Source organism: Triticum aestivum, chromosome 5D, assembly GCF_018294505.1.
Source record: "Triticum aestivum cultivar Chinese Spring chromosome 5D, IWGSC CS RefSeq v2.1, whole genome shotgun sequence".
NCBI classification, from domain to species: domain Eukaryota; kingdom Viridiplantae; phylum Streptophyta; class Magnoliopsida; order Poales; family Poaceae; genus Triticum; species Triticum aestivum.
Genome location: NC_057808.1, coordinates 222,974,224 through 223,046,312, shown reverse-complemented (window position 1 = coordinate 223,046,312; position 72,089 = coordinate 222,974,224).

The following is a 72,089-nucleotide window of genomic DNA, read 5'->3' as shown; positions in this document are numbered from 1 at the left end:
ACTCCACCAACCATATGAGTGAGAGCATCTTACCGGGAGTGAGTGAGCCACAACACTTAGTGAGTGAGGTAGTTGACACGGCACGTGAGGCCACTATGATTTCTAATGACTTAACCTCTACTCCGAGTGTATTTTCTTCTTTGGTGCTAGGTTTCCTACATGACGACACGCCTATCCTCGACGAGTCCATACCTCCAATGGAGACGACGATGGCCATGGTGGACGATGATGGACCCCCCACATGGTACCATCGAGTTGCAACCTCACCTACAACACATGTGCTATGCTCCAAAGGTAACATAGGTGATAGTGCTTCTCTTGTCCCACTAGTGGACTATCTTACCAATGATTGCTTGCATGATGTTGATCCACCTATTCCAATGCTTCATGCTAGTGCGACTTCTTCATGTCACGACTTACCAATTTATGATGAATATGATGATGAGCATGTTGAGTTGCCTAGTTGTGATGCTATGCTCCATAGGATATCATGTGAAAACTCTATTGGTCACTTCATGTTTGACAATCCATTGAACTTGTCATATGCTATGAGTGAGATCTCCCATATTGCATCATTTCAATCTCAACATAGTAACTATGCATGCCCCATTAACATAAATCCCATTTGCACTTATGGCATAGATGACGAGATGATGGTCATTGGCTTTTGTTTTTCATGTGATGATATTGATATGCTTCCTTTACATGATTTGCGCAATTAATCTACTATACCATGCCATGATCACATTGTTCCAAATATACTTTGTTTTGGATGTTGTCAATATTCTTCATGTGATGTTTCTACAAATGCTCATGAGGAGACCCCCATAGTTTCCTCATACATATTAGGAGATCCTGATGCATTCCATACTTTGCATGATTCCCATAATTGCTTGCACCATATGCATTCCATGAATAACAATGCTCTACATATTTCTCATGATGCATTACACAATTTGAGTCTCCATTATGCTATACATAATAACAAACCTCTCATGATGGATGACATGTTTCTATATCACGCATCTCATTTATTTGAGCATTGGCTATTTTGTGCTAACAAACACATGCACGTGCGCATCATGATGGATGATGTGTACATCTACCACGCATACACAATTTTCCCTTTGTCTTTGTTTTGTGTAGGTACTTACGTATACTCGTCAACCTCTCAATCGCAAGAGTTGACAAAACGAGCTCTTGAGAGCAACAATGACTTGGGATCCCATGGACTATCCTTACCACCATTCCCTTCACGCACGGCCTACGCGCATCTCTTCTACTTGGCTCTCACAAGGCTATGGGCTCTATATCACTTGTTACTTTATGCCCATTGTATCTTGTTCACTTTGCATGTTATTCCTCTTTACATGCCTTTGCCATGCAATTGTGACCCTTGCTTGCACTTACCCATGATTCACCATTATTATACTCCTATGTGTATTTGCATGCTTGGTGGAGATCCTCGTTGCTATTGCCATGTTTATCATGTGCCCCATGCTATTGATGCTATTTTGCTCATATCTTGCCTTTATGCTTGTGAAATGTCATGTGCATTATATATGCCCACTATTTGCACACATGACATGCTTGCCATGATTCCTTCTAGTACGTTGCCTCTTCGCACTACTAGCTTGCTTGACTTGATCACTATGATTACTTGCTTGGTTGCATCACCCATGTTCCATTACTCGCTTTCTTGGGTTGATGACATATATGCTCATGCCTCTCACATGATATATCTTGATTATTGTCACTTGTCTCCATTAGTTGCACATCTCATATGCCATTGTAGTGAGTGCACCCATGCTATGCTTATTGATCTTCGAGACTTGGACATCTTACTTGTGAGGCATGCTTGCTTGTTTAAGCCTATTGTCTTTGGTTGTAGTTGCATCTTATGCTTTCATACCATACCACACCTTGTCCTTTCTTATGATAAGAATGATGAAAACACTTGTTGGGTATCTCGCCCCTCGAATGATAGGTCTTGCATTTGCACTAACCTCATTTGTTTTTCCGAGTGTTTGTCATGTTCTTTCATTTTGAAGGATTCACAAGGCGGTACCATCACAAGACATATTGTTTATGTGAAGGCGTACATGATGTGCAACACCAACATTTTTGACATCCTCATAAAGGTGAACTCATTCCCTTTGAGCCATTCTCAAATATGCATATTGAATGGGTCATTCTTTCATTGTTGTTTCCTTCTTGTTGTCTACATGTTACATCTCGCGAACGAAGGAGCGACATTGGAGATTGGCTCTATGGACCTTCACATTGAGGAGCGCTCGGACTTATTGGATGCACCTTCGAACCTACACTCATGCCACGACATCAAGCATTGGTACATCAACACTCCTTTGACACATTGCACCCCACCTTCATATTTGTTGATTGTGCTCATACATGTCATGCTCGATGGACATATCGTACTCACCACAAGTTTGCACCCTATGCATGGATTGACACACATTATGCTTGTCTTGTTGCACCTATTCCCATGTCATCCATGATATAGGAGCTTGTGCATTTCCTTAGCAAATTTGTTGTGATCTTTCTTGATGGCATATTCATACATAATGATCACATTGCCTACCATCAATTGCATGATAACATAATCATATTGAGCATCCATTGCCATATTCATGCTATTGATAAACCGTCTCACTATGACATCATTTTGCACCGTGGTTGCATTCATCATATTCACAACACATTTGTGTGCACAATGTATGATTTTTCTCTCATGAACGCTTTGCATATCATTAAATATCATCTTGATAAGCTTCATGTGTTTTGTCATGAACAATCTTGCCGCACGGACTCATTCTTACATGATGGACACTTTGTGTGCGCTAACCATTGTATTTCCAAGTGTCGTTTGTGTTTGCTCTCTTTGCATGTATACCACTCCGGAGACACCTTGGAGTACTTGGATTGCACCATGACTTCCACTCCGTCCAATTACAAGTCCGTCCACGACTACCGTTTCCATGGTGATGAGGATTTCGATCCGAGGTCGGATCTTTCCCAAGGGAGGGGAGATGATGCGGAGCATCCCACGTTCATCCCCATGTACACTCTGACTACTCTCCAAGCCCCAAGAGGACATACGATGAGACCTCAACCATACGCCATGGGACACAAGGTGAACTCACTCCTCTTCGAACCGCCACTTCCCACACTTAAGACATGGCTGCTACCTCAATCGGAGATGCTTTGTGTGCTTAGGTACCAAGGAACCAGCCTAGGAGAAGCTACGGTGCGAGATGGACATCAAGAGCATGAAGAGGATCCGCCAAGCCTGGAACGAGCGGTACTACCGCCCACACCCAGCGGTACTACCGCTAAAGGCCCCCAAGCGGCACTACCGCCCAACATCTGCTCTACTACTGCTCAACCCGACAAACTCCTGTACTCGAGTGGAGTAGGTCCGACACTACCGCCCACACCCAGCGGCACTACCGCCCGAGGGTCCGGTACTACCGCCCTGCGTGTGAGCAGAGAACGGGCCTAGGGCCCATGTATCCCCCCTCTCACTTACCCCTTCGTGGACTTAGACTATATATACTCCCCCACCTCATTCTAGCGAGAGTTAGCATTGGTTTAGCTCATATGTGAGATAGAGCATTGCTCATCCATTACGGATCTACTCCACGAGAGAGACCGCGACCCCTCTTCGGAGAAGATCCACCTTGGATTCAAGACCTCCTCACGGAGAAGATCCACCTTGGATTCAAGACCTCCTCACGGAGAAGAACCGGTTACCTTTGTATCGTCCTTTGTTGGATTTGGATCTTGTATCTTACCTTTGTGTTCATCGATCTAGTGCATGTGTGATCTATTCTTGTTGGTTGAGTGATTTCTCTCGTGTTCCCCTTGTGTTTCCCTCGTGTTTCCCCTCGTGTTCATCACGTTCTTCGTAGGGATCCGCTCCTTTCGTGAAAGATCGGCCACCTAGGGTTCCACCCTACATCATCTGTTTTATTTGAAGAACATGTTTTTACTCCGCTAGATACAGCCATCACCCGCTCCAATTCAAATGGCTGATAAACAAGAAATGTAGTTGAATGTATAGACCTTGTATGAGAGACAGATGCAATAGATAGTGTGGAGAAAAGAGGGCATGAAATAGTTCATATGTATATTGTTTAACTAAAAAGGATAGCATGACATAATTTCACATATATCATGTCTATCTAAACTGGATAGCATAGTATGACATAATTCAAAGATATGATGACTAACTAACATGATGGCATGAGATAATTATATGATGTCTTTAGTAAACAGGTTCGCATGACATAACTCACATACATTTTATCTAAGTAATCAGGATTGCATGATATAATTCACATATGTGATTTATATACTAAGCAGAGGGCATTCACATATATGATGTCTGAACAAAGAACATGGTGTTGAATATTGTGTATATGATGTCTAAACTATGCAGTGCAAGACACCATATGCATGATATGAGAAGTATAACCGTGCCAAGTTAGAGCATACACCTCGATGGGGGAATATGACTGGTCATGTGTCTCTGAATCCATCTCTGGGGAGCTATCGGGGCCCAACAAGAGATCTGCTTTGACAGGTAGCACAGTCTGCTTCGAAGACCTTGTTTTCACTCCAGATTTTCCATCACCCACTCAAATGGCTGATTCACAGGAAGAGTAGTTGAATGTACGAACATTGTCGACAAATGGAAATGTAATGGAGAAAATGATATCATTCAAATATATGATGCATAGTAACAGGATGGCATTCACTACAAAAAAAATACACTTCCGAGATGATATGTGTTTATCACAGTGGGTCACGTTTTCTGTCATGCATGTACATCAATGACAAATTTATGACAGAATCAAGATAGTCATACCTGTGCTGTCGTAGAAGTGTTCCATGACATTACCAAAATTATCATCACGGAAGTGTCCGCTTCCAAGACGATAAATCGCGCGTCATAGAAGTGCTTTCGTCAAGGGTGACTGACACGTGGCATCCACCGTAACGGAACGCCGTTAAGCTAACGAGTCCAGTTTTGGATCCGATAACTCATTAACAGCCCCGACCAATGGGGATTTTCCACGTGTAAAATCATCATTGGCTGGAGGAAACACGTGTCAGCTCACCGTTGGGACAGACGTCATCCATTCATTGGATCCAAAGCGCCTATGATACGTCGACACGTGGCACGGCCCAACAGAGGCCCATTCCTGTGAAAAGGCCGGCCCGTTTGACTTGGTCAAAAGGTGGCGGGCCGGCCCACGGCAAGCCTGTTAACGGCCTGTTCGCATATAGCCCATTTACAGCCCGCTAACACAGGGCCCGTTTATGGCCTATCCAAATTAGGCCCAGTAGCGTCATCTGGGCCGTCTAATATAATTCCAGCCCGTTTTAACTTCCAGCCCATGTATGGCCCCTGACGTCTTTTGGCCCATATGAGGCCCTTAGTAACCCTCGGCCAATTAACGGCTCGTGGTAAAACTGGCCCGTAATGAATAGTGTATCACTTTATACCCATTAACGGCCCATTATTCCGTTGGGCCGTTTCCAGCCCATGTTATCTTTTGGCCTTCTTAGGGCCCATTTATTCTTGGGCTCATTTCCAGCATTGGTTTACTTTCGGCCCGTTACTGTCATTTTCTGCTTGTGGGCCAAATACAGCCGTGGTTACAGTCGGCCCGTTTGTGGCCCGTTAATACGTTGGGCCGTTTTCATAGCGTCATCAAATACGGCCAATTAACGACGGCCCATTATGGTCGGCCCATGAATGGACGATTTCAACTCTAGCCCATTTACGACCATAATGTGGTGTGTTATTGGCCCATGTTTGGCCAACCGATCATACGGCCCGTAGAAGGCCCATTGATGATACGGCTCGTAGAAGGCCTATTGTGTCTACGCCCCGTAGAAGGCCCATTGTGTCTACGCCCCGTAGAAGGCCCATTGTGTCTACGCCCCGTAGAAGGCCCATTGTTTCTACGGCCCTTAGAAGGCCCATTGTTTCTATGGCCCGTAGGAGGCCCATGTTAACTATAGTAAATATGGAGCCCATTGTTAATGTGGCCTAGTTTTAAAAAATAGGTTATTCTGGCCCCTAGCAAACCGCGGAAAAAGAACTGCACTGACTACAAGAAAACAAATAAACAAGACAACGGAAATAAATAAGCAAGTAACTTACGCTAGGCTATCACGGCTATTACACATATTACATCCACTGGGCATCAAAGTTCGCCACAAATGCAAATATAGGGAACAAAGCAACATATAAACGCCGCAGCAAAACAAGTGCAGAACTGAAACCACTTCAGAAGAGCTCAAGAAACAATATCCTGGGTACCCATAATGCTGGCAAGATGCTTAGCAAGCTTATTAACTTTCTCTTGTTTGGCGCTTAAATCCTCCAGCACTTGTTGCACCAGAAAGTATGCATCTGAATTCTGCAGGGACTTCCTCAGTCCTTCGGCTTCCTGTCGCATAACATCTGATCGATGTCTTTCAACTTGAAGTTGAGACTCAAGAAGCCGAACTGATTCAGGCAGCGAGTACGAAGAGCTGGTGCCAGCAGTAGTAGCAAGTAACTCGAATAGTACATCAAGACAGGACTTTGGGGTTGTCTCAGTGTCTTCATTATAGTTTTTATTAGCTTTCTTGGAGAACAACAGGGATGTCTCACTATCTTGAACCTGATCTGCATTACTTCCTTTACCATTGCATAACGGGGTACTCTTCTCCAATATTTTATCCGCGTTCTAAAGGAGAAACAAACAAACACATCACAGGTTTACAATGTGGTATATGAAACTCATTTTGGTAAACCAGTTCAGTAGTAAGGTGGACAGGATAACATCATGAAACAAACATATATCTATGTAGTATGATCACTGTATGGTCTATATCATTCTAGTTTATGTTGCTAAATCAAGATAGATACAGTTCGAATCATATCTATTTAAGACAAAGCAACATAGACAACATATAAGTGTGGGAAACTACACAGCAATAACAACACTTGTAATGTGCATGGCATGACAACATAACTGTTTATTCAATTGAAACTAAAATCAACATAGAGCAAGTTACAACAGTAAACACGTTAAAGAAACAGGTTTAAAACATACCTGTTGCGCCATTGGAGTTTCAATTGCATCCTTCAAATTTGAAATTAGTTGGTATGAGTAAATACAGTGATGCAAGAGCAAAGTAGTATGAACCATAGCTATGGAACCTGACCTGAGAACAATTCTTCTTCTGCTTTAAGCGTTGACTTGGGGTTCGGAGTGGTGATCCTCGTGCTTTGGGCACTACAGTTGCCTTACTAACTGCTCGTCTTTGGGTGCTCTGTGGTGGAGACGGTGCTGTGTCAACGGGAACTGGGTTACTATCTGCTGGGGTTGGGGTTAGAAGGGGTGTAGCTGGTTCTCTGTCCAACTGGGTAAGGGTACAATCTGCGTGAGTCTGGGTTATGTGTGGTGGGGCTAGTTCTTGGGCAAGTACAACCGTGGTTGTATCTCCATCGACAGGTAGCACGATCTTTTCTGAAGACCGTGTTTTTACTCCCACAGATACTGCCATCACCCCCTCCAATTGAAATGGCTGATAAACAAGAAAAGTAATTGAATGTACAGACATTGTAAGATAGACAGGTGCAATGGATAGTAGGGAAGAAAACAGGGCATGAAATAATTCACATTTATGTTGTCTAACCAAACAGAATAGGAGGACATAATTTCAAATATATGATGGCTAATTAAACAGGATAGCATGACACAATTTCACATGTATGATGGCTAACTAAACATGATAGAATGACATACTTCAAAATATGATGACTATGTAAACAGGATGACATGATATAACTATACGATGTGTCTATTAAAGTGGTTGGCATGCCATAAATCACAAACATGCCATCGATCGAAACATGATGGCATGATATAATTCACGGATAGAATGACATAATTCAAAATATGATGACTATGTGAAAAGGATGAGATGATATAACTATATTATGTCTTTACAAAATGGGTTGGCATGCCATAATTCAGATAAATGATGTCTATGTAAACATCATGGCATGATATAATTCAAATATATGATTTATATACTAAGGAAGTGAGCAGAGGGCAATCACATATGTGATGTGTCAACTAAGCAGATGGCATTCAATATCGTGTATATGATGTAAAAACTAAGCATTGCAATACAACATATGCATGATATGAGTAATATAACCCTGCCAAGTTTGAGCATACACCTCAGGGGGATAATAGGACTGGTCATCTGCCTCTGAATCCTCCTCTAAAGAGCTATCTGTAACCAGCAACATATCTGCTTCACCAGGTAGCATTGTCTGCTCTGAAGACCTTGTTTTCACTCCAGATTTCTCCATCACCAATTCAAATGGCTGATGCACAGGAAGAGCAGTTGAATATACAAACATTGTCGACAAAAGCAATGAGAAATACAAAAAAAGGATGACATGATATAATTCACATATATGACGCTTGTCTAAACAACATGGCATAGCATAATTCACATATATAATGCCTTGCAACAAGATAGCATTGCATAATTCACATATATGGTAATTAGACACTAAATAGGTGGCATTCACACAAATCATGTCTAAACTAAGCAAATGACATAGCAATGCAAGATACCATACGCACGATATGAGCAACGTAACCCTGCCAAGTTAGAGCATGCACCTCGGGGGGGGGGGGGGGGGTAGGACTGGTCATCTGTCTCTGAATCCTCCTCTGAGGAGCTATCCGTAACCAGCGAGATATGCGCTTCGTCAGATAGCATAGACTGCTCCGAAGACCTTGTTTTCACTCCAGAATTTTCCATCACCGTGTCAAATGGCTGATGCACACGAAGAGTAGTTGAATGTACTAACATTGTTGACAAATGTAATACATAACGAAAAAAAGGATGGCCTGATATAATTCACATATAAGAGGACTGGCTAAGCAGGATGGCATTGCAAAATTCACATATATGATGCCTGGCTAAACAAGATGGCATTGCATAATTCAGATAAATGATGAATAAACTAAACAGATGGCATTCACACAAAGCATGTCTAAACTAAGCAGTTGACATATTTGATGTATAAAGTAAGCAATGCAAGGCACCATATGCATGATATAACCAACATCAGCATGCCAAGTTAGAGCGAAGACCTCATGGGGTAAATAGGAGTGGTCTTCTGCTTCTGAATCCCCCTCAGAACAGTTATCTTCCTCTTGATTACGATCCGAAATGGGTGGAGGGGGGCTGCCTTTGCGCCCACCATGGAGCGACGTCTGCATGAAATTTTATTGCCACGCAAGGCTCATCTCTTTTGCTCTACATGTTCAGTTCCATTGTGTACAATAACTGACATGCATAGGAATAAAACATAGTGAGATTATGTAAGGAGTGCATGCACAAATCCAGAGTGATGGTAGCAAACTGTGGATAGACCCAAAACCAATGATAGCAGGCAGATAATAGCTTTAGTTAAAGAATACAGATAATGGCTCCTTTAAAATTTGTTTGCACCCAACATGAAACTCATAGTAGACACCCGAGATTAACCAAATAGTAGACAAATAGTACTGATTGCTGCCCCAATATGTACCGCACAACCATTTAAAAACTCAAGTTTCAGCATAAGTTTGTACCTGAGTCGGAGTCTAATAGGCGAACACAACGATAAAGTAGCATGTCATCATATTAAGCGATGCATAACGTAAGCAGACACGGAAGAGTGCGACCTCTCTTGCGGACCCGTGTAGTCCTCAAGGTCATCTGCTCAGTTGATGATGGTAATGCAGTTGTCGTGGCTGCCGGCGGCGGGGAAGAAGATCTGAGGCGGCGAAAGCCAGTCTGGAGAGCGGATCCCTGCTGTGGTGAACCCTTCTGTCGTTGGAGTAGCTGAGCTGGGGTGGAACACAACACCGCACGAGCAGGACAAACCACACAAGGTTTTCTTTGACACATATCTGTAACAGAAGTAATTGTGTAAGGGCTTGTTTGAATTTGAGGATTCTAACAATGCAGGGATAGGAAATAGACAGGAATAGGATAGGAATGCACGTGCAAAATAGAGAATTTAAAAACACAGGATTTCTGCCAATCTGGGTGTTTGGTTCACAAGAATTGGAAGATCACAGGATGCAAAGAAGCATGGTGATATTAAGTCAAACCACAAGAAGTGTACAACCTCTTTGGCGAAGCCATGTCGATCTCAGCGTGATTGGGTTGGCCGGTGAGGATGCTCCGGCTGACTTGGCTGTCGGAGGAGGGGAAGAAGATCTTAGGCGTATGGAGATGGAGCCCGATGTACTGCTCCGCTGTGATGGAGGGTTTCGTCGTTGGAGCAGCTCCGGTGAGTTGTACGATGCCGAGGCTGAAGCAGGACAAGAGAGACAACGTTAACGTGAGTGGAATTCTAATAGCATCTCCAAAGATGACGTAAAATACATAACCACAAAGTGCTAAATGTATACATCAGCCGCTCATCTCTGAACTTAACTGTCGAAACTGAATTTAACTGTCGAAACTGAATTTAACTGTCGAAACTAAATTTTGCTGTCGAAACAGAATTTTACTGTCGAAACTGAACGCACTAGAGGCGAGGCTACACGTCAGTCGACTGACCTTTTCATCTCTGGTCAGTCGATTTTGCAGCCGTTGGATACAAAATCAAGGGCCTGCAGTTCATCCTCAACCTCCACCCCCTGAGCCGCCAGCCACCACCGGTCAAACAGCCGCCCGCGGCCGGCGGTGCGCCGCCCCGAGAACACTCCCCACCGCCGGTCCGCCGCCGCCCTGGCCATCCCTCTAGGCCCCCCCGTGCCGAGCTTTTTCTCCGGCGATCCCCACGCCACCGCCCCACCACCGCCGGCGACCACTGCCCCCACCCTGAACCCTAAGATAGATAGTGGGGTACTTCTCCGGCGATCCCCCCTCCCCGCTGCGGCTGGTTCTTCCTTAACTCCGGCGAGCCCCCCCATCCCCTGAAAATCGACTGACCCAAAAGTCGATTCAGTCGACTGAAGTGTAGCTAAATCGGAGCAGCATCGCAAGCAAGAGCAAGAGCGAGAGCAGCAGCGCGAGCAAGAGCAAGAGAAGAGCAGACCAGGCAGGGGACCGAGAGCAAGAGCAAAGCAGCAGCGTGAGCGAGAGCTAAAGCAGCAGCAGCTCCTACTGATATGGACGTCGCCGCCGAGGGAGCGACGCCATGGAGGAAGTGGCCGGTGACGCCGCGGTGGATGGAGCCGTGCCGTGTCGGCTCGGGACCGAGTGCCAGCAGCACCGTGAGACCGAATCAAGAAGAAAATGCGGCGATTAGTGTACAACCTCTTTGGTGGCACCGATTAGGCCGCAGCTTCATCCGAGGAAATGGTGATGCTGATGCTCTTCCGGTGGTGTAGGTGAAGACGGCGGTGTGGGAATGGAGGTGGCGCGAAAGACGACGGGAACGTCGGGGCAGCTCCTTGGAGGTGCAGGACGGGGTGGCTGAACCGGCGGGACGACCAGATCGACGACGGATCCTCAACGAGACAAAGATATATCTTAAATATTTAGGGGTAACAAGGCGCGGGTTGAAATTTCCGGACAAGCCTAACGTGTACTGTACCAAATCAATTCGCACTACAAATGTCATTCAAAACTTTGAATTCATGTTATGTTCAATTAAAATATTTCGCTACGTGTATAATGCATGCAACCTAGTACTCAAATGAATGTTTTAGTGCATTCCAAACGTATATACTACCGCTTCAGTATGAACTAAATTTGAATTCGTTTCTTTATTTGAATAAGATCTACAATAATGATTGTTGTGAAGTCAAAGCGTTTGAATTCGTTTCTGTGTTTTAATAAGATCTACAATCGTCATTATTGTCAAGTTAAACCATCGTTTGTGTATTACCTTCACACCACACCACATGATTAGTCTCGAGTTACATATGAACTATGCGTACTATATGAACTCGAAATCGATTTTTTGAATCCACTTTATGTTGATTTCAAATCATAGTACATTTCAAGATCTAGCTAGATCTTCACAAACTAAACCATGTCTCATATGTATAATGTGTTTATCACATTATGTATGGTGCCAGCCCCCTACGCCTACAAGTATTTAGATGTGAGTTGCAAACACCACACATTACCACAAATTCAAATAAAATGTGAGAATGTTTGATATATAGTATTGTTTAGATTGTTCGATATTTAGTTGTAAGCTGCAAATGCCACACATTATCACAAATTCAAATAAAATGTGAGATTGTTCGATGTATAGTATGGTTTAGATTGTTCGACATTTAGCTGTGAGTTGCAAACGCCATGCATTATCACATTATGGTATAACATGTGCAAAACCACAACACGCGTATCACCGCTATATTCATGCATGCATATGTTTAAAACACTATGATCTCCTATTCAAATATATGAATCCACTTTCATATCAAATTATGATCTTTGTTAGTCTCTTACACCCACACAATCCTCTAACCTTTGTAGCTACCACTAACTTTCTCTCGTGCATGCACACGCCCTCCTCGCCCTCCCCCTCCCTCAGCATTCTATCCATCACACACATTCATTTTTTAATTCTTCAGGTCGTTCTCCCACAGTCTCCACAACTCCTTTCCGACACACACCGATCGATAAACCTCTCCAGCGATGTCTGCCTACAACATACACACGCACCTTCAATCTCCTCCTTTATGTGTCCTTGCCTCGTGTCTCTCATACGGTCCCACTCACGTGTAAACTCTCGCACCTCTTTTCATCAATCTCACAACCGCACACTCCTCCCCCTATCTAGCTAGTAGCTGGGCCTCCCGCATCACCTCCTAGCTCCATTCTCTCTGTCTATCCGTCTCGCCGGGCCTTATTTGCGTCTAACAAATGGACGTACACCGACCGATCTCCCTCTATACATATAGCTAGCTAGGTCCTTATAACTCGTTTTCCCCATGCGTCGATCGATCTACCTCATTAGTTATGTCTCTCCCTTCCTCCGACAAACAACAATTGATCTACCGATCTAGTTAGGTTTGCTTACCAAACACATGGTTCCCCTTCATCATCCATGGATGTGTCCCGACAGATCTATCACGCACAGGCACACACAGAAACACATCCCCACTCTTCTTGATAATATTGCAGTTCCACCCTCAATTTGTCTAGTAGGCCTCTCCCACCATCTTCGAGAAACAACTCCATCACCCATCCAACACTCTACCCCTCTCCCTCCCTCTCTCTCTCCTCTCTCTCTCTCTGTCCCATCCTATTTCCCATCCTTCAGTTATGTATGGATGTCGACCGATCTCCCTCAAGACATAGCTGGGTCTCTCCTTCTCAACACATATACGAGTCGTTCTACCTCTATAGTTAGGCCTCTGCCTACCCCTCCCCCACCCCCTCGCACACACACACACACACACCGATACATCAAGCGCTCTAGTCATGTCTCCCTGGCACACACAAACTTGACCTGTGCCCTCTGACATTCCGGTAGGTAGGTCGGTCGCCCTATATCTTTGACTTGCACACACACACAATTTCGATGGCTCTCTTCATCGATCTCGCACCCACCCACTTGATCCTCTCTTGGACTCTATCAATATCTATGACCCCTCCCTCTCTTCTCGTGGATCGCCCGACCCTCTATATATGATATGGATAGGCCTCCATTTCACACACATTGCATGCAAAATTTTGTTTGAGATGTCATCGACACATATTCCCACAAATACATTCATGAAATCAACCTCCCAAAAAAAACAAAAAACACTCACGAACGCACAAGCCATTTGTCTAGGTTTGTATCTCTCACACACACCCACGTAGGTGGGGGACGTGCACAAAGAGAAGAGGTGCACGCACGGTGCACGTACTCCCGTCTCTTTCCCAACCACACCCGCGCGGGTACACGGTGGAGCTCATTTCTGTACGAAAAGGTAGCCCACGTGGTAACTTGACACGTGTACTGGTTGTCCACTAGATGGAGGGAGGATCGTCTACCACGGGTGAACAAACAAATTGCGACTTGACGTGTTATGTTAAAAAAGAGGCAAACCATGTGGGGCCTACCTTAGAGGCAAGGCTCTATACACTGGAGTACTTTTGATGTGTCCCGTCAACTCACAGAACGAGGAGAAGCTTGCTTAGTACGCCGTCTCCCCCGCCCACGGGCGCGGTGGCTTGCAGGATGAGGTGAAGCTTGCTTACTACGCCTTACGCCCGCTCCCTCGCCCACGCGCGCGGTGGCTCGCAGGACGAGGAGAAAATTTTACTAGTACTCCCTACGTTTACTCCTCGTCCCTACTACCTTGGTTAGAGAGATTATCATATTGTTTGGAATATATGTCCTTTAGTAGATTTCAATATGAACTACTAGTACATACTCCAAACACTGATGTATATAGACGTATTTTAGAGTGTAGATTCACTCATTTTGCTCCGTATGTAGTCCATATTGAAACGGACGTAATAGTACGCACTCTCCCTCGCCCCTCGACCCTCGCCACGTGGTGGACGTGCAGCAATTCAGTCGGTCTCATATAGCCAGAACGATATATACTGCAGTACCATTATTGCTCGACTTCCCGAAGAGGCGAAGAGCCAATCGCAAGGTTAATAGTCTGGACATGCCAAGCGCAAGGTTTATAGGAGAACGAGTAGTAGGTGCCGCGTCATTTATAAATAAAGTTTTTTTTCTTCTGTGGCACGTACGCAATATAAATAGGTTCATATGGAGAGAAAAGGAAACCGCTCCACTATATATATAGGCAGGACGAGCCTACACGGTTGCTTGCTCGGGTTGCTCTCTTCATTTTTCACACTCTCTCGCACAAAACCACTGTGGCCACATCTCTAACATCCCGACGGATCACGTCTGCCGGGGGAAGGGGTGGATGCTTAGTGTAGATGCGGTCGCCGTCGCCGACGGCGACAACCCACTGTCGGCACGTCCCGATCAGGGGTCCCCGCCATTCTCTCTCACAAAGCCGGTGAGGTTTCCTTTGTTCATTGCTCGCTGCCGCGACATGGGTAGTTGCCTCCTCCCGCCGCCCTCCTCTAGGTTGAGCTACGTCCCGACATCCCTCAGGTACAACTCCCTTTATAGCCGGCTTGCACCACTGCTCCAGCTGCCCACATCACTCCATGTGGATATTTCTCTACTTCTTTGCCCCGCACATACCTCTACTAGCTTACGTACTGTATTTGTGATGAGTTTATGTCTCATCAACTAGTCCTAGTAATCTTATTCTAATCACGCTTCTTCAATTTCTTTGCCACAAGGATGCTCATCTCGATTTTGGTGAATGTGCACAAAATGTCCGATGGTCGAAGGGTTGCAAATTCATTTCTTAGGAAGCGCCAACGTTGCCAGCAAATTAAAGCCTGGTTAGGGTTTACGGTTCAAGGGCTAGGGACTGCATGGATCATTTTTTTCTTTAGCTGTCTCTGTTTCAATGGCTAGGGACTGCATGAGTAGTAGTAGTAGTACTATACGCCTTACGCCCGCTCCCTCGCCCACGCGCGCGGTGGCTCGCAGGACGAGGAGAAATTTTTACTACTCCCTCCGTTTACTCCTCATCCCTACTACCTTGGTTAGAGAGATTATCACATTGTTTGGAATATATATGTCCTTTAGTAGATTTCAATATGAACTACTAGTACATACTCCAAACACTGATGTATATAGACGTATTTTAGAGTGTAGATTCACTCATTTTGCTCTGTATGTAGCATAAAGTTGAGACACTTATTTTGGAATGGAGGGAGTACATATTTGCTATGATCTGTCAATCATTGAGATGCAATAGCATGCATGTTAGTCTCCTTTGTATTTGATGAAATGTTGCAACGGGCAACCTTGAACGCAAGATACATGTAACAGAAGCTGGAAGCTTCATAGCATTGTACTATCTCGCTGATAAATTACAGTACGTACTATACAAGTACTTCCTCCGTTCCTAAATAGAAGTCTTTGTAGAGATTTCACCATGAACCACATACGGATGTATATAGATGCATTTTAAGTGTAGATTCATTCGTTTTGTTCCGTATGTAGTTCACCTAGTGGAATCTCTACAAAGACTTATATTTAGGAATGGAGGGAGTACTATGTAAAGAGTTAGGTGTCGCATGGTGTCCAGAAAATATGGTGATAGTGTGAGGTGGGCCATGTAATCACTGAGCCTGCGTGTTTTCACTGCTCTTGCACTCCTCCGCCGTAAGAATGGAGAAAATTGTAATCTAGTAGTACCTCCTTTCACCGAAAGCATGGGACATCCAGCAGTCCTACCACCTCAGTAATAATGACCAATGAGCCGTCAAATCACATAGACCCAACAGTAAGTTGGACGGACGAAGCAACCATCACTCTTGAATCTGCTTCTCCCTTCAACGGAGGCGCCAGTGAGAGGTCACGTCCGCTCTGCCCGAGCATGAATGCGGCACCGATTCTTTGGAGCTGCGCTGACCGTTTCGGGCGGAAGCGCGCGCGGGCGATGGAGGGGCTTTGGGTGGGCCAGGCTGGTCAGGAGCGGGCGTGGCAGCTGTCCGCCTGTCCCTACCGGACGCCCGGAAACGAGAGGATGCACTGACTCTCGCGGCTAAAATCGTACACTACACACCATCTCTTTGTAGGAGTAGGTCGATCTATCGCTCTCTCTAACACACACATGTTGTTAAACACACACACGCACACGCACACATAGGTTCATAGAATAGGAAAATCGTGTGAGTGCGAAGCCACAGGAAGTGAGATACAAATGGAGTACGTACAAGAAGAGAAGAGGCATCTCTTAGTTGTTTGGATTTATTGTTGCGTTTAGAGACAGAAATCAGGGCTTTGATTGGAGGAATGACCGGTCAAGTTTCTCCTTCTCCAATCTGCTTGCACCTTGGTCCCGCTGCTCCTTCTAACATGACTTATTACACCTAGACGGAGGGAGTCGTACGAGATACGGTGGCACACTGACTTAGGTCGAATACAAGTTCCCAAAATTGTGTGCATGTTATAATAAGGATTCACTTAAAATAGTACGTGAGCGAACAGAGGGGTCAATTGGACAGTGTTCCCGAGTAGTAGCGAGATGTGTGAGGTAAGATACACCGCTGGCGCTTTTAATTTTTCTTATTAATTTGTTTGTTTCACCCTCTGACTGGTGGGACCCAATGTACTACGTGGAGAGAGGTAAGGTGACTAAGGCTGCATTATTTCTGCACCATTGTGGATAGTCTTACCACCAAAGCCACATGACACGATTATGATTTAAATCCCAATGACTCCCATACGCACAAAAAAAACACGGCATGCTTGTCACATGAATGCAGGAATGTATAAAAGGTTATTTTCCTCTCGTTGAACATAACGGGAGGGTTGTGTAGCTGGTTATCCTATTCGCTCATCAAACTTGAGGTCTCGGGTTCGATAACTACACTTGAGCATAATTCGTGCCAGGAGGATTCTTTGACTGGTCAAAATGGATGGATACGGAGCTATACGATCTCGTAATGACCGTACAATCACCTCATCACGTATAAGCTGCAGCCTCAGCGCTTGTTTTCTAGGGTTTGCACTCTTCACACTCTCTCCAGTATATATATACAAGCTGGAGCCTCAGCGCTTGTAGTTGCTCTCTTCACACTCTCTCACCCTCTACAGATCTAAACAAGACTTCGTTGGCCTCTCTCTCTCCCCTCACTGCTGGTCTGCTTGTAGTTGCTCTCTTCACACTCTCTCACCCTCTCTAGATCTAAACAAGACTTCGTTGGCCTCTCTCTCTCCCCTCACTGCTGGTCTGCTTGTAGTTGCCCTCTTCACACTCTCTCACCCTCTCCAGATCTAAACAAGACTTCGCTGGCCTCTCTCTCTCTCTCCCCTCACTGCTGTTCAAAGAGCCAGCAGGATCCGTTCGCCGGGAAGGGAAGGAGGCTTAACGCTGTCGCCGTCGGCGAGGGAGGGAATCCACTACCGGCGCAGCTGTTCACTTTCACCCAGCAGCGGCGCGGGAGGGCCTCCGACCCCTTCTTCTTCGCTGCCGTACATAGTGTGGGTCGAACGGCCTCCGGTCGCCCACCGAACCACACCCCAAGAACCTTAAGGTATAATTTACTTATTCCACATGCATTGCTCTAGCTGCATGTGGGCTTTTTCCGCTTCTGCACTCGAATCTAGGTGTTGGGTCAAACAAGAAAGTAGTGGGGAAAGTTGTATACCATGAATCTAGGATGTGGTTCAAAGAGGAAAGGAATGGGGGAAAGTAGTGGGGAAAGTTGTATAGCATGAATCTAGGACGTGGTTCAAAAAGGAAAGGAAGGGGGAAAGTAGTGGGGAAAGTTGTATCACATGAATCTAAGACGTGGTTCAGAGAGGACAGGAATGGGGGAAAGTAGTGGGGAAAGTTGTATAGCATAAATCTAGGACATGGTTCACAGAGGAAAGGAAGTGGGGAAAGTACTAGTACAGACTGGCTATCCAGCACCTACGTTGGTCGAAAAGGGAAAACAATGACCAAACGCAGTACGGACATCTGTAACAAACTGATCTTTTGTTTTGGGGGACAAGGCTGTAGAGTTTGAGCAGGACTAAATTTGCTGCGCTCACATAGGGAAAGGTGTCTAAAGATAACAAAACTGGGACCAACACAAATATGCTCCTTGGTTGTTTGTTCTTTGTTGCAACAGACTGTGCATCACCCCAGTACATCGGTAGATGCACACGGTGCTGGTGCGTCCACTGTCCCATGCAACTCTTTAGCTGTTGTTAATCTAAGGCCCTGTTTGGTTAAAAACTCCCTAGTCCCTACCTGCTTGGTTCTAGGGACTAAACATGGACTAGAGGTTATTAAATGACATGCTAAAAGACCATGTTACCCCTAGTAGTGAACTAATAGAGACAAGGTGCGATGCGTGGCAGGGGCAACTATTGGAAAAAGTCCCAAAAAGACTCTCCCTCGGGGTCTTCTTTCTTTAGTCCCAAATGCCCACTTTTAGTCCCTAAAAGTCCCTCCTGTTTGGTTTAGATGGGACTCACACGGAGTTTTTTAGTCCCTCCACCAAAATGTCCCTGTAAACAAACACCCTCTAATAATGCCGCTGGAAAATTGATGCAATGCCACAGTTAAAAGCAAATTACATGTTTAACGAATTTTATTATTAATATAATCTCTCTGTTAATATTAATCAATGCCACCGTTTGAGAAATGCTACTGTCTTGCTTTCTTTCCCATTTAGATAAGGTAGATGCTTCTTTTTGTTGGCTTCTGTGTCATCCACCGTTATTGACCACTAGTTGTTTCCTTTGCACCTCTGTGTAAACAGGGTTATCTACTTCACCTCATTGCCATTGTGACCTTTTGTTGCACTGCACAAAACACTTTTGTTTTAAGAGTGTTTTGTGCAGTTCAACCAAAATGTCACACCAACAACGTTGCCTGATTGCTTGATCTTAGTGGAACTGCACAAGAGGAGATCTTACTTCCTATCCGTGTTGGCAAATTTGGTTCAGATCTTCTTCTTGTGAGTTGTTTGAATTCCGCGTCATGAGAGGTCAGTACTAGCCTTCTTTCACATGATTCTGCAGTGTGCTTTCATATGTTGTGCTACTTGTACCGTAATGTTGCTTGATTTTAGTGAACTGCACAAATGGAGACAAGACTTCCAATCTGTATGTGCACCGTAATATCCCATTGAGGTAAGATAAGGGTATTTCACAACTGTTGGCCTGTATTTTGCCACTTTCATCAGAAAGTTAGTGTCATTGTTTAGTGCTATACTTGTGCAACCTAATTGACATGCCAAATCTTACATTGAAGGCGAAGCTTGTCTGTTATTGAACCAAGTTATTTAACCTAATTGACAAGCGGAAGAAAAACAAAAATCAACTCCTTATTATTTAGTTGTGAAGTAAATATTGGCTTTGACATGTGAATCGCTGAGATGCATAATCATCGATTGTTTTGAATGTTCTCTATGACATGTGAATCGCTGTGATTGCAATGTACAGGAACGCTAAAAAGCTGCTCAAACTCTTTGTACTCCTTCTGTTCCTTTTTACTTCGCACATTGTCCGGTAGCATACAACTGAAGTGCTCAAGTTCTCTAGCAAATGACCGTATCTCATGAGCTTGCTCAACCACGGAGCGCTCTTCAATCATCCTGTAATAATAGAATTTCTCCATGATGTACAGCTCAGTGCCAGCAATCGGAGGGTAGCAGCAGTGGCCTTACTTGGACCCGAGCGGCGGTGACCTACCGTGTTATACTCTTCCTCGTTTTCTGTGTGGCGCGGCCTCGTTGGCAGCGGGGCGGGGCCTCGGCAGAGCCGGCGATGTCCACTGTCTCGTTGCCGGTGGGCGGCGCCTCGGCGAAGCAGGGGAAAATCCTCCCCCTCGTTGCTGGCAGGGTGGGGCCTCGGCGGAGCCGGTGGTGTCCTTTGCCTCGTTGTTGGCGCCACGGGGCCTCGGCGAAGCAGGGCCTCGTCGACGCCAGCGGAGCGGGGACTCGTCGGAGCCGGCATTGTCCTCTGCCTCATCCTCGGTCTCGCCAAACAGCGCCTCGGCCGCTTCATCGCTCTCTTTGTAGGTGGCCGCAGCCTCCGCCACCCGCATGCAGTACCGCCAGCGCTCAAGGCGGCCCTCGCGGGCGGAGCGGTACGAGTCGAGCAGCGCCTCCTGCTCCGCCCGCTCCACGGCGATCTGCTCCTCCGCGTGCAGGTGCTCCTGGAGGAGATGGTGGTTGTAGGCGGCATCGGCCTGCGCCTCCCGGAACTGCTCCTCACGCTTCTGCCTCACCGTGTCCATATATTGGGCATGGGCCTCGCCGATGGTCATGGTGCAATGCACCGGCGAGGATGGCGCGGAGGAGGGGGTTGGCGCCGGATCGTCGACTACCATGTTCTCCATTGGGACGTCGTCGTCCTCCGGCTGCCTGCCGGCCAGCCAGTCGGCAGCAATGGCTGCCATCTCCTTGTGGTCCGTTGTCTGCCTGTCCCGAAGAGCGCTGGAGCGTGAGGAAGCCATGGTGGGCAGTAGTGGTGTGGACAGGAGAATAGGAATGGATGCGGCTGACTGCGGCTATGGCCGGCGCAGCAGTTTATATAGCAATGGTGGGCGGCGGAGGGACGGACGTGTGGCGCCGAAGTAGCCGCCTCGGCAACCGCGTATCATTAATGTGGGCAGCAGAAGGACGGACGGACGGCACTTGTGTCGTTTGAAGGCGGAGCAATCGCATGCACCGGGAAGCGGGGCGGGCGACGCTGACCGTTTCGGGCAGAAAGCGCGCGCGGGCGAGGGAGGTGGTCTGGGTGGGCCAGGGCAGTCAGACTCGTGCTTGGTAGCGGGTCGGTCCAGCAGCCGGACATGCTGGCTCGCCAGCTACCTCGCCGAGCTGAGCAACGACAATCAGACGATGGACGTAGCTTCCGACCAGGAGCCGGCGCCACTGTCCAAGCCGGTTCATGCCGTGTTCACCATAGAGCAGGTGCGGCCGCACTTCGACGCCCTAATGGCAGAAGAGCTACCAGCGCAGGAGGACCTGTGCTGCAACCTCCGTCTCCTCAACGAGCACCGGCGAACAAGCGAACGACAATGTCGTCGCGGACATGTGGCCCTATGATCTTGGCTTCCCGAATGAGCAGCGGGCGATGTATCAGACCATCCGTAGGGCCCGCGAGGCCCTCTCCGACGTCCTTCGAGTTGTTGCGCTCGCCGTGGCGCAGCCGTCTCGCGTTGTCAACATGGTCAACGGACATGAGGATGAGGAGATGACTTTACTTGGAGAGGATGACAGCAAGTGCCTCCTTATTAGTATATAAAACTATAATTTTTTTGCTTCCTCCTGGTTTCCTGACATCACGGTCCCACACCATTGTGAACCTATGTAGTCAATAAACGAGAGAATTGCACAAGAAGCGGCCGACAGCTGGGACCAAGCAGCTCGAGCAGTATTTGTGTTTTTGAGGTGTGAGCACTGCAGAGTTTTTCTTGAGCGATGTTTAGCCCAGATATTAATTTTTCTCCTCTGAACAACAACGAAAACATCGCTGCAGCTATTAATTGGGCGGCTATGGCCCGTCTAGCCCAGGCCAGATATCCAGCCCAGATATTAATTTTTTCAAGCTGAAAATGGCTAGCCTAGCTATACTTTTTTTAGGAATACCCAGGCAAGGTCAAGTTGTTATTCTCCCCCCTGCTGGGCTGCAAATCTTTCCTAGGAGGGATGCATTAGGCTTAACAAGAAAATGGGCTTTAAGAGATAATAAATGGGATGTAATTATAAAAACTGGGCAGTAACTATAAAAAATGCACCAAACACGTAATTACTTTATAAAATATTATTTTTGGATATTGAAAATTTTAATTTCATTAATTGTTGCGTGCGCAATGTTTCGTTGGATTTTTACGTAATATAAATTTATATTGAAATTGTATTTAATCTGACTAGAAATTTCGGGATAGAAATATTTCGGATCCCATCCAAATGTGGGAAATTTTATTGAATTCTGTTTTGAACAATTGTTGAAATGGGTTGTACTTTTAAAAAACTGTAAATGGGCTGTAGTAAATTCCATTAGAATTCAAAAATTGGCTGCACATTCTTACAAATCACAAATGGGCTATAAGTTCTCTGCCACACACTTGTGGCCTTACTAAGTTGACGCGTCCCCTAAAAAAAGAGTTGATGCGTATGCAAGGCTTTGTCAACTTATAGTCAACACACGGTTCTAGCAGCAGTGGCCGTTGGATGTCCATCCAACGGATGCCGTGCTTCTTCTTCAATCTCGGATATTCTAGCTTCACCCGCTGATACGTCTCCAACATATCCACAATTTTTGATTGCTCCATGCTATATTATCTACTATTTTGGACATTATTGGGCTTTATTATTCACTTTTATATTATTTTTGGGACTAACCTATTAACCGGAGGCCCAGCCCAGAATTGCTGTTTTTTGCCTATTTCAGAGTTTCGCAGAAAAGGAATATCAAACGGAGTCCAAACGGAATGAATCCTTCGGGAATGTGATTTTTAGGAAGATTATGATATGGGAGACTTGGACCCTACGTCAAGAAACAAAGGAGGAGGCCACGAGGTAGGGGGCGCGCCTACCCCCCCAGGGCGCGCCCTCCACCCTCGTGGGCCCCCTGTTGCTCCACCGACGTACTCCTTCCTCCTATATGTACCTACGTACCCCCAAACGATCAGAGACAGAGCCAAAAACCTAATTCCACTGCCGCAACCTTCTGTACCCACGAGATCCCATCTTGGGGCCTGTTCCGGAGCTCCGCCGGAGAGGGCATCCATCACGGAGGGCTTCTACATCAACACCATAGCCTCTCCGATGAAGTGTGAGTAGTTTACTTCAGACCTTCGGGTCCATAGTTATTAGCTAGATGGCTTCTTCTCTCTTTTTGGATCTCAATACAATGTTCTCCCCCTCTCTCGTGGAGATCTATTCGATGTAATCTTCTTTTTGTGGTGTGTTTGTTGAGACCGATGAATTGTGGGTTTATGATCAAGATTATCTATGAACAATATTTGAATCTTCTCTGAATTCTTTTATGTATGATTGGTTATCTTTGCAAGTCTCTTCGAATTATCAGTTTCGTTTGGCCTACTAGATTAATCTTTCTTGCAATGGGAGAAGTGCTTAGCTTTAGGTTCAATCTTGCGGTGTCCTTTCCCAGTGACAGTAGGGGCAGCAAGGCACGTATTGTATTGTTGCCATCGAGCATAACAAGATGGGGTTTTTATCATATTGCATGAATTTATCCCTCTACATCATGTCATCTTGCTTAAGGCGTTACTCTGTTTTCATGAACTTAATACTCTAGATGCATGCTGGATAGCGGTCGATGAGTGGAGTAATAGTAGTAGATGCAGGCAGGAGTCGGTCTACTTGTCTCGGACGTGATGCCTATATACATGATCATACCTAGATATTCTCATAACTATGCTCAATTCTGTCAATTGCTCAACAGTAATTCGTTCACCCACCGTAAAATACTTATGCTCTTGAGAGAAGCCACTAGTGAAACCTATGGCCCCCGGGTCTATTTTCCATCATATTAATCTCCCGACAACAAGCTATTTCTGGCGCCCTCTTTATTTTTCTTTCTTTACTTTGCATCTTTATCACAAAAATACCAAAAATATTATCCTATCTTATCTATCAGATCTCACTCACGTAAGTGACCGTGAAGGGATTGACAACCCCTTATCGCGTTGGTTGCGGGGATTTATTTGTTTTGTGTAGGTGCGAGGGACTCGCGCGTAGCCTCCTACTGGATTGATACCTTGGTTCTCAAAAACTGAGGGAAATACTTACGCTACTTTGCTACACCCTTTCCTCTTCAAGGGAAAACCAACGGAGTGCTCAAGAGGTAGCAAAAAGGATTTCTAGCGCCGTTGCTGGGGAGGTCTACGCAAAAGTCAACATACCAAGTACCCATCACATTCCCTTATCTCCCGCATTACATTATTTGCCATTTGCCTCTCGTTTTCCTCTCCCCCACTTCACCCTTGCCGTTTTATTCGCCCTTTTTCGTTCGTCTTTTCATTTGCCTTGATGTCTTTCTTGGCTCATTTGCTCGCTTGGTTGAAATAGTTGAGTATTTATTCCTAAAGAGAGAAGCTAAGATCTATGGATCCTCATCCGCTTGCTAATCTTTTTAAGAGATCCAATTATGATGAACCAATTGTTAGTGAGTTTTGTGCACTAGATTATCTTTATGAAGTTTTGCTTGAAATTTATGAATCTGAAAATTGTGATGAAGAAATTTATGAAGAGATTCACGATAGCTCCTTGAATAAAAAGCATGATGGCAATAATTTTATTATAAATTCTCTTGATGTCAATTGTGCTAATAATATGCAAAACCCTAAGCTTGGGGATGCTAGTTTTGCTATGTCTACTACTTGTTGCAATGATCATGATTGGGGTGATTCTTCTTATGATCTTGAAAATTTATCTAATCCCCATGATGAATATGAGATTGATAATATTGTTTGAAATAATATTGAAAGTGGGTTTGGAAGAGTGTCAACTTTACATCCCACATATTTGGAGAATATTCAATCTTATGAAATTTTTGATAAAAGTGGGTTTGGAGAGGTCATGACTTTAGTTAATGTTAATCCCACTATTTCGGAAGAGTGTCAACTTTGCATGCATGTGGATCGTGTTGAAAATATTTTATGTGATAGCTATTTTATTGAATTTTCTTATGATCCCACATGTAATTATTATGAGAGAGGAAAATATGGTCGTAAAAAATTTCATGATAATAAATTACCTCTCGTTATGTTGAGATTGCTATTGTTTCTTTCCGCTTCCTTGCATATGCTAGTTTTTGCTTGCTATGATAATTTGTTTGCCTATAAGATGCCTATGCATAGGAATTATGTTAGACTTAGATGTGTTTGTCACGTGTTTCATGATGCTCTCTTTGTGCTTCAATTCTTGTCTTTCTTGCGAGCATCATTAAAATTATCAATGCCTAGCTAAAAGGCTTTAAAGAAAAGCGCTTGTTGGGAGACAACCCAATATATTTCCTTTCTGTCATTGAATAAATATTTTTTATAGCCTCTGGTTAGATGTGTTTTTGTGTTTTAATTAGTGTTTGTGCCAAGTTAAACCTATAGGATCTTCTTGGATGATAGTTATTAGATCTTGCAGAAATTTCCAGAAACTTTCTGTTCACGAAAATAATTGTTAAAAATCAACAGAACGTGATAAAATACTGATTCCAATTGCTGCTGATCAATAAACAAATTTTCTAGGTCTTCCTATTTTGGCTGATGTTTTGGAGTTCCATAAGTTTGCGTTAGTTACAGATTACTACAGACTGTTCTGTTTTTGACAGATTCTGTTTTTCGTGTGTTGTTTGCTTATTTTGATGAATCTATGGCTAGTAAAATAGTTTATAAACCATAGAGAAGTTGGAATACAGTAGGTTTAACACAAATATAAATAAAGAATGAGTTCATTACAGTACCTTGAAGTGGTCTTTTGTTTTCTTCGCTAACGGAGCTCACGAGATTTTCTGTTAAGTTTTGTGTTGTGAAGTTTTCAAGTTTTGGGTGAAAGATTTTGATGGATTATGGAATAAGGAGTGGAAAGAGCCTAAGCTTGGGGATGCCCATGGCACCCCCAAGATAATCTAAGGACACCAAAAAGCCAAAGCTTGGGGATGCCCCGGAAGGCATCCCCTCTTTCGTCTACTTCCATCGGTAACTTTACTTGGAGCTATATTTTTATTCACCACATGATATGTGTTTTGCTTGGAGCGTCTTGTATGATTTGAGTCTTTGTTTTTTAGTTTACCACAATCATCCTTGCTATACACACCTTTTGAGAGAGCCATACATGATTTGGAAATTATTAGAATACTCTATGTGCTTCGCTTATATCTTTTGAGCTATATAGTTTTGCTCTAGTGCTTCACTTATATCTTTTAGAGCACGGTGGTGGATTTGTTTTATAGAAAGTATTGACCTCTCATGCTTCACTTAGATTATTTTTAGAGTCTTAAATAGCATGGTAATTTGCTTAAATAATGTAACGACCCGACCCGAAATCGGTCAAGTCTCTGTGTAGCTGTACCATCCCAAGATCATGCTGGCACACACAGTACATTGATGCAAAGATTCAAAGTTCAATCACACCTGAATGTATTACACGATTCTCATATCGAGTCTTTATTACATCATAATAAATTCGGACGAAGGCCAACTCATGAGAAATAAACTAAATAAAGCTACGGAAGCGTAGACGAATAGCGAGTCCATCCGACTCCATAGGGCAATCGCCAAGCGTGGATCATAGCCTCACTCTTGATCAGAAAATTCCTCTGCAACATAAGATGTTGCAGCCGTGTAGGTCAGAATTTTGAATATGCCGGCAAGTCATGAATAGAGAACAACAATAAAATTACTAATACTATATGCAATTTGGCTGTGGGGCTCTAAGTTTCATTGTTTTGCGAAAAAGCCGGTTTTTCCCTACAACAAGGACTTGTTTGCAATTACTACAAAATGTTGGTAGTTATTGAGATGGTTCCGCCAACCAATGTCTCGTTCCCAATTATTAAATAACCCCCCTCAATTAATTTATTAAGTTCAGTGTTGAGATATCCGAAATACTCCAATTCCAGAGGCTCATTTGTCCGTAACCGGGGACACGGCTAATCGATTAGGTTGTTACTCTGCAGAGGTTTGTGCACTTTACCCGCAAGAATCGTTCCCTCCTTTAAGTCTTCGCACTGCCTGGTGTTTGAAGACGGGACGAACGAAACAGGGTCTTCCGAAGAGTTCCTCTGGGCCACTGCCGGTGCCCATCCAATCCTACCGTTCTTCTACATCTCGTAGCACCGTCCGGCCAGAGTCACGCCTAGGGTCGACCAAGCCAGAGCCCATAATGGCTTGCGGCTGCACAGGTAAGCTTCCGGTCAATGGGGTATCCATCCGTCTCTTCGTGGCTGGGTGAAGCTTTCCGCAAGATGTCATGGCGCTTCTCCATGCATCCCGGCCATCCGCTGGTTTCTCCAGGGTGCCCGTCAACCGTCCTCCACCCAGTAGTGAATTTTGAAGTCCATCTTGAGCTTGACGTCATGGGGTTTTCATCATCTTGACTCTCGCATCTCCCTTATGAATCACTCAACCAACCCCGTCTACTAAGCATAGCAAATAAACTACATCGTCCCGGGCATCGGTAACAAGGGAGAAGGGTTCATCCTACCTCATGATACTACTCAAGAACATAACTTAACAAAATTCTCCTACTGCATGCATGGTGGGGAGGTATAACTCTAATGCAATAAAATCATAGGTATTGTAAAAACATGATCAAATGACTTGCCTGGCTGACGGTCTTCGAAAGCTAGCGACTCGTAATAGCAGGCTTCGCACTCCGGGAATTCTACCGAGTCAAACAATAGCACAAATAAGTATAGCACAATATAACATAACAGCAAGTTGAAGTAAAACACCCAAGCACTCAAACCAAAACCAAAGAAAAACTCGGAGAAAGCAAATCAAGGTTTTCATCATATCAAGCAACAACTAAGAAATAGTTTTACACAACTAAAACTTTTCTTAACAGAACCTAAGCATTGGTTTTGCTAACTAACAGAAGGGAAAACATCATACAAACTAGGAGCAAAAAGAATCACATCAAAAGCTATTATAGAACTCCTATTATGCCTAAAACAATCCTAGCAAAGAAAATAAAATAAAAGTTTTATTCTACTGTAAATAAAAGTTCATCCTCTGTAGCTACAGAAACTAATCTAAAATAAAATATAAAATAATAAAAATAAAATAATTTGCTAACTAGAACAGTAGGAAAACATCAGTTAGCTAAATAAACAAGAAAAACTTGATTTCGACATAAAACTAATTGTTTATTAAATCTAAAATACCCAAACAAGTTCCTACTGCTAGGCATGGTCAAAACTAAGCAGTAGCAAAAAGAATCACAAAAAATAATAATCCTAGCTCAATTTGTGGCAGAAAAACTAATCTGTCTAAATCTAATATAAAACTATTTCTAATAATTTAAACATGGCTAAACATATTTTCTACAGAAACTACAACAAATTTGCAAACTCACAAAAAAATAAACTAAAAATATTGAACCAACTAAAAGAAATAGCAAAAACAAAAACAGAACTATTCTGCTAAAACAGAAACGAAGAAATAAAACTAAAGAGAAAACCGCGCTATTGGGCCTATATGCCGCTCAGGCAAAATCTAAATAAAAAAGCGCCCGCGGCTAAACAGAAAAGTCGACCGGTTCGATCTAACAAAAAAAACCGTAAGTAAAACCGATCTATTAAATAAAACCGTACCCCTTCGTTGCTTCTAATCTAGGCCATACATGCGAGATCCAACGGTGGAGGGGAGCTCGGGCTTACAGCGTCGGCGGCAAACGGAGACGACGGCGGCGGCTCGGGCGTTGGCGGTGCGGCGGCTCCGGTAGTCGGGGAGGTCGGCGAAGGTGTCGGAGAGGTGCCGCGAGGAGTTGCGGAGGCGGGGGTGGAGTTGGTGGAGCTCGGGGACGACGGTGGCGATCGGGGCGACGGCGACGACTCCCTGGTGAGCTGCAGTTCCGGCGGGCGGCGGTCGAGCTCGGGGACGATGGTTTCGGGGCTCCCTGGGAGAAGAGAGGATGTCAGGGAGATGAGGAACGAACAGGGGGTTCGGGTGGTGTAGCTTGGAAGCAAGGGGGGATGCTCACCGGTGGCAGCAGAGGCGGCGAACCGAGGCGGCGGTGGCGAGATCCAAAGGAGGAGGGTGTGAGCTGTGGTGCGTTTCGGGCTAGGGTTTTTGGGGGGTTCGGGAGAGGAGAGCGAGGGGAACTTATAGGACATGGACTTGGACGAGGGGGCGACGCGGGATCGCGATCCCGAGAAGATCGTGGTGTCGGGCGCGCTCTGCGCGTGCTCCGGTGCGGCGTGCCGTGCGCGAGGGGAAAGAAAGAGGTGGGGCCAACGCGTCAGTGAGAGAGAGAGAGGGAGAGGGGATCGGGCGACCGATCGGGAGAGGGTTCGGGCGTGCGGGCGCGCTGGGGCAGGCCGGCTCGGCGTCGGTGGGCTGCGCCTGGCCCGCTAGTGGGCTGCGCTCGGCGCTGGCTGGGCCGGTTGGCCTGGCTGGCGCCTGAGGCTTTCCCCTTTTTTTTGAAATAGAGGGAAGGAAAAATATTTAAAATATATATATATATATATACCTTTTTATAGGACGTATATATATCAAAATTCTCAGGGGAATTAATCCTACAACGTGGACATTTTTCCAGAGGTAAAACTCAAACTAAAAAAACAATTTCTGGAAATCCCAAATAAAATTCAGATTTGAATTCAAACTTTTTGGCAATACATTTCTTCTGACATTTTTGGAGTGTCATGTTAGCTCCTCTCATACTTTTGATCAAGTATTTGTCAGGGATATTTGAAATAAATTTCAATGCCAAATCAAGTTCAAATTCACAACACAAACTCAACTGCCTCTGAAATTTTCAAATGCCACTCAATTTCAATCAAAATGCATAGATGCTTAGCTAATAATTGTAAAACATTCCAAATTGAAAATTTGGGATGTTACAAACCTACCCACCTTAAGATGAATCTCGCCCTCGAGATTCGGGTTGGCTAGCAAATAGGTGCGCGTGGTCTCGGCGGAGGTCTTCTTCTCGCTCCCAGGTGGCTTCCTCCTCGGAATGATGACTCCACAGAACCTTGCAAAACTTGATGATCTTGCTGCGGGTGACTCTGTTTGCAGTCTCGAGAATTCGGACGGGTTTCTCCTTATAAGTCAGATCACTGTCGAGCTGTATGGCCTCTAGGGGCACTGTGTCTCTCAACGGAATTTCGGCCATCTCAGCATGGCATTTCTTCAGTTGAGAAACATGGAAGACATCGTGAACTCCGGACAATCCTTCCGGCAATTCCAGCTTGTATGCAACTTCTCCTCTGCGTTCGAGGATTTTATAGGGGCCTATAAACCGGGGTGCTAACTTTCCTTTAACACCGAACCTCTTGATTCCTCGAAGTGGGGACACACGGAGATATGCTCGGTCTCCAACTTCATACGTTATCTCCTTGCGTTTACTGTCGGCATAACTCTTCTGTCTCGACTGGGCTATCTTGAGTCTATCTCGAATCAGCTTGACCTTCTCTTCGGAGTCTCTGATAAGATCGGGACCAAAAAGTTTTCGGTCTCCAACACCATCCCACAGCAATGGTGTTCTACACCTCCTTCCGTATAGAGCTTCGAAAGGGGCCATCTTCAGACTGGTCTGATAGCTGTTGTTGTACGAGAACTCTGCATATGGCAAGTTGTCATCCCAGCTAGACCCATAGTCTAGCGCACAGGCTCTCAACATGTCCTCCAAAATCTGGTTGACTCTCTCGGTCTGTCCATCTGTCTGCGGATGAAAAGCTGTACTGAACTCCAGCCTCGTACCCAAAGTTTCATGCAACTGATTCCAAAACTTTGAGGTAAATTGTGTTCCTCTATCTGACACGATACTCCTCGGAACTCCATGCAGACATACGATCCTGGTCATGTATATCTTGGCTAACTTAGCGCTGGTATATGTGGTCTTCACGGGAATGAAATGAGCTACCTTGGTCAAGCGATCAACCACTACCCAGATAGAATCATAACCTGAACGGGTCCTCGGTAATCCTGTGATAAAATCCATTCCAAGTTTTTCCCATTTCCACTCGGGTATCGGCAAAGGTTGAAGTAACCCTGCCGGCTTCTGATGTTCCGCCTTTACTCGCTGACAAACATCGCATACTGCTACGTACTCGGCAATATCCTTCTTCATACCTGTCCACCAGAAACTTTCCTTCAAATCCAGATACATCTTGGTGTTGCCTGGGTGAATCGAGTATGGTGAATCATGGGCCTCCTGAAGAATTAACTTCCTGACCTCTGGGTCATTAGGCACATAGATACGATCCTCAAACCATAAAGTTCCGTGCTCATCTTCACGAAAACCTTTCGCCTTTCCGTTACACATCTTTTCCTTTATCTCTGCAATTCCTTGTCTGTCTTCTGGGCTTCACGGATTCTTTCGGTCAGAGTGGACTGTATATCCAAGGTGGCGACAAATCCTCTCGGTACTATCTCCAGTCGGAGCTCTCTGAGATCGTCGGCTAATTCCTGAGGTAATCCTCCAGCTATGAGGGTGTTCACATAACTTTTACGGCTCAAGGCATCTGCTACAACATTTGCCTTCCCTGGGTGATAATGCAATCTCATGTCATAGTCCTTGATCAATTCAAGCCATCTCCTCTGCCTGAGGTTCAATTCCTTCTGCGTGAAAATATACTTCAGGCTCTTATGATCCGTGTAAACATCACAACTGTTTCCGACGAGGAAATGTCTCCAGGTCTTGAGTGCGTGCACTACGGCTGCTAACTCCAAATCGTGTGTGGCATAATTCATCTCGTGAGGTCGTAGCTGTCTGGAGGTATAAGCTACAACTTTTCCTTCCTGCATGAGCACTCCTCCGAGTCCTTGACGAGAAGCGTCACAATATACCTGGTAATCCTTGTGTATGTCCGGCAAAATTAGCACCGGGGCGGTAACCAAACGTTTCTTCAGCTCCTGAAAACTGGCTTCACAATCCTCGGTCCAAATGTACTTGGCTTCCTTCTTCAACAGCTCAGTCATGGGCTTGGCAATCTTGGAGAAATTCTCAATAAACCTCCGATAATATCCTGCGAGTCCGAGAAAACTGCGGATCTCCTTGACTGAGGTGGGGGACTGCCAGTTGGTGACCGATTCGACCTTGGTGGGGTCGACTGCTATTCCTTCTCCTGAAATAACATGTCCGAGGAATCCGACTTCCTTCAGCCAAAATTCACATTTGCTGAACTTGGCATATAACTGATGTTCCCGGAGTTTCTCCAGAACTAGACGCAGATGTTCCTTATGCTCTTCCTCGCTCTTGGAGAAAACCAATATGTCATCGATGAACACCACGACAAACTTGTCCAGATATTCCATAAATACCTTGTTCATCATGCTCATGAAATACGCAGGGGCATTAGTTAATCCGAATGACATGACGGTATACTCATATAAACCATACCTGGTGGTGAAAGCTGTTTTGGGTATATCCTGTTCACGAATCTTCAACTGATGATACCCTGATCGAAGATCGATCTTGGAGAATACCTTGGCTCCAACTAGTTGATCAAATAAATCATTAATCATCGGCAGAGGGTACTTGTTCTTGATGGTCACATCGTTCAATGAACGATAATCCACAACCATTCTCAGGGTTCCATCCTTCTTCTCTACCAAAAGAACTGGGGCTCCCCAAGGTGACGAGCTTGGGCGAATATATCCCTTCTCCAATAGCTCCTTAATTTGCTTCTTGATCTCTTCCAAATCATTCGGGGGCATCCGATAGGGTCTCTTGGATATTGGGGCTGTGCCGGGCAATAACTCAATCAAAAACTCAATGTCTCTGTCCGGTGGCATTCCTGGTAATTCCTCTGGAAACACATCGGGAAAATCTTGCACTACGGGCACTTCCTCCTGAACAACACCCGTGAGGGAATTCACCCGATTCTTCATCGGTGTGCGTCTGGATACATACTTGATCCTTTTCTGCTCCGGGGTGGTGAGCAAAATCGTCTTGCGAGCACAGTCGATGTTTCCTTCAAACTTGGTCAACCAATCCATGCCTAGAATTACATCCAAACTCTGGGATTCCAATACTATGAGGTCTGCGGGAAAATCATGGTTTCCGATGCTGAGGGTCGAATGACAGCCTAAGCCTGCCGTCATCTCTCCTCCTGGGGAAGTGACCTGAAGTGGGGTTCTAAGGGTTCTAGTGGGCAACCCGTACTTTTCCACAACTACCCTTGATATGAATGAATGCGTTGCACCGGAATCAAAGAGTACCAATACTGGATGTGAACTTAATAAAAACTTACCAACCACAGTGTCTGGCTGATCATAGACGTCCTCCACGTCAAGGTGATTCACCTGAGCACGAGAAAAAGGGTTGGGCTTCTTTGCTGAGCTTCCATTGCCGTTGCCGTTTCCATTCCTCTGCTTGGCCTCCGGACAATCGGTGGCATAGTGTCCTGTCTTCTGGCACTTGAAACAGGTGATATGACTCAGATCCTTCTGAGCCGGAGCAGGACGGTGCTGGTTGCCATTGCCTCCATTGCCTGACTTGGAGTTGTTGTCGTGGTTGCGATTGTTCCCATTCCCTCCATGGTTATGTCCTCCATGATTATGTCCTCCATGGGTGTGATGGGTATGTCCTCCTGAGTATGGGGTATAGCGGGGCTTCTGCTGAGCTCCGGAGTTGTACTTTCCCTGGCCATATTTCCGCTTGCGGCTATCAATCTGCTGCTGCTTGCCTTCAAGTATGGTGGCCTTGTCTACCAGCTCCTGGTAGTTGTTGAAGGTAGCCACCATTAGCTGCATTCCTAGCTCATCATTGAGTCCCTCGAGAAACTTCTCTTGCTTTGCGGCATCTGTGGCCACATCATCTGGGGCATAGCGAGATAATTTGCTGAACTCATCCACGTACTGCCCCTCAGTACGGTTCCCCTGGCGTAAGTTGCGGAACTCACGCTTCTTCAGACTCATGGCTCCAGCTGAGACATGAGCGGTGCGAAAGGCCTGCTGGAACTCATCCCATGTCACGGTGGCGGCCGGATAAGTGGCGGTGTAGTTCTCCCACCAAGAAGCTGCGGGTCCATCAAGCTGATGTGCGGCAAAGAGCACCTTCTCTGCATCTGTGCATCCAGCAGTGGCTAACTCCCTTCCGACCTTGCGGAGCCAATCATCGGCCACAATTGGCTCAGTGCTGCTAGACAACACTGGCGGATTCAGCCTTAGGAAGCGTGTCAAGTTGTCAACAGGGGGTGGTGGCGGTGGATTGTTGTTGTTGTTGTTGTTCTGGTTCTGGATGAGCATCTGCATCAGGGCATTCTGCTGCTGGATCAGCTAGGTGAGCTCCGGCGGAAAGTTGAAACTGGGGTCACGTCTCGGAGGCATCTGGTGTTTTGGAGTGGATGAGAAATTAGAATAGAACGAGGGTCTAATGAGAAAATAGCACTACCCATATGAATGCACAATCATAATCACACCAATCATTTATTCATTCATCTCAAACAAGGTTCAATCTGGGATTACAAAACTCTCACGACTAATCAAAAATAACGGCCTAACTGATCAACAAAAAAAACTAAAATAACATGGCGGTCGACTAAATGTCTTCATCAATTATTCTTGCGTCCTCCGGTGCGGCGTCCTCTGGTGCGGTGTCTCCTCTTGCGGCTTCCTTCGGTGGAGCTCTCTTCATAATCCTGGTCATTGCTCACGAGAGGTCCATCATCTCCACTCGGAAAAAGGTCTTCTCCCAGGTCTATCTTCTCCTCCAGTGTGGCAATATATTTATCCCGGACCTCGATTCTCTCCATAAAATCCTTGACTTCTTCTTCATGTTCAAGGAAGTCCGCGCGTGCTTTCTCCTCCAGTTCCAGTTCACGGAACAACAACCTCCTGTGTACCTTCGAGTTTCGGCGCGTCTGGATTTCCCGGTTCCTGATGAGACTCTCCAAGTCTTGGACATATGAAAGAATGGAGTCGTCCTCTACGGTACGGATGATATCTCCATTCCTAGCTCTGCGAGAAATCATGGCGAGGTCTGATGGGTCGAGCTCGGCCCTGTACTCTTCTCGGAGATGTCCAAGTGCACGATAAATCGCCATGTCTCTTCCGAGGATCCAAGTGAAATCGGTAAACTCAAAGTCAATGGGCTCTGAATGTCCTCCGAAGGTCCTCCCTGGAATGTGCACCATAATCCTGTAGCGGGTATCCGTCGGAAGTGCATTGATAGGCTTCCCGGTGATTGAGGGCAGGGCAATCTTCAGCTTTTTCACGATCTGAACCAGCTTCTTGCCGAGAAGCATCGTCTCATCTGGCTGGCAAAACTCCGGTAGCAGAACTGGGGTGAACTCGGCGGCCATCTAGAATGTTGAAAATCGGAGAGAAGTCAGAAATGAACAGGGGAGAATTACGGAATGATAAGGACATAAAATAAAATAGTCTCTTCCTATGGCTTTCCGATCCTAGGGTTACGTCCTACGGTCAGCGTGTGCTCTGAATACCATCTCTGTAACGACCCGACCCGAAATCGGTCAAGTCTCTGTGTAGCTGTACCATCCCAAGATCATGCTGGCACACACAGTACATTGATGCAAAGATTCAAAGTTCAATCACACCTGAATTTATTACACGATTCTCATATCGAGTCTTTATTACATCATAATAAATTCGGCCGAAGGCCAACTCATGAGAAATAAACTAAATAAAGCTGCGGAAGCGTAGACGAATAGCGAGTCCATCCGACTCCATAGGGCAATCGCCAAGCGTGGATCGTAGCCTCACTCTTGATCGGAAAATTCCTCTGCAACATAAGACGTTGCAGCCGTGTAGGTCAGCATTTTGAATATGCCGGCAAGTCATGAATAGAGAACAACAATAAAATTACTAATACTATATGCAATTTGGCTGTGGGGCTCTAAGTTTCATTGTTTTGCGAAAAAGCCGGTTTTTTCCCTACAACAAGGACTTGTTTGCAATTACTACAAAATGTTGGTAGTTATTGAGATGGTTCCGCCAACCAATGTCTCGTTCCCAATTATTAAATAACCCCCTCAATTAATTTATTAAGTTCAGTGTTGAGATATCCGAAATACTCCAATTCCAGAGGCTCATTTGTCCGTAACCGGGGACACGGCTAATCGATTAGGTTGTTACTCTGCAGAGGTTTGTGCACTTTACCCGCAAGAATCGTTCCCTCCTTTAAGTCTTCGCACTGCCTGGTGTTTGAAGACGGGACGAACGAAACAGGGTCTTCCGAAGAGTTCCTCTGGGCCACTGCCGGTGCCCATCCAATCCTACCGTTCTTCTACATCTCGTAGCACCGTCCGGCCAGAGTCACGCCTAGGGTCGACCAAGCCAGAGCCCATAATGGCTTGCGGCTGCACAGGTAAGCTTCCGGTCAATGGGGTATCCATCCGTCTCTTCGTGGCTGGGTGAAGCTTTCCGCAAGATGTCATGGCGCTTCTCCATGCATCCCGGCCATCCGCTGGTTTCTCCAGGGTGCCCGTCAACCGTCCTCCACCCAGTAGTGAATTTTGAAGTCCATCTTGAGCTTGACGTCATGGGGTTGTCATCATCTTGACTCTCGCATCTCCCTTATGAATCACTCAACCAACCCCGTCTACTAAAGCATAGCAATCAACTACATCGTCCCGGGCATCGGTAACAAGGGAGAAGGGTTCATCCTACCTCATGATACTACTCAAGAACATAACTTAACAAAATTCTCCTACTGCATGCATGGTGGGGAGGTATAACTCTAATGCAATAAAATCATAGGTATTGTAAAAACATGATCAAATGACTTGCCTGGCTGACGGTCTTCGAAAGCTAGCGACTCGTAATAGCAGGCTTCGCACTCCGGGAATTCTACCGAGTCAAACAATAGCACAAATAAGTATAGCACAATATAACATAACAGCAAGTTGAAGTAAAACACCCAAGCACTCAAACCAAAACCAAAGAAAAACTCGGAGAAAGCAAATCAAGGTTTTCATCATATCAAGCAACAACTAAGAAATAGTTTTACACAACTAAAACTTTTCTTAACAGAACCTAAGCATTGGTTTTGCTAACTAACAGAAGGGAAAACATCATACAAACTAGGAGCAAAAAGAATCACATCAAAAGCTATTATAGAACTCCTATTATGCCTAAAACAATCCTAGCAAAGAAAATAAAATAAAAGTTTTATTCTACTGTAAATAAAAGTTCATCCTCTGTAGCTACAGAAACTAATCTAAAATAAAATATAAAATAATAAAAATAAAATAATTTGCTAACTAGAACAGTAGGAAAACAACAGTTAGGTAAATAAACAAGAAAAACTTGATTTCGACATAAAACTAATTGTTTATTAAATCTAAAATACCCAAACAAGTTCCTACTGCTAGGCATGGTCACAACTAAGCAGTAGCAAAAAGAATCACAAAAAAAAATCCTAGCTCAATTTGTGGCAGAAAAACTAATCTGTCTAAATCTAATATAAAACTATTTCTAATAATTTAAACATGGCTAAACATATTTTCTACAGAAACTACAACAAATTTGCAAACTCACAAAAAAATCAACTAAAAATATTGAACCAACTAAAAGAAATAGCAAAAACAAAAACAGAACTATTCTGCTAAAACAGAAACGAAGAAATAAAACTAAAGAGAAAACCGCGCTATTGGGCCTATATGCCGCTCAGGCAAAATCTAAATAAAAAGCGCCCGCGGCTAAACAGAAAAGTCGACCGGTTCGATCTAACAAAAAAAACCGTAAGTAAAACCGATCTATTAAATAAAACCGTACCCCTTCGTTGCTTCTAATCTAGGCCATACATGCGAGATCCAACGGTGGAGGGGAGCTCGGGCTTACAGCGTCGGCGGCGACGAACGGAGACGGCGGCGGCGGCTCGGGCGTTGGCGGTGCGGCGGCTCGGGCGTTGGCGGTGCGGCGGCTCCGGTAGTCGGGGAGGTCGGCGAAGGTGTCGGAGAGGTGCCGCGAGGAGTTGCGGAGGCGGGGGTGGAGTTGGTGGAGCTCGGGGACGACGGTGGCGATCGGGGCGACGGCGACGACTCCCTGGTGAGCTGCAGTTCCGGCGGGCGGCGGTCGAGCTCGGGGACGACGGTTTTGGGGCTCCCTGGGAGAAGAGAGGATGTCAGGGAGATGAGGAACGAACAGGGGGTTCGGGTGGTGTAGCTTGGAAGCAAGGGGGGATGCTCACCAGTGGCAGCAGCGGCGGCGAACTGAGGCGGCGGCGGCGGCGAGATCCAAAGGAGGAGGGCGTGAGCTGTGGTGCGTTTCGGGCTAGGGTTTTTGGGGGGTTCGGGAGAGGAGAGCGAGGGGAACTTATAGGACATGGACTTGGACGAGGGGGCGGCGCCAGATCGCGATCCCGAGAAGATCGCGGTGTCGGGCGCGCTCTGCCCGTGCTCCGGTGCGGCGTGCCGTGCGCGAGGGGAAAGAAAGAGGTGGGGCCAGCGCGTCAGTGAGAGAGAGAGAGGGAGAGGGGATCGGGCGACCGATCGGGAGAGGGTTCGGGCGTGCGAGCGCGCTGGGGCAGGCCGGCTCGGCGTCGGTGGGCTGCGCCTGGCCCGCTGGTGGGCTGCGCTCGGCGCTGGCTGGGCCGGTTGGCCTGGCTGGCACCTGAGGCTTTCCCTTTTTTTTGAAATAGAGGGAAGGAAAAATATAAAAAATATATATATATACCTTTTTATAGGACATATATATATATATATCAAAATTCTCAGGGGAATTAATCCTACAACGTGGACATTTTTCCAGAGGTAAAACTCAAACTAAACAAAACAATTTCTGGAAATCCCAAATAAAATTCAGATTTGAATTCAAAATTTTTGGCAATACATTTCCTCTGACATTTTTGGAGTGTCATGTTAGCTCCTCTCATACTTTTGATCAAGTATTTGTCAGGGATATTTGAAATAAATTTCAATGCCAAATCAAGTTCAAATTCACAACACAAACTCAACTGCCTCTGAAATTTTCAAATGCCACTCAATTTCAATCAAAATGCATAGATGCTTAGCTAATAATTGTAAAACATTCCAAATTGAAAATTTGGGATGTTACAAATAATCCTAATATGCTAAGCATACAAGATTTTTAAGAATTCTTATGAGTGTGTTGAATACTATGAAAAGTTTGATGCTTGATAATTGTTTTGAGACATGAAGATGGTGATATTAGAGTCATGCTAGTTGAGTAGTTTTGAATTTGAGAAATACTTGTGTTAAAGTTTGTGATTCCCGTAGCACGCACGTATGGTGAACCGTTATGTGATGAAGTCGGAGCATGATTTATTTATTGATTGTCTTCCTTATGAGTGGCGGTCGGGGACGAGTGATGGTCTTTTCCTACCAATCTATCCCCCTAGGAGCATGCGCGTAATACTTTGCTTTGATAACTTGTAGATTTTTGCAATAAGTATATGAGTTCTTTATGACTAATGTTGAGTCCATGGACTATATGCACCCTTCTTCCTTCCACCATTGCTAGCCTCTCTAATACCGCGCACTTTTCGCCGGTATCATACACCCACCATAAACCTTCCTCAAAACAGCCACCATACCTACCTATCATGGCATTTCCATAGCCATTCCAAGATATATTGCCATGCAACTTTCCACCGTTCCGTTTATTATGACACGCTCCATCATTGTCATATTGCTTTGCATGATCATGTAGTTGACATCGTATTTGTGGCAAAGCCACCGTTCATAATTCTTTCATACATGTCACTCTTGATTCATTGCATATCCCGGTACACCGCCGGAGGCATTCATATAGAGTCATATTTTGTTCTAAGTATCGAGTTGTAATTGTTGAGTTGTAAGAAAATAAAAGTGTGATGATCATCATTTTTAGAGCATTGTCCCAAGTGAGGAAAAGGATGATGGAGACTATGATTCCCCCACAAGTCGGGATGAGACTCCGGACGAAAAAAAAGAGGCCATAAAAAAAGAGAAAAGGCCCAAATAAAAAAATGAGAGAAAAAGAGAGAAGGGACATTGTTACTATCCTTTTACCACACTTGTGCTTCAAAGTAGCACCATGATCTTCATGATAGAGAGTCTCTCATTTTGTCACTTTCATATACTAGTGGTAATTTTTCATTATAGAACTTGGCTTGCATATTCCAATGATGGGCTTCCTCAAAATTCCCTAGGTCTTCGTGAGCAAGCGAGTTGGATCCACACCCACTTAGTTTCCTTTGTTGAGCTTTCATATACTTATAGCTCTAGTGCATCCGTTGCATGGCAATCCCTACTCACTCACATTGATATCTATTGATGGGCATCTCCATAGCCCGTTGATACGCCTAGTTGATGTGAGACTATCTTCTCCCTTTTTGTCTTCTCCACAACCACCATTCTATTCCACATATAGTGCCATGTCCATGGCTCACGCTCATGTATTGCGTGAAGATTGAAAAAGTTTTGAAAATGTCAATAGTATCAAACAATTGCTTGGCTTGTCATCGGGGTTGTGCATGATTTAAATACTTTGTGTGGTGAATATAGAGCATAACCAGACTATATGATTTTGTAGGGATAACTTTCTTTGGCCATGTTATTTTGAGAAGACATGATTGCTTTGTCAGTATGCTTGAAGTATTATAATTTTGATGTCAATATGAACTTTTGTCTTGAATCTTTCGGATCTGAATATTCATACCACAATTAAGAAGAATTACATTGAAATTATGCCAAGTGGCACTCCGCATCAAAAATTCTGTTTTTTATCATTTAACTACTCGAGGACGAGCAGGAATTAAGCTTGGGGATGCTTGATACGTCTCCAACGTATCTATAATTTTTGATTGCTCCATGTTATATTATCTACTGTTTTGGACATTATTGGGCATTATTATTCACTTTTATATTATTTTTGGGACTAACCTATTAACCGGAGGCCCAACCCAGAATTGCTGTTTTTTTGCCTATTTCAGAGTTTCGCAGAAAAGGAATATCAAACGGAGTCCAAACGGAATGAAACCTTCGGGAACGTGATTTTTAGGAAGATTATGATCCGGGAGACTTGGACCCTACATCAAGAAACAAAGGAGGAGGCCACGAGGTAGGGGGCGCGCCTACCCCCCTAGGGCGCGCCCTCCACCCTCGTGGGCCCCCAGTTGCTCCACCGACGTACTCCTTCCTCCTATATATACCTACGTACCCCCAAACGATCAGAGACGGAGCCAAAAACCTAATTCCACCGCCGCAACCTTCTGTACCCACGAGATCCCATCTTGGGGCCTGTTCCGGAGCTCCGCTGGAGAGGGCATCCATCACGGAGGGCTTCTACATCAACACCATAGCCTCTCCGATGAAGTGTGAGTAGTTTACTTCAGACCTTCGGGTCCATAGTTATTAGCTAGATGTCTTCTTCTCTCTTTTTGGATCTCAATACAATGTTCTCCCCCTCTCTCGTGGAGATCTATTCGATGTAATCTTCTTTTTGTGGTGTGTTTGTTGAGACCGATGAATTGTGGGTTTATGATCAAGATTATCTATGAACAATATTTGAATCTTCTCTGAATTCTTTTATGTATGATTGGTTATCTTTGCAAGTCTCTTCGAATTATCAATTTCGTTTGGCCTACTAGATTGATCTTTCTTGCAATGGGAGAAGTGCTTAGCTTTGGGTTCAATCTTGCGGTGTCCTTTCCCAGTGACAGTAGGGGCAGCAAGGCACATATTGTATTGTTGCCATCGAGAATAACAAGATGGGGTTTTTATCATATTGCATGAATTTATCCCTTTACATCATGTCATCTTGCTTAAGGCGTTACTCTGTTTTCATGAACTTAATACTCTAGATGCATGCTGCATAGTGGTCGATGAGTGGAGTAATAGTAGTAGATGCAGGCAGGAGTCGGTCTACTTGTCTCGGACGTGATGCCTATATACATGATCTTACCTAAATATTCTCATAACTATGCTCAATTCTGTCAATTGCTCAACAGTAATTCGTTCACCCACCGTAAAATACTTATGCTCTTGAGAGAAGCCACTAGTGAAACCTATGGCCCCGGGTCTATTTTCCATCATATTAATCTCCCGACAACAAGCTATTTCTGGCGCCGTCTTTATTTTGCTTTCTTTACTTTGCATCTTTATCACAAAAATACCAAAAATATTATCCTATCTTATCTATCAGATCTCACTCTCGTAAGTGACCGTGAAGGGATTGACAACCCCTTATCGCGTTGGTTGCGAGGATTTATTTGTTTTGTGTAGGTGCGAGGGACTCGCGCGTAGTCTCCTACTGGATTGATACCTTGGTTCTCAAAAACTAAGGGAAATACTTACGCTACTTTGCTGCATCACCCTTTCCTCTTCAAGGGAAAACCAATGCAGTGCTCAAGAGGTAGCACCCGCCCAAAAAATGATTCCTCCCCCTGACATCTGGGGCACACCGTTTCGGAAGCTGACCTGTGGGCCTACTAAGTTGACGCGTACCAAGGGCTTTGTCAACTTAGTCAATATAAACAATTCTAGCTGCAGTGACCGTACGATGTCCATCCAATGGCCGTAGTGCTTCTTCAACCTCTGGTCTACTTGCTCCAGCCGCCCAAAGCAGCGCCGGTCGTGCCGCATGCTCCTGCCTCCCGTGGCCGGCTGTGCTGCCGCAGAGGCCTCAATGCCCCCTACTATTCCCACCGCTGTCCAGGCCCTGCGGCGACGGCAGCCTCACACCGCAGTCGAACCAGTGAACCCTCGTACTCCTCTCCGTGCGGGTTTCCACTGCCGCGTCTTCCCCGGCTCCGTGTCGTCCCCTTCCTAGGCCTCGCCGTCGTCCACCGCCCTGGTGCTCTCAGCGCGGCGTGGTCAACGTGGTCAAGGAACGGCTTCCATCGGACGTGGACTGTACGTGGAGAGGCTGACAGCTGGGTCCATGATGGCAGCAAGGGCCTCCTTATTACGCGGAAAATAATGATTCCTCCACCTGACAGCAGGGACCCACCGGACGGGCCACCGTATTTTGTGAAAAAACATTTCCCCCTGACTGCTGGGACCCACCGGACGGGCCACCGTATTGCGCGAAAAAAGCGTTTCCCTCGCTGTCAGCTCGGACCCACCGGAAGTGCCTCCTTATTACGCACAAAAAATGAATATTCCCCTGCTGGTTGGGACCCACCTTGGTGGGAGGCTGACTTGTGGGCCTACTAAGTTGACGGGGACGGAGTGCTTTGTCAACTTAGTCAATATGAACGATTCTAGCTCCAGGGACCGTACGATGTCCATCCAACGGCCGTAGTGCTTCTTCAACCTGTGGTCTTGTTGCTCCAGCCGCCCAAAGCAGCGCCGGTTGTGTTGCATGCTCCTGCCTCCCGTTGCCGGTTGTGCTGCCGTGGAGGCCTCACCGCCCCCTACTAGTCCCACCGCTGGTCAGGCTCTGCGGCGACGGCAGCCTCACACCGCAGCCGAACCAGTGAACCCTCGTACTCCTCTCCGTGCGGGCTTCCACTGCCGCGTCTTCCCCGGCTCCGCGTCGTCCCCTTCCTAGGCCTCGCCGTCGTCCACCGCCCTGGTGCTCTCGGCGCGGCGTGGTCAAGGAACGACTTCCATCGGAAGAGTACTGTACGTGGAGAGGCTGACAGCTGGGTCCACGACGGCAGCAAGGAAGTGCCTCCTTATTACGCGCAAAATAATTATTCCTCCACCTGACAGCAGGGACCCACCGGACGGGAAACTGTATTTCCTGAAAAAAATATTTCCCCCTGACTGCTGGGACCTACCAGCTACATCTTCGCACACAAGGAAGTGCGTCCGGGCAAAAAAAACGATTCGCCCCCTGACTGCTGGGACCCACCAGCTACATCTTTGCAGGCAAGGAAGTGCCTGACAGTCGGGACCCACCTGCTTGAAGTGTACATAGGGTTGTCATTCTGGTCGCGAACGTGTACGTACATACTGGTCGATGTAGAGGCGCGCACGTGTCGTAGTAGAGGCGCGCACGTAGCATGTACACGTACGTACAGCGGCCAGTGTGCAAGAAAGAAAATACGGCCACGTACGTACATACGGGCAGGGTCTCGAACGCCTACTCGCGCATACGTACGGCCAGGGCTCGTGTACATGGTTGGGTTGGAACGGAGAAATAGTGTCGTCGTCGTGTTCATGGGGAGCCAACCGGCTGGGTCGGAACGGAATGCGTCGTTGTGTTCATCGGGAGGGCTTGGATGGAACAGCCGATGGAAACGAGGCCTGGCGTACCGCAGAACGGAGGAAACAGCCTTGTGTTCGACCGACCACGTTCGAAACGGGATCCTGTTCATCGGGAGGGGTCTGGCGTACCGCAAAACAGAGGAAATGGACCTCCTACAGTCGAAACGGGGGTCCTGTTGATCGGGAGAGGTGTGGCGTACCGCAAAACGGAGGAAACAGACTTGTGTTGGAGCGCTACGGTCGAAACGGGGGTCCTGTTCATCGGGAGGGGTGCGGTGTACCGCAAAACGGGACTCCACGGGATACTGTTCATCTCCACCATCGACCCCTCCAGCCTCCACGGGCTACTGTTCATCCACCGTCGACCTCCTCCAGCCTCCACCTGCGACTGTTCATCCACGAGCTCCTGTTTATCCAGCTTTCACCGCGCGCCACTCCACCGGCTACTGTTCAACCAACCCTCTCCACGGGCTCCTGTTCAACCACCCCTCCACGGGCTACTGTGCATCCTGCCCCCCACCGTCTATTGTTCATCCTGCCCTCCACGGGGTGGTCCTGTTCATCCAGCCCTCCATGGGGTCCTGTTGATCCAGCCCCAACTGGCTCGATCGATTGGGGTACTGTTCATCCAGAGGCAACACCACGGGGTCCTGTTCATCCACCCCCACCGGGAACTGTTCATCCAAACCCCCCAGCAACGCTCACTGCTCATCCAGAGGCAGTATCGATCGGCTTCAGTTAGCAGCAATAGCGAAGGAATCGCTCGATCGGGTTCAGTTAACAGCCATCGATCGATCGCTCGGGTTCAGTAACACATAGCCTATAGTGCAATCACTCGGGTTCAGTTAGAGCCCAACGCCTCGCACCCATGCGCGTGCGTGTACGAGAGAAACGCGCATCGCTCGGCTCCGACCACCCACCGTAACCGGGAACACCCCGATATTTTCCTCGCCATCGCTTCTACCACGGTTTTTTCCGTCATGGACGGCCCAAAGAATGTCATGCAGCTGCGGCTCCGGCCCGCCCAGGATGAAAAGCCCATTTTCTGTCATGATTTTTTGTCATAGAAGTAGGACCCCACCACATCTATGATGATACCGGGTTTTGTCACAATTATCGTCATAGAAGTGTCATAAGTATGACAGAATTTTTTTTCGTTCGGCCCAAAATGTCACGGATGTGTCTTTTTTTGTAGTGATTGCATATTTCACATATATTATGGTTGGCTAAAAGAGATGAGATTGCATATTTCACATATATGATATAGAAACTAAACATGTGGCATTACAGAACATGTCTAAACTAAGAAGATGACATATATGATGTCGAAAGTAGGCACAGCAAGGCAACATATGCATGATATGACCAACATCATCATGCAAAGTTAGAGCAAACACCTCGAGGGGTAAATAGGAGTGGTTAGCTCCGTCCGAATCTGCCTCCGAACAAATATCTTCCTCTGAGTTACAATCTGGGGGGGGATTGCCATTGCACCCACCATGGAGCGATGTCTGCATGACATTGTATTACTGCGCAAAACTCTTCTCTTTTACTCTACATGTTCAACATGACTGTGTACAATATCTGACATGCATACGAAAAAAATATAGTGAGATTATGTAAGGAGAGCATGCAGAAATCTAGAGTGATGGTAACAACCAGTGGATACATCCAATAATAATGATACCAGGCTGATGATAGCTTTAATTTAATAAAACGACAGATGATGATTGCTTTACTATTTGTTTCCCACCCAAGATGAAGAACATAGGCATACCCTAGGTGAACCAGATAATAGACAAAGATACTATTCATTGCTGCCTTGATATGTGCCCCACAAGCATTTTAAAACTCAAGTTTGAACATTAATTTGGACCTGACTTGGAGTCTAAGAGGTGAACAGGATGATAAAGTAGCAAGTAATATTAAGCAATGCATAACATAAGCAGAAATAAAAGAGTGCGACCTCTCTTGTGGACCCGTGTACTCCTCAGGTTCATCTGCTGAGTTGACGATGGTGATGCAGTTGCAGTGGGTGCGGGCGACAAGGAAGGAGATCTGAGGCGATGAAAGATGGTCAGGAGTCATGATGTCTGGTATGGTGAATGCTTCTGTCGATGGAGCAGCTCAGGTAAGGTGGACGACATCGCTGTAGGAGCAGGACAAACCACACAAAATTTTCTTCGACACCTATTTGTAAGTGAAGTGATTCTGTAAGGGCTCCTTTGGCTTGCAAGATTCTAAAAACGCAGGGATAGGAAAAATACTGAAATAGGATAGGAATGCACGTGGGAAACAAAGCATTTGTAAACACATGATTTCTATCAACTTGGGTGTTTGGTTCACAGGAATTGGAAGAGCGGAGGAATGCAAAGAAACATGGAAACATGGCCAAATTAAAGTGAAACCATATGAAAGTGTGTACTGGAATGTTATTCTGCCACTAACTTGTTTTCATGCATAGGATTTTGAAAAGTAGGTCCAGGTGGATGTTTTGCTCCATTCCTTTCAATGAAATGCATGAATAATTGAATAGTAGGCACCATAGGAAAATTTCCTATTGCTATGTTTATCCTTTGAATCAAAATAGCCCTAATGGAGAGACATGAATGTAGAGTAATAAGTGATGCGACAAGTGTGCAACCTCTTTGGCGTACTCGTGTCGACCTCAGCATCATTGGGTTGGTCGCTGAAGAAGTTGCGGCAGAGGTGGTTGTCGGAGGTGTGGAGGAAGATCTGAGGTGTCTGTAGACAGCGTCCAGGGTACTGCTCAATTGTGATGGATGGTTCCGTCGCTGGAGCAGCTCCGGCGAGACGTAAGACGTCGAGGTTGCAGCAGTATAAGATAGACATTGATACGTCTCCAACGTATCTATAATTTTTGATTGTTCCATGCTATTATATTATCTGTTTTGGATGTTTTATATGCATTAATATGCTATTTTATATGATTTTTGGGACTAACCTATTAACCTAGAGCCAATTTCTGTTTTTTTTTCTTGTTTTAGAGTTTCGCAGAAAAGGAATACCAAACGGAATAAAACTTTCGCGATGATTTTTCTTGGACCAGGAGACTTGGAGTGCAAGTCAGAGGAGCCTCGAGGTGGCCACAAGGGTGGAGGGCGTGCCCAGGGGGTGGGGCACGCCCCCCAACCTTGTGGGCCCCTCGTAGGTCTCCTGACCTAATTCTTCCTCCTATATATACTCTTATACCCCAAAAACATCCATGGGAGCCACGAAAACCACTTTTCCACCGCCGCAACCTTCTGTACCCGTGAGATCCCATCTTGGGGCCTTTTCTGGCATCCTGCCTGAGGGGGAATCGATCACGGAGGGCTTCTACATCAACACCATTGCCTCTCCGATAAAGCGTGAGTAGTTTACTTCAGACCTATGGGTCCATAGCTAGTAGCTAGATGGCTTCTTCTCTCTCTTTGATTCTCAATACAAAGTTCTCCTTGATGTTCTTGGAGTATATTCGATGTAATACTCTTTTGCGGTGTGTTTGCCGAGATCCAATGAATTATGGATTTATGATCATCTTATCTATGAATATTATTTGAATCTCCTCTGAATTATTTTATGCAGGATTTGATATCTTTGCAGGTTCGATTTGGTTTGGCCAACTAGATTGGTTTTTCTTGCAATGGGAGAAGTGCTTAGCTTTGGGTTCAATCTTGCGATGTCCTTTCCCAGTGACAGTAGGGGCAGCAAGGCACGTATTGTATTGTTGCCACCGAGGATAAAAAGATGGGGTTTTCATCATATTGCTTGAGGTAATTTCTCTACATCATGTCATCTTGCTTAAGGCGTTACTCCGTTCTTTATGAACTTAATACTCTAGATGCATGCAGGATAGCGGTCGATGTGTGGAGTAATAGTAGTAGATGCAGAATCGTTTCGGTCTACTTGACACCGACGTGATGCCTATATTCATGATCATTGCCTTAGATATCGTCATAACTTTGTGCTTTTCTATCAATTGCTCGGCAGTAATTTGTTCACCCACCGTAATAATTTCTATCTTGAGAGAAGTCTCTAGTGAAACCTATGGCCCCCGGGTCTATTTTCCATCATATAAGTTTCCGATCTACAATCTTAGTTTCCTATTTACTTTCTTTTGCAATCTTTACTTTCCGTTCCATAAACCAAAAATACCAAAAATATTACTTTACTGTTTATCCATCTCTAGATCTCACTTTGCGAATAACCGTGAAGGGATTGACAAACCCTTTGTCGTGTTGGTTGCAAGTTGGAGTTTGTTTGTGCAGGTATTCGGTGGCTTGTTGCGTAGTATCCTACTAGATTGATACCTTGGTTCTCAAAACTGAGGGAAATACTTACGCTCCTTTGCTGCATCACCCAAGGGAAAAACCAACACAAGCTCAAGAGGTAGCAAGAAGGATTTCTGGCGCCGTTGCCGGGGAGATCTACACCAAGTCAAGACATACCAAGTACCCATCATAAACTCTCATCTCTCGCATTACATTATTCGCCATTCACCTCTCGTCTTCCTCTCCCCCACTTCTAAAACGAATTTCGAAAAGATTCACCTTTTCTTCGCCCCTCTTCCGTTCATATTCTTCGTTCACATTCTGCACATTTATTTCGCTTCGATGGCTAGTCCTCCTATCCTTGTTAGCACTCCTGATAATGAGGTTCCCAACTTCAAACAAAGGGAAGGAGATAATTTAAAAGATGCTTGGTATAGAATATGCAATGCTCAAAATAGATCTACTCGAAAGCAATCTACTTCCGTTCTTCTTTGCAATTTTTATGTAGGCATTACTCCTTGGAATAGATATGTTCTAGATACCATTACTGGGGGAAATTTCTTGGGGAGCCATATTTTCGATTCTTATAATGCCATGATAGATTTGCTAGGCCCACCACCTCTTTTGGTTAATGGAACTGTTTTAACCTTGGAACATGTTATGCAAAGATTGGATATTATTGAAAATAAAATTGCTACCGTTGAGTTGATTGAAAATTTAGATAAAAAGATTCACAATATGATTACTCAATACAGATCTAAGTAGGAGTTACACTAAAGAATCTTAGGGAAAAGGAACCCATAGTTAATGAAAAGATAGATCAAGATTCTACTAGAATTGGCAAACTAGAAGATATTACTACCAACTTGGGTTCCGCTTTTTGCTCCGTTAAAACTACTCCAAATCCTTCTCCTACCAAGATTGCCAAGTTTACTTATGTTCCTAAAAATAAGGGTGAATCTTCTAGTAAGAACAATGAAATCTCAAATCAATTAGTGTTCACCCCAATTTTCTCGATATTATTAAGGAACCTATTGTCACAAATGAATTTCTTGATTTCTTGCTTAGGAGTTTGATAATTTTCGAAACAAAAAAATCTCCTAAGAATCATGAGTGTGTGATTAAAGAATTGCATGCCAAAGATGATAATACTTATATCTATTCGTGTTTTTATGTCTAGCTAGGGGCGTTAAACAATAGCGCTTGTTGGGAGGCAACCCAATTTTATTTTTGTTTTTGCTTTTCAGGTCCTGTTTTGCTTTGAATAAATCATCTAGCCTCTGTTTAGATGTGGTTTTGTACTTAAATTAGTGTTTTTTCCAAGTAAGGCCTATGGGATAACCTACGGTGATAGTTAATTTGATCTTGCTGAAAAACAGAAACTTTTGCACTAACGAAAACAATTCTCATTTTTTACTGGAGAGTGATTTTTTGTTGATTATTTTTGCAGAACATTAATAGACAAATTATCTAGGACTTCCTATTTTCTCAGGATTTTTAGAGTTACAGAAGTATTCGAAATAGTCAGATTGCTATAGACTATTCTGTTTTTGACAGATTTTGTTTTTCGCATGTTGTTTGCTTATTTTGATGCATCTATGGCTAGTATCGGGGGGTATGAACCATGGAAAAGTTGTAATACAGTAGATATTACACCAATATAAATAAAGAATGAGTTCACAATAGTACCAAAACTGGTGATTTATTTTCTTATACTAACGGAGCTTACGAGATTTTCTGTTGGAGTTTTGTGTTGTGAAGTTTTCAAGTTTTGGGTAAGGATTTGATGGACTATGGAATAAGGAGTGGTAAGAGCCTAAGCTTGGGGATGCCCAAGGCACCCCAAGGTAATATTCAAGGATGTCAAAAATCCTAAGCTTGGGGATGCCCTGGGAAGGCATCCCCTCTTTCGTCTTCGTCTATCGGTAACTTTACTTGAGGCTATATTTTTATTCACCATATGATATGAGTTTTGCCTGGAGCGTCTTGTATGATTTGAGTCTTTGCTTTTTAGTTTTCCACAATCATCCTTGCTGTACACACCTTTTGATAGAGACACGCATGAATCGTGATTTATTAGAATGCTCTATGTGCTTCACTTATATATTTTGAGCTAGGCAAAATTTGCTCTAGTGCTTCACTTATATCTTTTTAGAGAATGGTTGTGGTTTTATTTTATAGAAATTGATGAACTCTCGTACTTCACTTATATTATTTTGAGAGTCTCTAAACAGCATGGTAATTTGCTTTGGTTATAAACTTAGTCCTAATATGATAGGTATCCAAGAGGGATATAATAAAAACTTTCATATAAAGTGCATTGAATACTATGATAAGTTTGATTCCTTATGATTGTTTTGAGATTTGAAGATGGTGATATTAGAGTCATGCTAGTAAGTAGTTGTGAATTTGAGAAATACTTGTGTTAAAGTTTGTGAGTCCCGTAGCATGCACGTATGGTGAACCGTTATGTGATGAAGTCGGAGCATGATTTATTTTTTGATTGTCTTCCTTATGAGTGGCGGTCGGGGACGAGCAATGGTCTTTTCGTACCAATCTATCCCCCTAGGAGCATGTGCGTAGTACTTTGTTTCGATGACTAATAGATTTTTGCAATAAGTATGTGAGTTCTTTATGACTAATGTTGACTCCATGGATTATACGCACTCTCACCTCTCCGCCATTGCTAGCCTCTCTAGTACCACGCAACTTTCGCCGGTACCATATACCTTCCTCAAAACAGCCACCATACCTACCTATTATGGCATTTCCATAGCCATTCCGAGATATATTGCCATGCAACTTTCCACCATTCCATTTATTATGACACGCTCCATCATTGTCATATTGCTTTGCATGATCATGTAGTTGACATCGTATTTGTGGCAAAGCCACCGTTCATCATTTTTTATACATGTCGCTCTTGATTCATTCCACATCCCGGTACACCGCCGCAGGCATTCACATAGAGTCATATTTTGTTCTAAGTATCGAGTTGTAATTCTTGAGTTGTAAGTAAATAAAACTGTGATGATCTTCATTATTAGAGCATTGTCCCATGTGAGGAAAGGATGATGGAGACTATGATTCCCCCACAAGTCGAGATGAGACTCCGGACAAAAAAAAGAGGCCAAAAAAATGAGAGAAGGCCCAAATAAAAAAATAAAAAGAATAGGAGAAAAGAGAGAAGGGCAATGTTACTATTCTTTTTTGCCACACTTGTGCTTCAAAGTAGCACCATGATCTTCATGATAAAGAGTCTCCTATGATATCACTTTCATATACTAGTGGGAATTTTTCATTATAGAACTTGGCTTGTATATTCCAATGATGGGCTTACTCAAATTGCCCTAGGTCTTCGTGAGCAAGCGATTTGGATGCACGCCCACTTAGTTAATTTCTGAGTTTTCATAAACTTATAGCTCTAGTGTTTCCGTTGCATGGCAATCCCTACTCACTCACATTGATATCTATTAATGGGCATCTCCATAGCCCGTTGATACGCCTAGTTGATGTGAGACTATCTCCTTCTTTTTTCTTCTCCACAACCACCGTCTATTCCACCTATAGTGCTATGTCCATGGCTCACGCTCATGTATTGCGTGAAAGTTGAAAAAGTTTGAGAACATCAAAAGTATGAAACAATTGCTTGGCTTGTCATCGGGATTGTGCATGATTTAAATATTTTGTGTGATGAAGATGGAGCATAGGCAGACTATATGATTTTGTAGGGATACGCTTTCTTTGGCCATGTTATTTTGAGAAGACATAATTAGTTTTTTAGTATGCTTGAAGTATTATTGTTTTTATGTCAATATTAAACTTTTGTTTTGAATCTTACGAATCTGAACATTCATGCCACAATAAAGAGAATTACATGGATAAATATGATAGGTAGCATTCCACATCAAAATTCTATTTTTATCATTTACCTACTCGAGGACGAGCAGGAATTAAGCTTGGGGATGCTTCATACGTCTCCAACGTATCTATATTTTTTATGGTTCCATGCTATTATATTATCTATTTTGGATGTTTTCTATGCATTAATATGCTATTTTATATGATTTTTGGGACTAACCTATTAACCTAGAGCCAATTTCTGTTTTTTCTTGTTTTCGAGTTTCACAGAAAAGGAATACCAAACGGAGTCCAAGCAGAATAAAACTTTTGCGATGATTTTTCTTGGACCAGAAGACACCCAGGAGACTTGGAGTGCAAGTCAGAGGAGCCTCGAGGCGGCCACAAGGGTGGAGGGCGCGCCCAGGGGGTGGGGCGCGCCTCCCAACCTTGTGGGCCCCTCATAGGTCTCCTGACCTAATTCTTCCTCCTATATATACTCTTATACCCCCAAAACATCCAGGGGAGCCACGAAAACAACTTTTCCACCGCCGCAACCTTCTGTACCTGTGAGATCCCATCTTGGGGCCTTTTATGGCATCCTGCCCGAGGGGGAATCGATCATGGAGGGCTTCTATGTCAACACCATTGCCTCTCCGATGAAGCGTGAGTAGAGAAAGGCCAAATAAAAAAAAGGAAGGCCGAAAAAAAGAAGAAAAAAAAGAGAAAGAAAAGAGAAATAAAAAGGGACAATGCTACTATCCTTTATCCACACTTGTGCTTCAAATTAGCACCATGATCTTTATGATAGAGAGTCTCTTTTTTTATCACTTTCATATACTAGTGGGAATTTTTCATTATAGAACTTGGCTTGTATATTCCAACAATGGGCTTCCTCAAATGCCCTAGGTCTTCGTGAGCAAGCAAGTTGGATGCACACCCACTTAGTTCTTTTGTTGAGCTTTCATACATTTATAGCTCTAGTGCATCCGTTGCATAGCAATCCCTACTCCTTGCATTGACATCAATTGACGGGCATCTCCCTAGCCCGTTGATTAGCCGCGTCAATGTGAGACTTTATCCTTTTTTGTCTTCCCACATAACCCCTATCATTATACCTTATTCCACCATAGTGCTATATCCATGGCTTGCGCTCATGTATTGCGTAAAAGTTGAAAAGGCTGAAGCGCGTTAAAAAGTATGAACCAATTGCTTGGCTAAAACCGGGGTTGTACATGATATGAATATTTTGTGTGGGGAAGATGGAGCATAGCCAGACTATATGATTTTGTAGGGATAACTTGCTTTGGCTATGTTATTTTGATAAGACATAATTGCTTGGTTAGCATGCTTGAAGTATTATTGTTTTTATGTCAACATTAAACTTTATCTTGAATCATATCAAATCTGAACATTCGTGCCACAATAAGAAGAATTACATTGAAATTATGCTAAGTAGCATTCCACATCAAAAATTCTGTTTTTATCATTTACCTACTCGAGGACGAGCAAGAATTAAGCTTGGGGATGCTTGATACGTCTCCAACGCATCTATAATTTTTGATTGCTCCATGCTATATTATATTCTGTTTTGGATGTTTAATGGGCTTTATTATACACTTTTATATTATTTTTGGGACTAACCTATTAACCGGAGGCCCAACCTAGAATTGCTGTTTTTTGCCTATTTCAGAGTTTCGCAGAAAAAGAATATCAAACGGAGTCCAAACGGAATGAAACCTTCGGGAACGTGATTTTTGGAACAAACGTGATCCAGAGGACTTGGACCCTACGTCAAGAAAGCAACCAAGAGAGCACGAGGCAGGGGGCGCGCCTACCCCCCTGGGCGCGCCCTCCACCCTCGTGGGGCCCATGTTGCTCCACTGACGTACTTCTTCCTCCTATATATACCTACGTACCCCCAAACGATCATATACGGAGCCAAAAAAACCTAATTCCACCGCCGCAACCTTCTGTACCCGTGAGATCCCATCTTGGGGCCTTTTCCGGCGCTTCGCCGGAGGGGGCATTGATCACGGAGGGCTTCTACATCAACACCATAGCCTCTCCGATGATGTGTGAGTAGTTTACCTCAGACCTTCGGGTCCATAGTTATTAGCTTCTTCTCTCTCTTTGGATCTCAATACAAAGTTCTCCACGATTCTTGTGGAGACCTATTCGATGTAATCTTCTTTTGCGGTGTGTTTGTTGAGACCGATGAATTGTGGGTTTATGATCAAGTTTATCTATGAACACTATTTGAATCTTCCGAATTCTTTTATGTATGATTGGTTATCTTTGCAAGTCTCTTCGAATTATCAGTTTGGTTTGGCCTACTAGATTGATCTTTCTTGCAATGGGAGAAGTGCTTAGCTTTGGGTTCAATCTTGCGGTGTCCTTTCCCAGTGACAGCAGGGGTAGCAAGGCACGTATTGTATTGTTGCCATCGAGGATAATAAGATGGGGTTTATATCATATTGCATGAGTTTATCCCTCTACATCATGTCATCTTACTTAAAGCGTTACTCTGTTCTTATGAACTTAATACTCTAGATGCATGCTGGATAGCGGTCGATGTGTGGAGTAATAGTAGTAGATGCAGGCAGGAGTCGGTCTACTTGTGATGGACATGATGCCTATATACATGATCATACCTAGATATTCTCATAACTATGCTCAATTCTATCAATTGCTCAACATTAATTTGTTCACCCACCGTAATACTTATGCTCTTGAGAGAAGCCACTAGTGAAACCTATGGCCCCCGGGTCTATTTTCCATCATATTAATCTTCCAACACTTAGTTATTTTTATTGCCTTTTATTTTACTTTGCATCTTTATCATAAAAATACCAAAAATATTATCTTATCATATCTATCAGATCTCACTTTCGTAAGTGACCGTAAAGGGATTGACAACCCCTTTATTGCGTTGGTTGCGAGGCTTTTATTTGTTTGTGTAGGTGCGAGGGACTCGTGCGTGGCCTCCTACTGGATTGATACCTTGGTTCTCAAAAACTGAGGGAAATACTTACGCTACTTTGCTGCATCACCCTTTCCTCTTCAAGGGAAAACCAACGCAATGCTCAAGAGATAGCAGACCCCGCTGCCACGGGAGGGTAGGAAAAAAGATGTCATGCAAGTTCTTTCCATAAGCATGTATGACTATTTACGGAATACATGCCTACATTATATTTATGAACTGGAGCTAGCGCCGTATCGCCCTAGGTTATGACTGTCACATGATGAATATCATCCAACGAATTACCGATCCAATGCCTACAATTTTCCTACATATTGATCTTGCCAAGTTACCACTGCTATCGTTACTGTTGCACTTGTTACAAAACTATTGCTATCACTGTTACCATTACTGTCGATGTCGCTATTATTATCAAAACTATCATATTACTTTGCTAGTGATCACTTTGCTGCAGATAATTAATCTCCAGGTGTGGTTGAATTGACAACTCAGCTGCTAATACTTGCAAGTATTATTTGGCTCCCTTTGTGTCAATCTATAAATTTGGGTTGAATACTCTACCCTCGAAAACTGTTGTGACCCCATATACTTGTGGGTTATCACACAGCATGGTGTATTTTTTTAAAAAGAAGTGCAACTTGCCTGGTAATCGTTGATGTTCTTCACATAAACAAATATTGGTAACTGTTGAAGTTCTTCATATACACAATCTTGATAAAGCTACTATTCGCTCTCTGAACAATCTATCGTAGAGTACTTGTAAGCAACGATACAAAACAATCTAACAAGCAACAGTGTGGTTCATGGTGTCAATGTCGACTGTGTTGTGAGATCATCCATCAAGTGTCAACTCATAGAGTTTGGGAAACAACATAGTGGTTATCACTTGGAATACATGTGACATAAGCGTTCATATGTAAGTTTCAAATTAAAAGGGTTCACCACATAAGGGGTATGTGATGCAAAGTTGTGGTTGCCAGATTCTGCAAAAGGAATCTTGCAACCAGAGCCATGGTCTATGAATCTTGGATAGCCAAGTTCATCTTCAAGTTTGAATGACAATTCAAACTTGTTGGCCTTTCATGGGCTTGCATGGACACAGGCTTGGTGTCGGGGATATACCCCGCGGTGTGACCCGACCGGATATATGACCCGGCTGGGACATGGCGTTTCATTGGTAACCTGCCAGAGGATTGGCGACTTACGAGTCTGGCGGCTTACTGGTCTGACGACTCACGGGCCTGGCGACTCACTGATGGCCTCGACAGCGGGTCAGATAGAGGACTAGGCCCAAGGCCCAGAAGGCCGGCTCATGTTATGGTGGGCCGGCTTAAGAGGAAAGGCATAAGGAATATTCTCCTACAAAGGAAGCAAGACTAGGACTCCACTCGTAATAGAGTAATCCTGATCCTACTAGGACTAGTCATGTAACCTGCCCCTTCAACATATATAAGGAGGGGCAGGGCACCCCAAGAGAGAGGGGAAAAATAATCGCTAAGGCTAGACACAACTAAAGGGGAGCCGGCTTATACGGCGACTCCCTCGTGATGATAATGAGACCTAGCCACAAACATCATGTAGGGTTGTTACTGGATGATATTTCCCCGGGGCCCGAAGATGTCTAAACCCTTGTCATGTCTCCCACTAAGGACAACTGCCGTGACAATTCCATGACAGTTGGCGCCCACCGTGGGGCCGCGACGCACGGTGGTGTTGAGTTCTTGGAGGGATCTTTCCTAGGGTTCGAGAAGTTCGCGGCCTTCCGGATGAAAAAGAGCCGGCATGGAAGAATTCACGTTAAGTTCAAGAGCATTAGTCAAGATTAAAGAAAGGTTCAGCGGCGGTGCATGTGAGATTGAGATCGAAAGAGTTAAGGTGGCATCTATACGTCGCCACGTCCCTGAACTGCAATACCCTTGAACCGCCGAGATCGGACTCGCCGAGGTGAAGCTGCCGCCTTATGTGATCTGTTAAATTTAGCAAGTTCTGTCAAACATAGCAGGCAGGTCCAGACTTAATCAGCGAGAAGCTGCTGTGATCGAAACCAACTACGACCCGGAGAAGGGTTAGTCAAACCTCTGCGACTTGGAAGAGGACTCGGCCATGGTTTGCGAGTGCCTCCGAGCTGCCCCGGATCGTCCCGCCGCCGCGATGGTTTGCCGCGTCACCGGCCCGTGTGGCCGAGGAGCCGCCTGGGGCAATCCTTGCAACGAGTCGCTGCCGTTGCTCGCCTCTACCTCCTTACCAAGCCGACTTATCCCCCCGGCCGAGGGCCACCCGTTTTCGTCACCGGCCCAGCGTTCGGTTATCCGAGTCTGAAGCAGCATCATGCCGGGTCTGCCTCGCCCTCGTCTGACACCTCCGCGCCCCCGCAGCGGTCGCCGCCTCTGCTGCTCCTACCGCCTCTGCTGCTCCTACCGCCTCCGCCGAGGCCCTGCATGCAAGCGCCCACGTGGTTGCATGATTGAGTTGTCCGGGCCAGGCCGGCCTTCATCGCTGCCTTACCTCCTCTGCCCCTGTTTCGCTTGGACTTTGTTAGGAATAAGACACGGCGGTGGTGGTGACCAGTGTGTGCGTGCGTGCTGGTCATGCCTGAAGCCGTGGCGAGCGTGCGTGTGTGCATGCGTTGGGTGCGTGTCGAGTCTGTGCTCATGATCGAGTCGTCGTCAGTTAGTAGCAGTCGCGGCTGGACGCGTCAGAACACGTAGTAGAGGATGGCGTAGGCGAGCAGAGTCCCTGGGCGCTCGTACGTGCGTGCGTACGAAAGGAAGCTTGGGCGATGCGTCCCCTGTGCTACAAAGCCGGCCGTGATTTGGTTTGTTAGTCCAGGTTGTTATGCGTAGATGGTTAGGAGTCCAGATACGATCTGGTTTGGCCAGCTATATATATAACAGAGAAAAAGGGCATTCGGCGCGTGGTTTGTTGCCAGAAAAACAATCTACCTCCGTCCCTGAAAACTAGTTCGAGCTAGCTAGGGTTAGGCCCCAACAATTGGTATACAGAGCCTTGTTTGTTCCTGTGCTCGTGGCCATGGCGATCGTCCCGCACGGCGCAAGGGGTAGCATGGTGTCGATGCCGATGCCGATGTTCACACCGGACAACTACACGGTGTGGGCGATCAAGGCCGAAGCCATCCTCGATGCCCAGAACCTCTGGGAAGCGGTGTCGCCGGCGAGCGGCGCGGCGGTCGACGCAGGGAAAAACAAGACGGCGAGGGCGGTGCTGTTCGGTGCGCTCTCCGAAGACTTGTTGATGCAGGTATCGACGAAGAAGACAGCGGCTGAGGTGTGGGCCAGCTTGAAGATGAGGTTCGTCGGTGCCGATCGGGTCCAGGCGGCGCGGCTCTCCACTCTCTGCGGCGAGTTCGACAAGTTGCGCATGGAGGAGGGGGAGGCGCTGGACGCGTACGTTGGCAAGATCGGCGGCATGGAAGCAAGGTATGCTGGCCTCGGCTCGATGCTCGGCGACGCCGCCATGGTGAAAAAACTGCTCGACACGGTGCCTGATCGGTTGTATGCCGCGGTGGCCGGGATCGAGCAGTTCTGCAACATGGAGACGATGGCGTTCGAGGAGGCGTTGAGCAGGCTCAAGGCGTTTGACGAACGCTTACGTCGGCACACGCAGGACAATGGTGGACGAGGCGGCGATCAGCTGATGTTCACGGCGGCCCAGTGGGAGGCACGGCAACGTCAGCGTGGCGGCAACCTCGACCACGACGACGGTGCGAGCAGCGTGGCCTCGGGCACGAGACGATGGCGCGGGAAGTGCTACAACTATGGCGTTCGTGGCCACTTCTCCCACGACTGCCGGCAGCCGAAGAAGGAGAAGGTGCTCCTCGCCGACATCGACGACGAGCCGGCCCTATTGTAGGTCGTGTCTTAGGGGGAGATTGTTAGGAATAAGACACGACGGTGGTGGTGACCAGTGTGTGCGTGCGTGCTGGTCATGCCTGAAGCCGTGGCGAGCGTGCGTGTGTGCGTGCGTTGGGTGCGTGTCGAGTCTGTGCTCATGATCGAGTCATAGTCAGTTAGCAGCAGTCGCGGCTGGACGCATCAGAACGCGTAGTAGAGGACGGCGTAGGCGAGCAGAGTCCCTGGGCGCTCGTACGTGCGTGCGTACGAAAGGAAGCTTGGGCGCTGCGTCCCGTGTGCTACAAAGCCGGCCGTGATTTGGTTTGTTAGTCCAGGTTGTTATGCGTAGATGGTTAGGAGTCCAGATACGATCTGGTTTGGCCAGCTATATATATATAACAGAGAAAAAGGGCGTTCGGCGTTGTAGTTTGTTGCCAAAAAACAATCTACCTCCGTCCCTGAAAACTAGTTCGAGCTAGCTAGGGTTAGGCCCCAACAGACTTCCCGCTACAACGCTGCCCTGTGCGCACACGGTCGCCTAGGCCCCGGTACCCATCGCGCCGACTCGCTACTACTGCTTCCCAGACGCCGGCTCACCACTCTTGTCAGCTGCTGCCGTCAACGCGCGCCGGCTCACCGCCCATGCCCGCGCCCTTGCTCCTCCTCTGAGCTTGACCCGGACGGTTGTGCCCCGGCACCGACTCGATCTCCGAGTCACCTCATCTATCGCACATCAATGGTCTGCTGTGAGCTGCTTCAACTTCTGGCGAGCGCCTTGCCATAAGTCGCCATCACCGTTTGACTCTACCCCCCGGCTCACCGTTCATTCTGCCTTTGCTCCGCCACATGTCGCCCCTATTTGATTCCTCTTCAAACCAGCCCGCTGTCTCCGCGTTGTGCTTGCTTCGCGTCCGCGCTACTGGCCGCCGTCGCGTCCGAGTTGCTGTGTGGCCATGCTGAGCCGCCCACCTCCGGTGTGGCTGTCGCGACTACGCCTCCGCCACCACGCGTCTGCAAAGCCCGGCGTCTCGCGCCTCCGCCGCCATCTCACTCCTACGTTGAGCCGACATGCCACCGCGGTCTTGAGCTGCCACTTCAAGCCGTCGCGCCCGACCTCCGTGATAAGCCGCCCTCACCGGCACAGCATTCGCCTCTGCAGCACTCGCTGTCTCTGTGCGTCGCGACCTCACGAGCCGCCCGGCCGCGTGACCACCTCTATTGTGGCCTTACGCCTCTGCCTCGAGCATGGCCCTGTTGCTCCCCTTGAGCCGGCCACATCGCTCCTGCAGCCACGTGCATGTGTCGTTGCAAGTCGCCGTCACTGGGCTCTTCGCGTTGTGGAGTTGCAGTAGAAAAAACAGGCTCTGTTGCTGGATGCTGGAAAAGTCAAAGGGTCAGCCACCCGACCCACGTATTAGTAGGATAAAACTACTACAAGTACAAGTGCTGCCACTGGTTTGCCATCGTATGAAAAGAGCATGGGATACGGTGCTGGGGCCACATCAGACATTTGATATGTTTTGATCCCAGTGTTCACGTTCATCCGACAAAAAATATAAGGTGCTATCCTTTCTATGTATTTTATCAGTACATATTAAATTGTTTGAGAACAATTATTCTGGTCTGTGGTATTTTTCGCAGGATCATTATTCGTGACAAAGGTATCGCGAAGGGGCGTGCGCCAATAGTATTTTTTGCACTAGCATTTGTCCATGTTGTGCTGCTGGACGGATACATGAGCAAGTCGCCACCCCTGCTACACCAACACGACGCGGCTGCTTCGCCCGTCCATGCGGCTTACCGCGCCTGCGATTGACTCGCCCGTCCGCGCTGGCTTACAACGCCGCAGCCGGCTCATCTGTCTGCTCCCGCGACAAACTTGGTCGTGATTGATTTCAGCTTCACCATGGTGATGATCAACTCTGCGGTGGATAATTTCTGGTTTAACATATCAGGTAAAATCCATCCAGTATGTTTTTATATTTCATATTGTTTTCTTTAAAAGAGCAATCATTCTGGCTTGCAAATTCTCTAATACAGGACAATTGGTCTACTGCAAAGGGGATTATTGTATCGCTGAGCTATTGAATGACTCATGCTGGTTTATATCACGGTCAAGTATGGAGAATCTCAAGCCCGCTCCTCGAGTAGTCTTAAGACTCGGGGGCTATGATGACATGACTCAGTAAATGTTGCCAGTTCCAGCAGATTCAATAACTCCGGGTCATTGGAGGGAAGATAACCTGGTCCCGGAGACTGCTGCTATATTGATGAAAATTTAAAGGCCGTCAGAAAAAATCCTGCTCAAAATGAAGATTCCGGTTTAAAATCCGGTTCAAGAGACATCTCTCTCCCATAAAGCTTTGAAGCTCTCAATATCCGGTTTAAAATCCCGGTTCAAGAAGAATTATCTCTTGCAAAGTTCGAGTTCTCAGAAAAATTAAAGGTTGCCAAAGAGAATTTGCTGCCATGATGCATAGTTCAAACATGGGTATTGCTACCTCTTGAGCACTGCGTTGGTTTTCCCTTGAAGAGGAAAGGGTGATGCAGCAAAGTAGCGTAAGTATTTCCCTCAGTTTTTGAGAACCAAGGTATCAATCCAGTAGGAGGCTACGCGCGAGTCCCTCGCACCTACACAAACAAATAAATCCTCGCAACCAACGCGATAAGGGGTTGTCAATCCCTACACGGTCACTTACGAGAGTGAGATCTGATAGATATGATAAGATAATATTTTTGGTATTTTTATGATAAAGATGCAAAGTAAAATAAAAGGCAATAAAAATAACTAAGTGTTGGGAGATTAATATGATGGAAAATAGACCCGGGGGCCGTACGTTTCACTAGTGGCTTCTCTCAAGGGCATAAGTATTTTACGGTGGGTGAACAAATTACTGTTGAGCAATTGACAGAATTGAGCATAGTTATGAGAATATCTAGGTATGATCATGTATATAGGCATCACGTCCGAGACAAGTAGACCGACTCCTGCCTGCATCTACTACTATTACTCCACACATCGACCGCTATCCAGCATGCATCTAGAGTATTAAGTTCATAAGAACAGAGTAACTCTTTAAGCAAGATGACATGATGTAGAGGGATAAATTCATGCAATATGATAAAAACCCCATCTTGTTATCCTCGATGGCAACAATACAATATGTGCCTTGCTACCCCTACTGTCACTGGGAAAGGACACCGCAAGATTGAACCCAAAGCTAAGCACTTCTCCCATTGCAAGAAAGATCAATCTAGTAGGCCAAACCAAACTGATAATTAGAAGAGACTTGCAAAGATAACCAATCATACATAAAAGAATTCAGAAGATTCAAATACTGTTCATAGATAAACTTGATCATAAACCCACAATTCATCGGTCTTAACAAACACACCGCAAAAGAAGATTACATCGAATAGATCTCCATGAGAGAGGGGGAGAACATTGTATTGAGATCCAAAAAGAGAGAAGAAGCCATCTAGCTAATAACTATGGACCCGAAGGTCTGAGGTAAACTACTCACACATCATCGGAGAGGCTATGGTGTTGATGTAGAAGCCCTCCGTGATCGATGCCCCCTCCGGCGGAGCTCCGGAACAGGCCCCAAGATGGGATCTCGTGGGTATAGAAGGTTGCGGTGGTGGAATTAGGTTTTTGGCTCCGTATCTGATCGTTTGGGGGTACGTAGGTATATATAGGAGGAAGGAGTATGTCGGTGGAGCAACATGGGGCCCACGAGGGTGGAGGGCGCGCCTGGGGGGGGGGGTAGGCGCGCCCCCTACCTCATGGCTTCCTGGAAGCTTCCCTGACGTAGGGTCCAAGTCTCCTGGATCATGTTCGTTCCGAAAATCACGTTCCCGAAGGTTTCATTCCATTTGGACTCCGTTTGATATTCTTTTTCTACGAAACTCTGAAATAGGCAAAAAACAGAAATTCTGGGCTGGGCCTCCGGTTAATAGATTAGTCCCAAAAATAATATAAAAGTGAATAAGAAAGCCCAATAATGTCCAAAACAGAAGATAATATAGCATGGAGCATTCAAAAATTATAGATACGTTGGAGACGTATCAAGCATCCCCAAGCTTAATTCCTGCTCGTCCTCGAGTAGGTAAATGATAAAAATAGATTTTTTGATGTGGAATGCTACTTGGCATAATTTCAATGTAATTCTTCTTAATTGTGGTATGAATATTCAGATTCAAAAGATTCAAGATAAAAGTTCAATATTGACATAAAAATAATAATACTTCAAGCATACTAACTAAGCAATTATGTCCTCTCAAAATAACATGGCCAAAGAAAGTTCATCCCTACAAAATCATATAGTTTAGTCATGCTCCATTTTCGTCACACAAGAATGCTCTCATCATGCACAACCCCGATGACAAGCCAAACAATTGTTTCATACTTTAGTAATCTCAAACTTTTTCAACCTTCACGCAATACATGAGCGTGAGCCATGGATATAACACTATGGGTGGAATAGAATATTATGATGGGGGTTATGTGGAGAAGACAAAAAAGGAGAAAGTCTCACATCAACGAGGCTAATCAATGAGCTATGGAGATGCCCATCGATTGATGTTAATGCGAGGAGTAGGGATTGCCATGCAACAGATGCACTAGAGCTATAAATATATGAAAGCTCAACAAAAGAAACTAAGTGGGTGTGCATCCAACTTGCTTGCTCAGGAAGACCTAGGGCACTTGAGGAGGCCCATTGTTGGAATATACAAGCCAAGTTCTATAATGAAAAATTCCCACTAGTATATGAAAGTGACAAAACAAGAGACTCTCTATCATGAAGATTATGGTGCTACTTTGAAGCACAAGTGTGGTAAAAGGATAGTAACATTGTCCCTTCTCTCTTTTTCTCTTTTTTTGGGCCATCTCTTTTTTATGGCCTTTCTCTCTTTTTTTTATTCCTCACTTGGGAGAATGCTCTAGAAAATGATGATCATCACACTTCTATATATTTACAACTCCATGATTACAACTCGATTCTAGAACAAAGTATGACTCTATATGAATGCCTCCGGCGGTGTACCGGGATATGCAATGAACCAAGAGTGACATGTATGAAAGAATTATGAACGGTGGCTTTGCCACAAATACTATGTCAACTACATGATCATGCAAAGCAATATGACAATGATGAACGTGTCATGATAAACGGAATGGTGGAAAGTTGCATGGCAATATATCTCGGAATGGCTATGGAAATGCCATAATAGGTAGGTATGGTGGTTGTTTTGAGGAAGATATAAGGAGGTTTATGTGTGAAAGAGCGTATCATATCACGGGGTTTGGATGCACCGGCGAAGTTTGCACCAACTCTCAATGTGAGAAAGGGCAATGCACGGTACCGAAGAGGCTAGCAATGATGGAAAGGTGAGAGTGCGTATAATCCATGGACTCAACATTAGTCATAAAGAACTCACATACTTATTGCAAAAATCTACAAGTCATCAAAAACCAAGCACTACACGCATGCTCCTAGGGGGATAGATTGGTAGGAAAAGACCATCGCTCGTCCCCGACCGCCAATCATAAGGAGGACAATCAAAGAACACCTCATGTTTCAAATTTGTTACATAACATTTACCATACGTGCATGATACGGGACTTGCAAACTTCAACACAAGTATTTCTCAAATTCACAACTACTCAACTAGCACGACTTTAATATCACTACCTCCATGTCTCAAAACAATCATCAAGCATCAAACTTCTCTTAGTATTCAACACACTCATAAGAAAGTTTTTACTAATCTTGAATACCTAGCATATTAGGATTATTTAAGCAAATTACCATGCTATTTAAGACTCTCAAACTAATCTAAGTGAAGCATGAGAGATCAATAGTTTCTATAAAACAAATCCACCACCGTGCTCTAAAAGATATAACTGAAGTACTAGAGCAAAAACTATATAACTCAAAAAAAAAGTGAAGCACATAGAGTATTCTAATAATTTCCGAATCATGTGTGTCTCTCTCAAAAGGTGTGTACAGCAAGGATGATTGTGGTAAACTAAAAAGCAAAGACTTAAATCATACAAGACGCTCCAAGCAAAACACATATCATGTGGTGAATAAAAATATAGCTCCAAGTAAAGTTACCGATGGAAGTAGACGAAAGAGGGGATGCCTTCCGGGGCATCCCCAAGCTTTGGCTTTTAAGTGTCCTTAGATTATCTTGGGGGTTCCATGGGCATCTCCAAGCTTAGGCTCTTGCCACTCTTTGTTCCATAAGCCATCAAATCTTTCACCCAAAACTTGAAAACTTCACAACACAAAACTCAGCAGAAAATCTCGTGAGCTCCGTTAGCGAAACAAAACAAAAGACCACTTCAAGGTAATGTAATGAACTCATTATTTATTTATATTGGTGTTAAACCTACTGTATTCCAACTTATCTATTGTTTATAAAATATTTTACTAGCCATAGATTCATCAAAATAAGCAAACAACACACGAAAAACAGAATCTGTCAAAAACAGAACAGTCTGTAGTAATCTGTAACTAACGCAAACTTCTGGAACTCCAAAAAATCAGCCAAAATAGGAAGACCTAGAAAATTTGTTTATTGATCAGAATCAATTGGAATAAATATTTTATCACGTTCTGGTGATTTTTAACAATTATTTTCATGAACAGAAAGTTTCTGGAAATTTCTGTGAGATCAAATAACTATCATCCAAGAAGATCCTATAGGTTTAACTTGGCACAAACACTAATTAAAACATAAAAACACATCTAACCAGAGGCTAGAACAAATATTTATTCCTAAACAGAAGCAAAAAAGCAAAAAAAAAACTAAAAATAAAATTGGGCTGCCTCCCAACAAGCGCTATCGTTTAACGCCCTTAGCTAGGCATAGTAGCAAGGATAGAGCTAGGTATTGCCATCTTTGGTAGGCAATCCATAAGTGGCTCTCATAATAGATTCATATGGTACTTTAACTTTCTTTCTAGGGAAATGTTCCATGCCTTTCTTTAATGGAAATTGGAATCTAATATTCCCTTCCTTCATATAAATAATTGCACCAATCGTTCTAAGGAAAGGTCTACCAAGAATAATAGGACATGAAGGATTGCAATCTATATCAAGAACAATAAAATCTACGAGCACATAGTTCCTATTTGCAACAATAAGAACATCATTAATTATTCCCATAGGTTTCTTAATAGTGGAATCCGCAAGGTGCAATTTTAAAGAGCAATCATCAAAATCACGAAAACCTAGCAAATCACACAAAGTCTTTGGAATCGTGGAAACACTAGCACCCAAATCACACAAAGCATAGCATTCGTGATCTTTAATTTTAATTTTAATAGTAGGTTCCCACTCATCATAAAGTTTTCTAGGTAAAGGTGGATCATATTCAGTCCCATCATTATCAAGATTCATATTGCAAAACAAAGATTTAATAGGGGCACATCAATAACTTTTAGATCTTCATCTCTATTTTCATAGAAATTTGAAGAACAAGCTTTCATAAAGCAAGTTTTCTTAGCACGCATCCTAGCGGTTCTTTCTTTGCACTCATCAATGGAAATTCTCATGGCTTTTAGAGACTCATTGATATCATGCTTAGGAGGAATAGATCTAAGTTTTAAAGAATCAACATCAAGAGAAATTCTATCAACGTTCCTAGCCAATTCATCAACTTTAAGCAATTTCTCTTCAAGCAAAGCATTGAAATTCTTTTGCGAATTCACAAATTCTTTAACACTAGTCTCAAATTTAGAGGGCATCTTATTAAAATTTCCATAAGAACTGTTGTAGGAATTACCATAATTATTAGAGGAATTACTAGGATAAGGCCTAGGATTAAAGTTTCCCCTATACGCGTTGTTACCAAAATTATTCCTACCAACGAAATTCACATCCATAGATTCATTATTATTCTCAATCAAAGTAGACAAAGGCATGTCATTAGGATCAGAAGAAACACTCTTAGTAGCAAATAATTTCATAAGTTCATCCATCTTTCCACTCAAAACATTAATTTCTTCTATCGCATGCACCTTTTTATTAGTAGATCTTTCAGTGTGCCATTGAGAATAATTAACCATAATATTATCTAGGAGTTTGGTAGCTTCTCCTAAAGTGATTTCCATAAAAGTGCCTCCCGCGGCCGAATCTAAAAGATTTCTAGAAGCAAAATTCAATCCGGCATAAAAATTTTGTATAATCATCCACAAATTCAAACCATGAGTAGGGCAATTACGTATCATTAATTTCATCCTCTCCCAAGCATGTGCAACATGTTCATGATCAAGTTGCTTAAAATTCATAATGTCGTTTCTAAGAGAGATGATCTTAGCGGGAGGAAAGTACTTAGAGATAAAAGCATCTTTGCACTTATTCCAAGAATCAATACTATTTTTAGGCAAAGACGAAAACCAAGCTTTAGCACGATCTCTAAGAGAAAAAGGAAATAGCTTCAATTTAACAATATCATTGTCAACATCTTTCTTCTTTTACATATCACACAAATCAACAAAGCTATTCAAATGAGTAGCGGCATCTTCACTAGGAAGGCCGGCGAATTGATCTTTCATGACAAGATTCAACAAAGCAGCATTGATTTCACAAGATTCAGTATCGGTAAGAGGAGCAATCAGAGTGCTAAGGAAATCATTATTGTTGGTATTGGTAAAGTCACATAATTTGGTATTATCTTGATCCATCGTGACAAACAATCCAACACACAAGAAAACAAGAAGCAAGCGAAAAAGAGGCGAACAAAAAAGAGAGGGCGAATAAAACGGCAAGCGTGAAGTGGGGGAGAGGAAAACGAGAGGCGAATGGCAAATAATGTAATGCGGGAGATAAGGGTTTGTGATGGGTACTTGGTATGTTGACTTTTGCGTAGACCTCCCTGGCAACGGCGCCAGAAATCCTTCTTGCTACCTCTTGAGCACTGTGTTGGTTTTGCCTTGAAGAGGAAAGGGTTGATGCAGCAAAGTAGTGTAAGTATTTCCCTCAGTTTTTGAGAACCAAGGTATCAATCCAGTAGGAGGCTACGCGCGAGTCCCTCGCACTTACACAAACAAATAAATCCTCGCAACCAACGCGATAAGGGGTTGTCAATCCCTACACGGTCACTTACGAGAGTGAGATCTGACAAATATGATAAGATAATATTTTTGGTATTTTTATGATAAATATGCAAAGTAAAATAAAAGGCAATAAAAATAACTAAGTGTTGGAAGATTAATATGATGGAAAATAGACCCGGGGGCCATATGTTTCACTAGTGGCTTCTCTCAAGAGCATAAGTATTTTACGGTGGGTGAACAAATTACTGTTGAGAAATTGACAGAATTGAGCATAGTTATGAGAATATCTAGGTATGATCATGTATATAGGCATCACGTCCGAGACAAGTAGACCGACTCCTGCCTGCATCTACTACTATTACTCCACCCATCGACCGTTATCCAGCATGCATCTAGAGTATTAAGTTCATAAGAACAGAGTAACGCTTTAAGCAAGATGACATGATGTAGAGGGATAAATTCATGCAATATGATAAAAAAAACCATCTTGTTATCCTCGATGGCAACAATACAATACGTGCCTTGCTGCCCCTAGTGTCACTGGGAAAGGACACAGCAAGATTGAACCCAAAGCTAAGCACTTCTCCCATTGCAAGAAAGATCAATCTAGTAGGCCAAACCAAACTGATAATTCGAAGAGACTTGCAAAGATAATCAATCATACATAAAAGAATTCAGAAGATTCAAATATTGTTCATAGATAAACTTGATCATAAACCCACTATTCATCAGTCTCAACAAACACACCACAAAATAAGATTACATCGAATAGATCTCCACGAGAGAGGGGGAGAACATTGTATTGAGATCCAAAAAGAGAGAAGAAGCCATCTAGCTAATAACTATGGACCCGAAGGTCTGAGGTAAACTACTCACACGTCATCGGAGAGGCTATGGTGTTGATGTTTAAGCCCTCCGTGATCGATGCCCCCTCCGGCGGAGCCCCGGAACAGGCCCCAAGATGGGATCTCGTGGGTATAGAAGGTTGCGGCGGTGGAATTAGGTTTTTGGCTCCGTATATGATCGTTTGGGGGTACGTAGGTATATATAGGAGGAAGGAGTACGTCGGTGGAGCAACGTGGGGCCCACGAGGGTGGAGGGCGTGCCTGGGGGGGTAGGCGCGCCCCCCTACCTCGTGGCTTCCTGGAAGCTTCCTTGACGTAGGGTCCAAGTCTCCTAGATCATGTTCGTTCCGAAAATCACGTTCCCGAAGGTTTCATTCCGTTTGGACTCCGTTTGATATTCTTTTTCTGCGAAACTCTGAAATAGGCAAAAAACAGCAATTCCGGGCTGGGCCTCCATTTACTAGGTTAGTCCCAAATATAATGTAAAAGTGAATAATAAAGCCCAATAATGTCCAAAACAGAAGATAATATAGCATGGAGCAATCAAAATACGTTGGAGACGTATCAGGTATCCTGCCTTATTGGCTTATCTTATTGGTTACTTGGGGGCTTCCTGCTCATATTTGAAGCATAGCTGTCAATATCCCTCTTGATCGGGTCATACGCCACACTTACAAGTCACTTGGGGGCTTCCTGTTCAAACATAGGTGTATTCACCAAAGAGAACATAGCGTTACTACCCTCTTGACCGAATATGTCACTTGGTGGCTTCCTGTTCAAACATAGGTGTATTCACCATAGAGAACATAGCGTTACTACCCTCTTGACGGGGTTATCTTGTCCAAACATAGGTGTATTCACCAAAGAGGACATAACCCTTTCGGGTCATCCTGCCTATAGGTCAGTTGCTTCTCCATCAGGTAATCCCGATTGACCCACCGAACTCTTAACAGTCATATCTGAACTCGTTAAGGTTAAAACGCTGGATTGTCATGTGAGGGCACGGCTTACAGATAGCAAGGATGAACCCAGGCTACTAAGCCGCCTTCATTGAAACTTGGTTAAACCTGCATGTTTGTTTGATGCTACTCCGACCTCGTTTACTCTCGATAAGTCATATCTGGACTTATCCAGGTTCAAACATCAATTGGGTCATGTGAGAGCCGGCTTACAGAAAGCAAGTATACTCCAGTGGCTATCATGCTAGTTTCATTGAAGTATTCTATTATCATAAACATACATCATCATATATTGCATCATACATTGCATCATCATTACATCATCATAGCATACATCATATGTGCATGGATATACTGGTTTATACGGCAGGAATCGGTTTTCAGGCAGGGTTATATTATTCAAATCTTCAATAGCCAACATGGCTGGATTTTTATTATGGTTATCAATAACTAGTATTATGATTAAGGTTTTCAAAGACGCTTCAGCGCAATGGCTATTATTTATCAATGTATATGATTTATTCTACAATGAAAGGAATAGTCCCGAGTCGCTGCAGGCTTACGACCCGGCACTTGGGGGCTACATTATTCAGATTGAGATTACATCAAATACGTAAGTCCCATGTCACTACCAGCATGCACCATGGCACTTGGGGGCTAATGCAAAGTCATTCTTAACTCGCCTTATTGAAGACCCGACTCATCACATTGTAATGAGCCGGCCCTTGGGGGCTGCCAATTGCTTTTGTAAAAAATTCAAGGTACACAAGTTTTTAATCCATTATATTGAAGGATCCATTGCTCAGTTGGTAGAGCACAAAGCTCTTAACCTTATGGACGTGGGTTCAAGCCCAATGGTGGGAGTTACATCATATGATGTTATTTTCAATGAGTTACATCATAGGATGGTTCAGTATTATCTTACTAAGCCGGTCCTTGGGGGCTACACATTGTTGTTCAAGTTTACATGATCATATCTACAAAGTCCCTCCTCATTATTGCATAATGACCCGGCCCTTGGGGGCTACACTGGTTGAAAGTTTTTATGAGCATAAGGCAATTACAAGTCCCAGGTTGCTGCAAGCATGACAACCCGACATTTGGGGGCTACATATGTGGAATATTCAGTTTTGACTGATGATGGAGATGAACAATCTGGATTTCTTCAAAGTTGCAAACATTTATATTGAAGCAAGTCTTAAGCTGTTACTGAAGGAAATATGCCCTAGAGGCAATAATAAAGTATTATTTATTTCCTTATATCATGATAAATGTTTATTATTCATGCTAGAATTGTTTTAACCGGAAACATAATACATGTGTGAATACATAGACAAACAGAGTGTCACTGGTATGCCTCTACTTGACTAGCTCGTTGATCAAAGATGGTTATGTTTCCTAGCCATAGACATGAGTTGTCATTTCGTTAACGGGATCACATCATTAGGAGAATGATGTGATTGACTTGACCCATTCCGTTAGCTTAGCACTCGATCGTTTAGTATGTTGCTATTGCTTTCTTCATGACTTATACATGTTCCTATGACTATGAGATTATGCAACTCCCGTTTACCGGAGGAACACTTTGTGTGCTACCAAACGTCACAATGTAACTGGGTGATTATAAAGGTGCTCTACAGGTGTCTCCAAAGGTACTTGTTGGGTTGGCGTATTTGGAGATTAGGATTTGTCACTCCGATTGTCGGAGAGGTATCTCTGGGCCCACTCGGTAATGCACATCACTATAAGCCTTGCAAGCATTGTAACTCATGAGTTAGTTGCGGGATGATGTATTACGGAACAAGTAAAGAGACTTGCCGGTAATGAGATTGAACTAGGTATCGAGATACCGACGATCGAATCTCGGGCAAGTAACATACCGATGACAAAGGGAACAAC